A 71,744-nucleotide genomic window follows, 5' to 3' on the forward strand; every position below is an offset into this window, starting at 1 on the left:
ATCAGATACCTATATATGTTTGCACTTCAATGTGGACTTTTTTATTTATTGGTTTTTTCTTGGATACGGTGATGTAATTAGGAACAGTGACACAGTGCCCTGAAAAGGATTTATTAAGGGCACGCTTATCTGAATCTTGGGCAAGGGAGGAAGGAAAAAAGACAACAGAGAGAGTAAAGTGTAGGCATGAAATGATACTACAATAGACAAAAGCTAGACAAAAGCAGAAAGGAAACCTAAAAGAGACATGGCCTCTCCTCCACGCGGGAACAGTAACAGTACTTAATTTACAATATGCCATGCCCTCTATCGAATTGAACCAAAATTAAATATTTTCTCCTTCTGGATAAAAAGAAATGAAAAATTAACAACGAAGAGAGCCGGAGAGGCCAAGAAAGCACGAGCCTCGAAAATACAGTGCCTTTCGCTCTCACCTCTAATTTCAAACGCTGAAAAGGGAGAAAAATCCTGTCCTGCCCCTATGTATTTTAGCCTCACTCTACCTAGATCCCTGATAGGGCCTGTCTCGGGCTCTACCCTATCATTTATACCTATGTTCATGAAAGAATGTAAATATATATACATCATCCCATCAATATCATCCATAGTATGCATGCATGCATGCATGAATAGGATGGCCTCCACACACATACATACGTGCTTACATATGAGTACTGTGTACGTGGGTGTTATAAAGCGTGCAAGCTGAGCAGGTGGACCCTTTGTACACGAAATGAATCCAGATTTTCTTGGTTTGAGATGGAACATTTGCCAAGAAAAGGAGTGTACCGTCGTCTGGTTGGTCAGAAAGTGTTGGGGCTTTTAGGGTGAATTTTGATTCCGGCTATGCCCTATGTGCTTATTATGGAGTCGATTTACACTGTGATATCATGTACCCAAGAAAAAACATATGATTTCACAAAATTATGTGAGCGTTAGATTCACGGATGTTTGACAAAGTAATCCCATGTGATTAATAATTGAGCTCGTCAATTAGTTGAGTTAAAAGTCAAGATTTATATAAAAAATCTAATTCAGATAGTGGGAATTCATCATTAATCTTGAGAGAGAAGAAAAAAAAAATGAGAGGCAAGGAATTACGTATAAGAAGCTGATTTTGACATGAATCATGTACAATTTTTATTTTTTTCACTTGTTGAAAACACCAACTACGGTCACTTTGAGTACCCCTTTGTTTTGGCTTTAAAATTTCTTGAGTTTGGAATATAAAAACAAATAATATTTTTATTTTTATTTTATAAAAAATGTAAATGATATTCAACATCTTTTAGAAAAACTTATTTCTTTAATTTGAAATGAAAAATGATGGATTAAGTGTATTTTATATATGTTATTTTTTATTAACTTATATTTAAAAGGGTCAAAAGTAGAGCAATAATCCAACATGCATAAGCTCAACATAATATCAAGCCTCGAATAATATGAGTTTGGCTTGCTTCCAACCTCAACACCTTTGGCTTGCTGAATTTAAATACATGTGGGTCTGACGAGCTACTAAATTCATCACTCCTATACTTGGGATCACTTCTCATCCAAATATACAAAACTGACAATTATTATATATCTCATGTAAAGTAAGTCACGAGGCCTCATGTTGGGTCACAAAGTTGTTTGTTTATTCTTATAACTCTTAACATGCATAAAAGGTTAAAAGTTAAGAATAATTTTCTTATATCTCTAAGTGTATATAAAAGTCTTTTAAAATTCTACCATATTTTCACCAATATTATTGTCGTGTAAGGGATATATATCTCTCATTACTGTTATCAAAAGAAAATAGCACTCTAACCCTTTCATTCAAAAAACATTATAAGATTCAGAGGTTATATAAACCATTTAAACCACTTAGATAAAATATTTATATTTTTCTATTCTCTAAGTATTGATACTCATTCTCAAAGCATTTATCACATACAAATAATAAAAAAACACTTTTTTATTCTTAGAATTAAAAATTTATTCCCTCATTTATTGCAATTCCTTATTAAAATTTACTAATTTTATTATTGCAAGATCTTTAAATCTCTTTAAAAATAACGGTGTTGCGAGTATTAAGTCTTATATTACCAACCATTAACTTTATAAACTTTAAAAAAAGAAATAGTGACATAAATATGTGATTATATACTATTTAAACCCTAAAAAAATCTCATTTATTAGCGTATTAAATTTTGAAAAATCACGAGAAAATAAAGTAAAGAATCACAATTCGTTACGTGTTGGAGCAAATGACATGATGAAGTAAAAGGAAAGAGGTTAGGCATTTGTAGTTTTGACGCCATGCCTTGAATATTGAACGAGGAGGATGAATCATGGTGATACATCCATACTGTGGTTGTGGTTGTGACTTCTGAATTGTGATGGCGTTGGCATCACCCCTAGTTTCCTTCCCTGGACTAACATTGCATATATTGCCTTGGTACGTACGTACAATTAATCAGCAGTCCTTGGCAGGCTGCTGGCACGATTCTTTCTGAATATTGGTAACGTGGTAAGTTTTTTTTTTTCTGAAATATATTAAAATAATATTTTTTTATATTTTAAAATTTATTTTAAATAGAAAAATATTTAAATGTTTAGACAAACAATGTTTTGCACCATGAAAAACACGCAAGAACGCACAGCACTGATCTCTGTGACTCTGTCACAAGAAGAGAAATGACGATGTTGTGGTCCTTCTGCAATTGTGGTTCTCATTAATGGAGGGCTAATTAATTTTCTGTTTTGTTCTGCTTGCCTGCCTTGCCTTCTTCTTTTCTATGAAAATAACAACTCTGGTTGAAAGTGAGGTGATAATGATCAGCAAAAATAATGTTGACTTGCTAGCTAGGGCTCCTAGCTACTTGCACTTAAGTTGACCTGCATGCATGACAATACAGTGTAATTCTTCCTATATGTCATTATCTGACCTGTCTCCCTTAACCCCCTTTTAAATGTTTATGATTAATTAGTTTGGCACCCCCTCGCATCAAAATCTCTCCATCGTTATCAACTTGTAATGGATATTAAGGGTGTTAAAAATCTCAATTAGTATATAATATTTGTGTTATTTGATTTCATCTAACTTGTCAAAATAATATAATATAGCTATTAGAGATAATAGCAAGTTAAAAAAATCTATGAAATATATATCACAAATCAGGCGGTAATTCAGAACTTTTAAAACCTGATCAACTCAACTTAACACCAACATCTTATATTTCTTTTATCTTCGTATTTGATAGTTTATAGATTGAATATTTATTTTATTTTTATTTAAAAATATTTTGGCTCTAAAGTTTTTATTAATAAGCTTACTATTATATTTCTTTAACATAACAAGAAAAAAAAATACTTGTCTCATTGTTGGAGAATTTCCTTAATGAAGGAGAGGAACGAGGTAACTACAATTTAATTATGGTACCAGATATGAAAATTAAGCTGGACATTAGGGTACATGTACCAACTCAAGTCAAGCAAAATTAATTTAAGAATACTTTTAAAATGAAAAAATTACATTATAATTGTTCTCTTCGAGGTTTTATATTTTAAAATTGCTTTATAATGACTTTATTTTTAATCTCATTAAAAATATATTTCTCAATATACACAACAAATTTTCATTTATCTATTTCTAAATCTTCCAAGGACTAGGGAAGCTCTTGGCAGCAATTATATACTGACATATGGTACATAGCATCTAAAATCATAGCTTAAAAGGATTGTCACAAATTGATGTTGTTCTTACTGACTTGTTGTTTTGTACAAGTGGATTAAACATAAATATTAAATGTTTTCCTTTTAATTTATCTATTATGTCCCTAATTTTTTTAGTTGTTCTGTACTTCATTTTTAATCACTAGTAAATTCATCACCATCATTTCTCATACGAAATTCATAGCAAAATACTTATTAATTCATTAAAACTCATTTCAATTCATATCCATTAGCATATAATATTACCCATACACGTATTAATTCAACAAATCCATAAATTATTATAAACCCTAACATTTTCAATAACTAATTATAAAGAAATAAAACTAAAATTAGATAATGAAACAATAGAAAAGATGAAGGAAACTTTCCTAAAACATAAAGCATAATAGGTTACTTGCTTAACTAATTAATAGCTTAGGACTTGAAGAGAAATTTTATAGAAGAAAGAGAGGCAAGGACAATAGTGAAAAAAGAAGAAGAGCTTGGATCAATTAGTAGCTAACAAAGAAAATTAACCCTGTAAAGTTATTATATTAATATTTTAATATAAAAAAATATTTTAAAAAAAAAGATTAAGGGGGCAATTGCCCCCTTTTACTCCTATGTAGCTTCGCCTCTGCATGGCATCTACAATCCAAGTTGTAGGCATGCCTCTAAATGTAGACCCATAAAAAATTAGCAATATAAGTCTAACCCTTGAATATATGTAATATCCACACAAAAAATTAGCCCAATCAATATTTTCTACTGGGTTGGATCTCAAAATAAAACTTGAATGGGTCGGCTTTACAATTTATAAAATATCAGAAGTTGAGATAGATACAATTATGAGCTCAACCTAACTTTACTATATCCATGAACACTCCTACTAAATATTAACTTAAATTTTACCGTATCATAAATATATCATTTTAAAAGAGGGATAGAAATGGGATTTATCATTTCTTTCAAAGTTAAAAAATTAAATTAAAATAATTTATAAAATTAATTAATGTCTTGTTCGTGAAATACGCACTCAATATTAATCAAGAAACGTAAGCTCTATATATAAAAAAATAAAATAAAAGAGATTAGTGTTTTATTGTGCATACACTTATATTTTATTGTGGATTTACACAATAAAATTACATATTGTCATTACCAAGAAAAACCAATTAACTAGATCCGAGGGGTAACTCAGTTTTTCCATGAAAGATATTAGTCATTTTTGAATTGAATGGGGTTGATTCTGTCTTCTCAAGATTGATTTAGTTTATTGCACAGTAGAATTACTAAACAACTCTTGAAAGCAACAAAAAATTAACTTGGGTTAAGAGAATTTTTTAACTTTTTAATTTTTTTGCACAGTAAAATTACGTAAATATCCCTTGATATTAAACTTTCTTGGCTTAGCTTACAACGATGTTTTTGTCATTTCATTCTAGTTGTTTTTAATCCTCGTGTGAGGTCAAAAGTAATTGAGTTTTATAGTATATATAAAATATAATTTAAATAAAAATGGTTGGTGTTGCCACCTAGCCTTTCAATATCGTCATCCAGGAAGGTGTTGGATATTGTGTCTTGTCGCCCCTATCATGGTGGTGTAGCGCGTGCATCTTGAAGATCAACAATTGAGCTCTAATAACATGTTTTTATCCATCTTTTTTCTCTCTCTCCTCCTTCCAAAATGCATTGGGATTGCAAAAATCAAAGAAGTCTGCCAATTGTTCATTGAATTAAATTAAGTCATCATTTTTTTAATTGTAATATATTTGATTTTAAATCCTTTATTGAATTTATTTTGTTTTTCAATTTCATCCCTCGACATTTGATTTTTATATTAAGTCTAATCGTCATTATTTTTATTGTTATTTTTTTCTTATCATTTTTTTAATTGAAAATTGTTTTTCAATATCTTCCCTCACAATTTGATTTCATTTTTTTGTGTCAAATTCGGTCCTCGTTATCTTCAATTTTATTTTTTTTCTTCTTTATCCTTTTTTTTGTTGAATTTTTTTTTCAATTTTATCCATAATTATTTTGGTTGGTTGGGAATTTGACATTGCTGTTTTTTCCGGTTTGCCTTTTATGATATAATTCAGCCTCATGACCCATGTCAGGGTTTGAAAGATTAGACCAAGTTGGCTTCAGTCTTTTTTTAAATGAATTTTGTTTTAATTTCATCTCTCAATATTAGATTGGTTGGAGATTGAAATTTGTTATTTTTTTTAACTTTATTTTCTATAGGGTCATCATGATTTCATATCTCGAGTAATAAATTTAACATGTTCACTAAGGTTGACTTAGGTCTTTTCTTCATATTGCTTTTTTTAATTTTTTTTAATTTTGTTTTTCAGTATTAAGTTGGTTTAAGAATTAAGCTTTATAATTTTAGTCAATTGTTTTCCACGAGGTTATTCTGATCTTCAAACGTTTTGTTTTTATTTTTTTCTATGTGATTATCTCGTTCACATTTAATTTATACTTTGTTAACAAATAAGATCATTGAAACCTTTCTAAAATTTGTAAAGATATATTTTCATAGTACAGACAAGCGTTTATCTTTTGCATTTAATCATTATTTTTTTGCTTTACTTTTTTATTGATATATATTTTTTTAATTATATTATTAAATTAACTGAATTTATTAAATCAAATCAAATAATCTCATTTTTTTTAATTTTTTAAGAATGTTTACATCACGTTAAAAAAAAATTACAGTAAAAAAAATTAGATCGGTCACCTATATAATGATTCACTAAATTACATTTTGTCATCAAATAATTAATAGTTTTTTTTAATATAATATAATTCACGATCCAAAGATAAGGCAATGCCCTGGATAATAGCTGCTACTATGGATTACCTTAAAGGTGCGTCACCTGTGCTCTGCTCCCTATCCACAGTGACACGTGGTACAGTCTGCTACTGTTAGATTAATGTAACTAGGATGCCCCCTCTAGTTCCTGCCATTTACAGTAATGAAAGAAAGAAACAATCAGGTGACGTGTTATGTGACTATTCGAAAAGTCAAAACACAAAATAGTACGCTATTCAGGCAGAGGCAAGGAGTTATCTTTTCTCCTGTTTTCTCAAGAACCCTTATTTTTCCACAGAAAAGAAACATAAAGAGGTAAAAACTTAAAATTATTTTGAATTTTTTTTAAAACCCTATACTTAATCTCACAAAAAATTAATTTATAAATACTTAATCTCACATGTCTTTTTTTATAATTTATATTTATACAAATTATTTTTTAATTTTTCAATGAAAAATAACTATATACAATCTACATCAACATAAATTATTTCTTAACTTTTTATAACTATATTATATTAATATATTTCATATTTTTTCTATAAACTATATATACATGTATTGTTTTTAAATTTTTTAATATGAGTTAACTATATATATATATATATATATTATTTTTTTATTCTTCAATGTGTCAAAGAATCATCTCAGCTCAAAAGCTTGGATATGATTTATATTATTCTCTAACACACCCCCTCAAGTGAAAGCCTTTTGGTCTTGAAACTTACACATGTTCACTTTATCTTGTACTTAATTTTTATCAAATAAATAGGGATGGTGAGATTCGAACTCATGACCACTTGATAATCAAGGCTCTGATACCATGTCAAAGAATCATCTCAACCCAAAAGTTTAAGCTTTTATGTGAGATTTCAGGATATAATTTATATTATTCTCTAACAAAAATATGAAATAATTATACTACATTTTATATATTTTTTTATAATCCACTTACACATGAATTGTTTATTAATTTTGAATATATATATATATATATATATATATATATATATATATATCTTTTATTTTTAAAAAATTTTATGTGAGATAGTATACTTGTACTATTTTTTTTTCTTTTTAGTCTGATGTATGGCTTATGAATTGTTTCTTCTATGTAGAATATTAAATTTTATTTTTCCTGGTTGACCACGTTCAACCTGAATGATCTTAGACATGTTACGTAACAAACAGATTAAATAACTTTACATCAGTGTGATGCTCTGAGAGAATATAGATTTGCCCCAAGATATCATCATTTAATAAGGAAGATATATGGTGATAAATTGCAGGGAATGCTAGCTAGCTAGCTAGAAGCTGATTTTGATTTGCCATCTGCTCTTAGGCGATAGCTAGCTAGCTACCCAGCTGTTTGTCATAAGTTCCTTTGCAGATGCTCTTCTTAATAACGAGTTTTGCTAGCCCTATCTGCTGACAGATTTGGCTAGCTAACCTCACAGTCTATGCATAAAGAATAAGAGGCCACCTTCTTAGCCCCCACGAAAGTAACCCTAGCTAGCTCCTTTTGCATTCTTGAATGATCACCGATATTCTGTGCTCTCCCTGTCGATGAACATGTGGGATCTTGATTTGATCTCTCATCTTGATTAGATCTTTCATCCCTAACCCGTTTTATTTATGTTGATCAGTTCTGTAACATTGCCGCAATTTTGCTGACACAATTGCGAACAGCGTATGCTCCAACGCTAGCCAGTAGCCACCAGCAATTTCTACGTGCTAAGCCATCTGAAAGTTTATATTCCAACGACACTTTTTCCTGTGAGAGTTTACAGTGAAATGAAGAGATCGGAACAGGTAAATTATGTAAAAGAACAAACCAATATTAAACCTGGGAGAGTGCATAACCACAGTATATTCATTTACTTTTGCTGGGAGATCATTCAAATCACACACACACACCATTATTTCAAGATTGTGTTTTCATACAAGGTGAAAGAAATGAAAGAAATTATGTAAAAGAACAAACCAATATTGTACCATTTCAGTTTAACAATATCATTATTTCAAGATTGTGTTTTCATACAAGGTGAAAGAAATGAAAAGAATAAAGTGTTAAAGATGTTTGATAAAAATAATGGATAACTATGGATTTCAAGGAGGGAGGGAGTGTCACCAAATCCAAAAAATTCCCTCTTCAAATTTCTTTGACCCCTCACCCTTAAAGTTAAATTTTAACCTCCTTGAAAATTTTCCTTTCCCCCAAACTTGTATTAGTCGTAAGTAAAAAAATCAAACAAAATTCAAAAATAAATCTTCATTTCTTTTACCTTTCTATCAAACATGTCCTGATGGTAACTAAAGAAGCATACATGTTTTTTAATGCTACTGGTAGTTTAATATGCTTTATAATTAATGGATTAGTTATACGTGATGTTATTATATTAATTTAAATATATATTTATTATTAATAAATATTTAATTTTCTTTAATATTCATATAATATTATATTAATTAATCTAATATTTGATTTATAAATTTAGAGTAAAAATAAAGTTCATGGGACAAAAATGTTTTGCAAAGAAAATTATAAAGTTGTAATAATTATGAGATTTCTATTACATCAAAAAATTATCTTATTAAGTTATCTTATATAGTTGTAATAATTATGAGATTTCTATTCACCTATGTCTATGAAAATGCTCACGTGATAGTTGTGTAAGTGATTCTTAGACTTGAGATCACTAAGTTATCTTATATAGAGAATATTATGTTTTGATCTTATTACATGTTATCTTAATCGAGGTAATGAAGGGGCAGACATTGAGTATATCATGAACTATATGAATGTACTAAAGTGATCAAGAGAGGATTCATCACCCTATGTGAATTAGAAAAAATATTTTATTTGTTCTCAAATAGTATTAATTGAGCAATTCTTGGCTAAGGTGAAATGAGATTTGAAAAGAGTTTCAAATCTTATTAAAACGATCAATGACTATTATTTAAAAAATAAACATGATTTGACATGATAGACATACCCCATACTTTAATGTTAAATCATAGCATTATTGATAAAAGGATATTAATTGCACTGAGAAACCAGTTACTAAAAAGTTAAATCAAACTATTAATAACTTTTCTAATATTTTAGGGATCATGACACGTTACTAGATGATGCACTTGATCTTCAAATATAAATTAATCAATTGTTAAATTGATAATAAATTAAATTATTTAATTTATTTAATTCTATTTAATTATAATTATAATTTATATTTGGGTTAATATATTAGTAACTTAATGGGTCACACACATTAAGAACCATTAGTTAGAAATTAATGTGGGATGATTTAATTATGTATAACTTGATTAAAATATATTTTAGAAATTAAGGACTAGAATATAATTAATATAGAGATTATATTTCTAGACCTAGAAAAATCAAGTAAGGACTTAATTTAGTTAATTTATAAAATTATCCTGAATTAATATATGGATATTATTCAGGGAAAAATTGATATTTTGTTAATCTATAGGATTTTTCAGATTTCCTTATAAATAGTAAGTTATGCTTCTTAGGAGGTTGTCTATTAGACAGAAAAACTACGTAAGTCATATAATAGAGAGCTAGTACTCTAAGCATATCAATTTCTCTTTTCTAAATAGAGATTTAGAAGATTTCTCACTAGTGGTTTGTGTGGATTACCATTCAAAGCCGGATAATTGGATGGTTTGTGGTTTGCAACAATCCAACCTTTAAAAAATTATTCAAAGTCGAAGAAGATCATATCTTCAGGTAATAAATCCCTAAACAACTCTAGATCTGTCTTATGAGATCTTGAGGACTCTTGAATAATTTTGTTTTATTTTTTTGTTGCGTGTATGATATTCAAAACCTAACAGTTACAAATGAAAAGTCTAAACTTGGCAAAAACTAATTCCACGAGGCTGAGTCATAGCTCATCGTCACAAGCATGCATGTTGTAACTGCCAATAAACACAAATCAATAAATGTTCGATGTTATCTAGTTAATTTTTTTGCAAAAGCTTTTACCGAACCAAGGAGAGAACCATATCAATCTTAGTATACATGACATTTGTGGTGGGGACACTGAACCCGAAGGATTGTTTACGCCCTTATATATTTATAGACGATGAAGAGTAGCTCAAACCATTAAAAGATTAGGCTTTAACTAATGTTTTGATTTAATTTATTTGAACTTTTAGTTGAGGTTTGTTAATTAGATTTATTTGTTGGGCTTGATTTAATTATTATTGGGTATTTTATTTAATGGAATATAAGCCCAATTACTTCTTCCAGTTAAGGTTTTAATATTTATATCCTACTTTTTTAAATGTTAGATAGTTGAAGATTGCAAAGTTGCAGAATTTTCCATCCTCTATTTTTTCTCTTCTTCAACTCTTTCTTCTTTTTCTTTGGATTTTTCTTCTTAGTTGATTACTTCATCTTCAAATTTTGTTTGTCCTGCATCAACTTTGATATCAGAGCCTATGCTTTTAATTGTTCTTACAATTAATCGATCTATTAGGACTTATGTTGAATAATAATCAATTGTTAATCTAAACTTGAAAAATAATCCTCTAATCTTTCTATATACAGCACAAATCCGAGAAGTAAAAACCACTCGCGTGATAACACGCCATCGCATACTGCCACATCAATGCACACACTAACCAACAACAATATGCCAGCGCCACATCAGTCAGCAGCAACACATCATCTACACTCCATCACATTCTGCTATGTTAGCACCATATCTGAACATATTTCCATGGCAATGACACGTCAGCAACAATGACATGTCAACACTACTTCATTTAGTCTTTACCACATTAGCAACATCAACTTTTAGCATCTTCCCACCAAGCAATCTAGTCAGTAAATCACTTTATCTTTTGATACGTTGAATTTTACTATTTTGGTATTACACTTGCTATTCAACTTATCATTAATAGTATTCTTTTGTGCCTAAAACAATTCATATCTTGCATTCATATATTTTATTTTTTGCTTATCAACCTCTTTCTTCATTTATATTGAGCATCTAATCATCTTTGGTAATTGTAAACCTTGCCGAAAAAATAGTGGAAAATTATGACTATTATTTCATTAATTGTTTATACTTAGAAGGTCTAGCATTCCATACTTATAATTTTCTGGGCATTTTATGTTGATTATTCTCAACATTAAAAAAAAATTAGCTTTATTTTTGTATTGTGATTTCACTTGTAAGAATCGTAAGTGATCTCAATTCCATTTTTAAGTTAGTGCTACATGCATTTGTGTCATGATCATCTAGTATCCAAGCTTAAGTCTATACTTACCGTGGACTCGACCCTTAGTGATACTCTTAGATCCATTTGAAGGGAATTGCAAATCTAAATGACCAACATTTTAAAAGAATAGAAATTCTCAAATAAGGCACCTAAGGACTAATAAATATCATGAGAATAACCATTGTGGGCAAGTTCACCCCAAGAGCCACAAATATGGTTATCATTTAAGTTACTTTAAACACGATAACCTTAATAAGCGAGTCATGAGCCCTAACAAAATAGAAGCCCCCACTTTTGATGGTCATCATGACCCTTGGATCTTTGATATGTGAATTTATGACATGGATCAATTTTTTAAGTGGCATAACTTGTTTGATAATAAGAGAGTTATATTTGCTAAGATGATACCCATTGGTGAAGTCAAACTTTATTAGAGTGATGTTGATGACTGTTTAGAGATGAGAAGTAAATCTCTCATAACTGATTGGACCAAAATGAAACAAAAACTACTATATAAATACTTACCCTAGTCTTATAGGAATAAACTCTTAGACCAATGGAACAATCGAAGGCAAGGGAACAAGTTAGTCAATGAGTATATAATACAATTGAATAATCACATGATGAGATGTGCTATAAGTGAAAACAAAGTCATGATTTTGCGTAGATTTTATAAAAATTTGAATGATGATTTTAGAAAAGGGGTCAGGCTCATAGGTGGTTTTACTATTGACCAATTATATACTATAGTGCAAGATTATAAGTTGCTTATAAAGAGTCGATGGAAAAAACATCAAGACCCTCTTAGGACCCCTTTTAGGTCTCAATTTAGAAATAATAATTCTTAATTAAGTGCTCCACTTCATAGGTTTAATTCTAGTAGTGCCTAAATTTATAAAGATAAAGGAAAGCGAGTCATTAATGAAATGTCTAGGTTGAGTTCAAAGGTTCGGTATGCTAAATGTCAAGGTTTTAGTCATATCTTTGTTTAAATGTACCTCTAAACCCTTATTCATCCAAGAACATAAAAATATAAGTCAAAAGAAAGACTATTGTTTTTAAGTATACGAACCCAATCCTAAGGATTTTAGTGACCTAGATGAAGAAGATGTGCAAGAAGAGGGACTTAATACTATAAGTCCACATGACTCTGAAAAAGGAGGTTAATAAAGAATATAATAAGTCTACTTTAGTGGTAGAGGAAGAAGTTTTAAGAAAATCTTTAGTGAAATTTCTCAAAGATATAAATATAGTATTAGAAGAGTCTTATGATATTACTTCTCATAAACCATTACCAGAAATTAATCTGAAACCAACAGACTTACCGACAAAATTTTTTTGTCGGTAATTTGCGGTGATATTTACTGACGAATGCAAATCCCTTAGTAATTATGTCGGTATATACCGACAGAATTACCGAGGGACTATTTAGAATTTTGGAAAAAAAAAGCAGGTGGATGACGTGGAAGTTTTTGGGGGCGATTTTACCGACGGACTTACCGAGGGATTCAAATGGGAATCTCCGTACAGTGACATGACCCCTTCACCGTCAAAATTCTCGATGGAATCACCGATGGAATATTTCCGTCGGTGATTCCATTGGTAAAAGAATCAAGTGTTAAAGATGTTTGATAAAAATAATGGATAAAGAATAAAGTGTTTAACAATATCATTATTTCAAGATTTTGTTTTCATATAAGGTGAAAAAATTGAAAAGAATAAAGTGTTAAAGATGTTTGATAAAAATAATGGATAATTATGAATGATAATAAAGAAAAAATCATTTTTAAAATTGAATATGATGAAAAATAAAATTAAATAACATATATATATGGTCTAAACTCGAAGAATAAAATATTGTTAAATTAAAAAGGAGGGAGGGAGTGTCAACAAATCCAAAAAATTCCCTCTACAAATTTCTTTAACCCCTCACCCTTAAAGTTAAATTTTAACCTCTTTGAAAACTTTGTTTTCCTCTGCAGTCAAACTACTAATAATTTTTCTAATATTTAAATTATTATAACACGCTATTAAATGATGTACTTGATCTTAAAAGATTAATTAATTAATTAATAATAAATTAAATTATTTAATTTATTTAATTATAATTATAATTTATATTTGAGCCAATATATTAGAAACCAAATGGGTCACACACATTAAGAATCATTAGTCAGAAATTAATCTGGAATGATTTAATTATGTATAACTTGATTAAAATATATTTTAAAAATTAAGAACTAGAATATAATTAATACAAATATTATATTTATGGACCTAAAAAAATCAAGTAAGGACTTTATTAAGTTAATTTCTAAAATTATCTTGAATTAATATATGGATATTATTCAAGGGGAAAATTGATATTTTGCTAATCTATAGGGTTTTTCAGATTTCTCTATAAATAGTATGCTATACCTTTTATTTTTTTTGGGTTGTTTGTTAGACAGAAAAACTATGTAAGTGACATAATAGAGGGCTAGTACTCTAAGCATAGCAATTCCACTTTTCTAAATAGAGATTTAGGAGATTTTTCATTGGTGATTTGTGTGGATTACCATTGGAGGGCGGATAATTGGATGGTTTGTGGTTTGCGACAACCCAGCCTTTAAAGAATTATTCAAATCCGAAGAAGATCAGATCTTCATGTAATAAATCCCTAAACAACTCTAGCTAGATCTATCTAACAAGATCCTGGGGACTCCCGAATAATTTTGTTTTATTTTTCCGTTGCATGTATGATATTCAGGAACCCAACAGTTATAAATGAAAAGTCTAAACTTGGCGAAAACTAATTCCATAAGGCTGAGTTATAGCTCATCATCACACACATGCATCTTGTAACTGCTAACAAACACAAATCAATAAATGTTCGATGTTATCTAGTAAATTTTTCTGCCAAAGCTTTTACCGAACCAAGGAGAGAACCATATCAATTTTAGTTTACGTGACATTTGTTGTTACTCATTTTTGGACTCCACGTGCTAGAGACAATGTATACCTCTTTCGAACCAAGTGCAGGAGTGTAGCTCATATTCGCTGGAAAATTGACAAAAACAGAGAAATAATTTTTGTTATTATTATTTTATTTTTTCGAAACCCTGTTTGAGCTGTTTTCTACTCTCTTTATCCTTCTCCTTTGCTGCCAAAATCGTCAGGTTTTTCTTAGATTGATCAGAAGTCTTCATAATGCTAAATTCATTCCTTCTTTATCTGGTCTTTAAGGTTAGATAAATCCCTCAGAATTTGCACTAAAAAAACTGGTTCTACTACTGTCGTAATTTTTTGTTCCAACTTAGTCTCTGATTCTGACTCGGTTTCGTACGATATATGACCATCCTAGGTATATTCTGTCACTCATGACATTTTGAAAAATTAACGTACACCTTTATTAGGTCCTAGGGAGCATTGTTCTTAGGGAAGATTCTCAGTCAGATTTGGATGCTCAGCATTGTCAGATCAAGAACCTTTTTGATCAACTAGATTACTGCCAGATTCTGTTCTCTAAAATGATTTTATCTCACTTCGACTCCTCCATCAAAGTTGTAGTCCTAGATGCATAAATGATTTTAGGCTTTTGAATCGCTTGATTTCGATATCAGAAGCTCAAGATATTCCCATTTGAATATCTAACGAGAAGGTAGAGAATTATGTCGTGCGAAGGATCGTGACTCGAGTTTTGCACTAAAAACTCTATTTCCATCACAAAATTTTGTTGATTTGTTCTTAGATCATACTCTCAATCATATCATGATTCTCGGCATTTGTCAGTTTTTGAATTAGACCCGGAGATCCTTTTTTTACCAACTAGATTACTGCCAGATTCTATTCTCTAAAATGATTTTATCTCACTTCGACTCTTTCATCAAAGTTGTAGTCCTGGACGTGTAGATAATTTTGGGCTTTTGAATCGCTTGATTTCGATATCAGAAGCTCAAGATATTCCCATTTGAATATCTAGCGTGAAGGTAGAGAATTCTGCCGCGGGAAGGATCTAGCCCAAGTTCGCGGGACTGATTCGAATGATTTTTTTTGGACCAAGGACTGAATCGAAAAGTGCTAAAATGAGGGATTGAATTGAAGAAGGATATTGAAAGCTGGAAAGGGGGGCTGGATCATCATAAATGACAGGATTTTTACCACAACAAATAAGGAAAATAAGACTTTGCAGCTGCACCCTCCATCTGATTTCTTTCCTTTTTTCTCTGTAAATTCCTGTTGTTTTTTTCCTTTATCATCATGCCTGATTTTTGGAGCTGCAACCACGTTTTTATTCCTTCATTTCAAAGGGAGCAGCTGGCCCTATGGAAGGAAAGAAAATAGCCACACCATCCTCTAAAACTAGAAAGAAATCAGATGTGAGCACAAAATCAAAATCAGAATATTGCAGTTTCCTTTTTGCGTTTTTTATACTGCAAATCAGTAGGGATTTGCATCCTAGAATTAATGCATTAAATCTTTCCTAAATAGAGATATGTTAGACTATATATAAGCCCCTTTAATGACCTAGAAAGGGTGGTGAAAACGGAGAGAAAAAGAGCATAAAAAGAGGAGAAAAACGCAAGAGAGGGAGAGTAAAAAAAAATGCAGTAAATAGAGGGAGTTCCTTTCTTGCATTCTGGTGTTATTGTGAGGAAAGAGGAGAGAAAAAAGACAAGACGGAGAGGGAGATTTGCTGCTAAACCTTGAAAGCAATGTTCGCTTGGTTTTCCATTTCATCTTCTGCAGAAAAAACATTGAGACCTGCAAGTATAAGTCTTAACTTTCTCCTCCTTTGCTGCCTTTAAATCTGTTGTGTTGACGTTTTAAAAACCTGTTTTGTCTTTGCTTTGCACATTCATTTTCAATTTTAGACTACAATGAACGCTTGCCTTTTGTTATTCCTGACATTTTAAAAACCTGTTTCTTTTTTCTTCTTTTCTTTCTTTCATTGGTTCATAAGGAATCGTGGGAGGGGGGGCTATTGTTTCTTCATCATCAGCTCCCTTTTCTGTTCGTTTTTTTTTCTGCTTCTTGAGAGATTAGCCGGCCATGGTTTTGTTTTTCCTATATACATGAATAAAGCATGCTTTCCTATTTTCTGTTTTGTTTCTCTCTGTTGGCGTTGTGAAATGAATAAGGCAGTTCATTTTTAAGGTGAGGAAATAATGGGGTTGTGAGGCACGGACATAGGGGTTTGATTTCAAAATTTTAGTTTTAAAACCGTGGCTCCCTCGTGCATACGGGTTTATTCCTTTCCAGTTACAAAATTTTAAGTTGATTTGGCTTTGAAGGGTTTTTGTTACGAATTGTTTCAAGCTTCTTGTAATTCTTATAATATGTATGATGGCTTGCTACTTTCCATTTTGATGTTTATGTCTAATTGTGATGTTCGCGTTTCGACAAAAATATAAAAAAATGTTTTCTTGTGTGTTGCATACGGCCAATACCCTAACATGTTTTGAACGCTTTTTTTTTATACAAAAAATATTGGAAGTTTCGAAAATGTGTTTTCGCATGGGTTTCTTAAACACAACAAAAATTATTTTCTTGCATTTCTGAATTTTACAGCATGTTTGTAAAACTCCAAAGGGTATTGGCCAATATTCCAAAAAATATAAAAATCTTATTTTGGGGGGAATTCATTTATTATTCACCGCTAATGTTTGGATAAAGAAATCCTTAAAGGATGAATATCCAAAATATTATTGGGAATAATTTGTTATTATTCACTATTAATATTTGGATAAAGAAACCCGGAGTGGTAAATATCCAAAATAATTTTCTAGGAATAATAAATCCGCACACATCCTTGAAAGAAGCCTTGATTATAATCGAGGACATTTTAATTTTTTTTACTCCACGATTTACGAGCCGTGAGAGTATAAAACACTAAGAAAAAAAATAGGTTTTTAAAGCACCCTAGATTTCTAAATTTTTGTCCCTCCTCCTTGCGATTTACAAGTCGCAAACTCTTGAAAAACTAAGGAGAAAATGAGCTTTTAAAGCACATGGAACTTCCTTAGATTTCTATCTTAATAAATTTAGTTTGAATCAAACCTAAAAAACTGATGGGATTAGAAAACACCAACACTATAGCAATTATAAAGCAAACCAAACACCAAGCAGCTTACCTTAGGTAGGGCGTACTAGGGATGCTAATACCTTCCCTTTACGCAACCAGTCCCTTACCTTAGAATCTCTGAAAGACCAGTTAGGATTCCTAGTGACCAAATACTAGGTGGCGACTCCTTTACACAAACAACAACAAAAGACCCCGAAATCAATCGAGGATCGCCGCTCCGCCGCGAGGGTGCGACAACATTCATGATGGGGACACTGAACCCGAAGTATTGTTTACGCACTTATATGTTCATAGACAATGGAGGGTAACCCAAACCATTGAGAGGTTGAGCTTTAACTTATGTTTTGGTTTAATTTATTTGAACTTTTAGTTGAGGTTTATTAATTAGATTTTATTTGTTGGGCTTGATTTAATTATTTTGAGTATTTTATTTAGTACAATATAAGCCCAATTGCTTTTTCTAGTTAGGTTTTAGTATTTATATCCTACTTTTCGAAATGTTAGATAGTTGTTGATGAATTGAATAAAAATTTCAAAGTTGCAAAATTTTCCAACCCCTATTTTTTCTCTTCTTCAACTCTTTCTTCTTTTTCTTTGGCTTCTTCTTCTTTCTTTGGCTTTTTCTTCTTAGTTTATTACTTCATCTTCAAAAAAATTTGCCCTGCATCAACTTTGGTATCAGAGCCTATGCTTTTAATTGTTCTTACAATTAAGGAATCTATTAGGACTTGTGATGAATCATAATCAACTGTTTATCTAAACTTGAAAAAAATTCTTTAATCTTTCTATTTACAACCTATATCTTAGAAGAAAACAACCACCTTCGTGATGACACGCCATCGCGTATTGCCACATATCAGTGCACACACCAGCCAATAGTGACATATCAACGCCACATCAATCACCAGCAACACATTAGCTACACTCCATCATATTTTGCTATGCCAGCGCCACATCATAACATATTTCCATGGCAATGACAAGTCAGCAACAATGACATGTCAACACCACTTCATCTAGTCTTTGCCACGTCAGCAACATCAACTTTTAGCATCTTCCTACCAAGCAATCTAGTTAGTAAATCACTTTACCTTTTGATACGTTAGATTTTACTGTTTTGGTATTACAGTTGATATTCAACTTATCATTAATAGTATTATTTTGTGCCTAAAAAAAATCCTATCTTGCATTTATATATGTTCTTTTTTTCTTATCAAGCTCTTTCTTCGTTTATATTGAGCATCTAATCATCTTCATAATTGCAAAGCTTGCTGAAAATAGTGGAAAATTATGACTATTATTTGATTAATTATTTACACTTAGAAGGTTTAGCATTATATACTTATAATTTTCTGGGCGTTTTTTATTCTTGATTAATCTCCACATTAAAAAAATAAAATTAGCTTTATTTTTATATTGTGATTTCACTTGTAAGAATTGAAAGTGATCTCATTTTCATTTTCAAGTTAGTGTTACATGCATTTGTGTCATAATCATCTAGTATCCAAGCTTAAGTCTACATTTATCGTGGACCTGACCCTCAGTGATACTCTTAGAGCCATTTGAGAGGAACTACAAACCTAGATGACCAACATTTTAAAAGAATTGAAATTCTCAAATAAGGCACCCAAAGACCAATAAACATCACAGAAATAGCCATTGTAGGCAAGTTCACCCTAAGAGCCACCAATATGATTATCATTTAGGTTACTATAAACATGATGACCTTGATGAGTCAAGTAAGTCATGAGCCCTGAAAAAATAGAAGCCCCCATTTTTTATGGTCATCATGACCCTTGGATCTTTGATATGTGAATTCGTGACATGGATCAATTCTTTAAGTGACACAACTTGTCTGATAATAAAAGAGTTGGATTTGCTAAAATGATGCATATTGGTGAAGCCAAACTTTATTGGAGTGATGTTAAGGATTGTTTAGAGATGAAAAGTAAATCTCTCATAACTGATTGGACCAAAATGAAACAAAAACTACAGTATAAGTACTTACCCTGCTCTTATAAGAATAAACTCTTAGACCAATAGAACAATCTAAGGCAAGAGAACAATTTAATAATTACATGATGAGATGTGCTATAAGTGAAAATAAAGACATGATTTTGCATAGACTTCATAAATGTTTGAATGATGATTTTAGAAAAGAGGTCAGATTATAAGTTACTTATAAAGAGTCAATTGACAACATCAAGACCCTTTTAGGACTCCTTTTAGGTCTTAATTTAGAAATAATAATTCTTTATTAAGTGTTCCACCTCTTAGGTTTAATCCTAGAGCCCCCAAATTTATAAAGATAATAGAAAACGAGTCATAATGAAATGTCTAGTATGAGTTCAAAGTTTCAGTGTGCTAAATATCAAGGTTTCAGCCATATCTTTGTTAAATGTACTTCTAAACCCTTAGTCATCGAAGAACAGAAAAATATAAGTCAAAAGGAAGACTATTGTATTTAAGTGTATAAACCCAATCCTAAGGATTCTAGTGACCTAGATGAAGGAGATGTGCAAGAAGAGGGACTTAATACTATAAGTCTAAATGAGTCTGAAAATGAGGTTAATAAAGAATATAATAAGTCTACTTTAGTGGTAGAGGAAGAAGTTTTAATAAAATATTTAGTGGAATTTCTTGAAAAGATAAATATAGTTTTTAGACAAATCTCATGATATTATTCCTCTTAAACTACTTGATTCTATATCCACCATGCATGACGTTCAGCACGTCAAAGGTTTAGAGCAACATGCTCCTAACCACATCATGCTTGACGTCCAACACGTCATAAGTCTAAAGCAACATGTTGTGAGCTCTTTGATCCCCCACGTCTGATACGTGATGAGAAAGATGAACTCCACACCCTTAGTCGTATAATTTTCATAGTTACGAACTTAAAAAGCATGTAGATCTTCTTTCTATGTCTCTTTACTCTGAAATGGCTAATTCAGCTAAGTCTTTTGCATGCAGAGTTCATAATTTGCATGTTGAAATCATAAAACATATTCAAACAAGTAAAGAACAATACAAAATTCAAGCTGATTTATATAAATATTATGATGCACTTAATGTTGAAGATTATTTTATTATACAAATTAGACGTGAATGATGTCCTTTGAAAACCAATCATAAATTGTAAGTGAGGAGTGTTAGACCATTCAAAATGTAGCAAATTATTGAATCAAATAATTATATCATTAAACTACCACTAAACTTTAAAATTAGCTTTACTTTTGACATGAAGGAATCAAATAATTATATCATTAAACTACCACTAAACTTTAAAATTAGCTTTAATTTTGACATGAAGGACCTCGTTATATATAAAACACAATAATATGTCCAAGATGACTCTTTTGAAACCTTCGCCCCATCACCCTTATCTTTGACACAAAATGAACATATTAATGTTATTTTAGATGCACAAGTTGTTTTTACTAGGGATTGTGAACTTCAACAAATCTCAATATATAATTTAAACAACTAGATTCAAACTATACTTGAATTATTAGATAGACATCACAACAACTTCATGATCTTTAGGAACATTATTAGAGCCACCTTGAACTACACTTAACGGAGTCGAGTTTTTCCAACCCCTAAAGAGTTGGTGGGGACATTGGACTTGAGTGATTGCTTATGCACTCATATAATCATAGATGATAGAAGGTAGCCAAAACCATTAAGAGATTAAGCTTTAACTTATGTTTTGGTTTAATTGACTTCAAACTTTTAGTTGAGATTTATTAACTAAACCTTATTTGTTAAGCTTGATTTAATTATTATTGAATTTTTTTTAATGAACTATAAACTCAATTGCTTGTTTTAATTAGAGTTTTTGTATTTATATCCCACTGATAAATTGAATAATAATTATTTGTTTTAGATAGGGCTCATTTTTCATTTTCTTTGGTTTCTTTCTTCTTTTTTTAACATCATCTTCTTAGCTTATTATTACTTTATCTTCGAATCTTTTTTGCCCCGTATCGATTTGTCAACCACGTATAGTGAAAAAAAATCAATTTGTCAACCTTGTATAGTGATAAAAAATCAGCATTAACCACGGGTTTACGAGATTTTCCTCTCTTGTATTTGCACAACGCAGAGAAAAGGAATACGGCCAGCAACATTTCCACACCTGATTAAACATGTCGTGCTTTCAAAAATTGACCAAACGGCTCATTTACAAAGAAACAAAAACAGTATCAAGCCCTACTTAGAATATTACCATCATTATTTCTTACGTGGATCGACCCAAGGATATTCAATAAACTACCAACAACGAATTAGTCAAGGTATTTGAACAAAACCAAGCCAACAACCCTACCAGCAGGAGGTCCCTTTACTGCCACCCTACACCCCAACATATCATCCCTCTTTGTTGAAATTTCACCAGATTTACAATGACAACTTGACATATAGAATTGGATAAACAGCAGAAACATGAACATCCATAAAACATGTCAGCATACACTTTGGACAAAAGTATTGATGATATTCTGCCATGACTTGCATCCATACATCAGTCATACGGGTACTAGCAAGAGGAAAATTACAAACTTAGATAGATAGTAACTAATTAATAGATAGCGAAGTTCTCTCTAAAAATCTTTCCCGGCCACTACACAAAGGACCAGTTAATGAACATGAAAGCCAGACAGTGGTTGGAATTATCATCATTAAGAACTTTCCATGCAATGGCCTGCTCGTAGGAGACCGGCCTCCCCATGCTGGATACACATATTCCGGCGGGCAGATAAGCATATCCCTGAAATTTATAATAGCACATAGGACACTTTAGAACAGTCTCCAGGTGATACCTCAGCGCATCCCTTAAGGGCTAATATGCTTTAAGAGATGCCAGTGCAATAGGTAGAGATGGAACAAGAAATTTATCATAGTTTCAGGAATAGAGAAATTTCACCTGTTGCATTATTTTAGAGAACTCAGAGCAGAGAATCTTCCGACCTGCTTCATCAAGAATCTTGTCAAGCATGATATCTTGAAGGGCCACAAGAGTAGTTTCAAGCATATCAAGTCCAGCCTGGTTCGCAAAAGTGAAAACTGGAGATGCCTGCAATTATTTTTTATCCAATCAAGTTAATTTTCCTTTGCCAAAACCTAAAGAGCTCCCTCTAGTTGAACAATGGACAGAATAAGAGTGGTTACGTTTGTTTTCAAGGAGCAGCACATAATTGCATCTGAATGGTGCCACAGTCGCTTCAGCAAAGCATCCCCAGCTTGGGAGTCAACCCGAAATAGTTCTCCTCCAGTATGAATCCTTCAATATTGTACAGGATTACAACAAATATACAACTTGCCGCATTTTGAAAGAGCAAAAACAAAGAAGTTACAATAACCAGGAAATTTGGGGAAAACATATGAAAGAAACTAACTTCAGACTATGCAACAGCTACAATCACCCTGTGCTATATCTTGCACAGAGTTCTACCACATTCCAGGCACTAGTTGCTTTAACCATTTTTAATCAAATTGCATGGTTAAATTATTTTGTTTTCTGCAACTCAATCATCCATTGAAGGACAAATCAAGTTCAGAAGCAATACATCATATTTCATCAATCATTCATAATTTGAAAATTCCAGGGACTAAAAGTTATTCTCTTCTAGCGTACATTCAATGACAAGGATGAACAAAAACTGAGCAAATTTAGTTCTTGATCTTCAATTTTGCTATTTTGAACCCGAAGAAAATGACCGTTTAAATGAATAAAGATAGGATACCTGTAGCTTCGGTATATCCATCGAGCTAAAGTTAAAGCCTCAGGAGAGACAGGAAGGGACTTCGGCCCCATATTGGAGCTGAGCCGGGAAGGGGAAATTGCCATTGCAACCCTCTGAACAGACGCCACAACACCACGCACATATTGGCGAGCCATAGCAGCCACATTGTCTCGGAAGTGGTTCTCAAACGTAAATTGGAAAGCGATTGTCAGTACTGACCTAAGGTTATAACTGTTGGTGTCAGCTTCACTAGCTGGACGGGCACCACCAGGTCCTACTTCAAGTGTAGAGGCTAAATCTAAAGTTCGAGTAGCAGCAGGTGCATCCTGAGATACAAGAAAACCAAAACAAATAAGAGAAATGGTGCAAAAGTGTTAGAGAGGCATGGTTATGATAGTTAAAAGGTAGAGGTCACCCAACTGTTTTAGGATCTAATGGTATGACACGAAATCCAGATGGCAACAATGGTGCATCATCAGCAAAGGATTCATCAATAGGCGCAAAGACGAGCTGAGCACAAGCACCAAGAGCATTTTCATCAACTCCGCTGCATAGCTGCCAAGTAAGATTTTAAAAATGTTATCCATTATTCATGAGAAACATTCCCAGTAAAAATATAAAATAAAAAAACTCAGATTCAGTTTCCACTGAAAAACAACAGGTAAACCAACCTGCAACAAGTACATATCCTGTGCCAGGGCTACATCTTCTGGGGAGAATGCATGGCCCTCCAGCCGAACTACCTCCAAGAACTACCAGTGAAGGAAATGCAAAATTATCACATGGTACATCAAAAATCGAGACATTCCAATAGAGAAACTGAAGAGAAGTATATACACTCAAAATGCTTACCTCCTCATGCTCCACGGTATGTGCAAGAGGTAAAATGACCTGGCTACTAGGGAAGCCACCAGGTCTTGTACATGGAACTGCATAAGGACTTGCTTTAAGACATGCAGCAGAGTACACATCAACCCCATAGTCAGCCCACTCCGAACGATGTTCTCTCAGAAAACGAACAAGCAAAGCAGGAGGAACATTCTACAAAGAAGTACACAGTTATTATTATTACAGTAAAGTAACATGTGACATTTTATTATTGATAAGCAAAACAGATAAGTGCAAGGGGCAGTAGAGTTTCTGGTTCAGTATTGGCACAGATCAGAAACAAAAACACCCCAGAATTATATGATTAGAGATTACCTGCAGCAACATTGATGCCTTCGCACACAGGACTCCTCCAAATGTAGGTGATATAGATGCGTTGTATTGAGATCCTAGAAATTTAGTTGGCGATGAATTTATGACGATGGTCACATCATCCCCACCATCACCATCCAGAAGTGACCACCCACTATCTGTGAATCCATTTACAGCATCATTGAAACCCCTGAAACCCAAACAAGTTAAGTAGCAACGCTCATGCAAGCACAAAGATTACAAATTATTGCAGGTTCTTATGCTCTAAACAAATCAAGACCAAGCAAAGCATCAGCTATGACAGAAATTTTAATCCTTGGCTTAAATCTGCTGACTTAGTGGGATCATTCTCCAATTATCTTATAGATGGTTGGAAATTCAACAGAATGGTGCTTCCCCAGTAATCAAATGTTACACTGGGATATCTTTACCTGCAGAGCCTCTGACTAAATGTCCTTAAAACAGCAGGCTGACGACCACCTCCATACTGAATTTCCCCACTAGTCTCTTGTGCAATTTGTCTTATGTACCGCAAGGCCTGAACAATCAAATTACAAAACAATCATGAAACATATTTTGATTGAATCAGAAAAAAGGTAACAGTCACGATGATGTTATTACCGCCATGGTCATTTTCTGAGCAAGAATTTTGGATGACTCATAAAGTGGCCTCAGAACTTCAGGAACACTCCAAACCTAAGATAACAGATTTTAATTGATGCACAAAGTCATTAAATCAAACATCAATTAGGGGAAAACTGGAAAAGTTGAATTAGATCTTATTCTTACATCTAAGTCAACATGATCAACAATGTGAATGATGGAGCCACCACCCTCACATGGTCGAATTAGATAGCCACTAGGAAGCATATCAGCTCTTACAAAGCTTGAAGAAGGAGGTCCTGTTGGGCCACCAGTAGAAGAAGTCAATGACCTCTCACATATCTGCACAAAATTTTGAGACAAGTGAATGCTGCTGATCTTAAACACCTTTTATTAGGAGGAAATAAAGAGAAACAAAAACACTAATGACTCACCACAAGACTCCCGTCTTCCAAGGTTGTAGTGTATCTTAGTGTCCAAAAGTCACGTGCTGCGGCCAGTGTTGTAGGTGCATAAGTCTGATGAAAATAATAGATAGATTAATACAGCAACATAGCAAAAACAGTTATTTCAAAGGCCAGCCAGAAAAATGAATATTTCATAATGTACATGTACAAACCTGCATGTATATCAGCTCAATTGTCCCTCCACTTCCTGTAGGAATCACACTCATTATGTCTAGGCATCGGCAGTCACGAAACCAAGAAGGACGATCTTTGAGGATTTCAGCAACCTGAACAGACACAAATTCATCACATGCTATAAAAGAGAAAGGACATAAAAAACCTGAATAATTTAAACTGTTTAAATAGATATGCACCTTAATGGGCTCCAGGCTCACAAGGCCACAGGCTCGCGCTGCTACCCCACTGCAGTTGCGGGAAACAGCAACGATTCCAATAGAATCTGGACCAGGCTACATTGTCATAGGAAGTCAGATTTTACCACAGAACAAGTAAAGAATAAAAACAATAACAAACAGAAGATAAGAAAAACAAAAACTTCAATGGGTGTTACCTTCATCCCAATCATCTGGACCCAGTCGACAGCAGTTCCAGTAGCTTTGGAAAGGAACTCTGCCAGGGTCTCCTCAGCTATTGTGAGAAGACTAACAAAAGTAAAAGTTCAAAACACAGTTAAGCCTGTGAGATACATTGTGTCTCTAGATCACATTGATTCAAAGCAAATGTAATTACTTACCCAGCTGGGTTGTTAGCATCCCTTTGGGGTTGCTGAGGTGTTGGGTTTTGCTGTTGTTGGTGCTGACCGCTCATGACCACAGACTCACAGCTATTGTCTGTGGCCGTTGCTGAAGCCTGTGTAGAATCCACCAAAATAAAGCCTTATTGAGCATGTACATGGAAAAAATCACATTTTTTTCACAAAAGCAATGCCAGTGAATACATACAAAATGGACAAAACCTAACCCATGATCAATGAAAAGAAGAAAACTACTAAAGTAGGCAACTTAATTGCCAATATTAACAGTTTCAAATGTTTGATTAAATTATGAAGCACTTATTGGCAAAAACTATCATCAAGTTAGAGAGATGTCAGTGATTTGCTGATGAATAAAATAAGATTTAAGACACAGTGACATGGTGATTTCCTAAGGAAGAGAGATTTACCAGTGTAAACCTAAAAGACCTAAGTCCTGAAGTAAAGAACTAACAGAAAAATTGCAGAGTATCTTACGGTCTGAATTTGTTGGCGCATGTATCCATTTTCATAAACCAAATGGGAGACTTGCTTCTGCAAACGGTCATTCTCTTCCATTAACAGCTTGTTCATGGCAGTCAGCTTTCTATTCACTGTCTGGAGACGAGAAGATTCCTTTCTCTGTTTTTCACGACATCTACAAAATAGAACAATGAAAAACCCAAAACATTAACTTACACAGCAAACTTCTTCAAAGAGGTCACCAAAAGAATGCGGAAACTTGCAGAAAAAATCTATTTCACAAACACATTAACATAACAAAAATGAGACCAATCTCACAATAATGGTCATGCCAAAAAAGAACGGACATAGGATGGTTTATAAGGCCAAGTCGCGGGAGCTCTTTCAAACTTCATGTCAAACATTCAAAACACAAAAGTGAGCATCCAAGCTTTTCAAAATAATAATCTTCAGAAAGTCCCTGAGCTTTCACGATTACATTGTCATGACAATCCTAGAAAAAGGACACTATATCTTTATCACGAAGCTGCTGCTTTAAAACACACATTTTACTTGCATAATAGCAAAACTAGAACGGACTTCAAGTTTGTCCCATTGTCCCTTGTTTTTAGCCAAACCCCCTGGCTTATTATGCAGCTGAAAAAAAGATATCTGAACCACTATTCCGCAGAAGAAGAAGAAAAAGGAAAAAAGCGCTCCCCTTTAATCAAATATCTGTTTCTTAATCTCTCCAAGGCAAAGGAAAAAGGAGACAAACGATAAAGCGCAATGAAAACCCGGAGAAGAAACAGAAGGGGTAGCCACATTGAAAGCCTGGTAAATAGCTGACAATCCATTCAATTTGAGGGATATTGAAATTACAGAGAGCAAAAATGAAAAACCTTTCCAAAGATGGATCAATAAACAAATAACAGCTACATTATTCAAGGAATGTTACTTGTAATCATGAATCTCCTCGAAAGCCAAGATAAAAAACAAGAAGCTATTAACTAAAAAGGAAAAACAAACAAAAGTAACAATTTTTTTAATCAATTTAGAAGAAAGGCATGACCTTTAAAACTTGATCACTCCAAACAGATAAAAAGAAGATATATAAACCAACAATTATGCTCAACCAAAGAAGAAGAAAGAGGATGATATTAACTGAAGAAAAACTGATCTTTTCTTCTCAAGACCTTACTTTCCTGCTTCATAGGTTAGAAGACAAGGGAAGAACAAATCCAAACCAAGCCCACAGTTTCTAGAAAACGCCCCCACAACCATCTTAGTTATTTTTAAACAATGAACGTCAAGCTAGCACACGAAACCAAGAGCAATTGAATCAAAAACCCATTTCCCCTTCCAATTCTCTCCTAAAAATCCATGGAAACCACCTTAAATTTCATCACAAAAGACAACCTTATATGACTAGTAAACAACAATCGAACAAAACAAAAAATATCCAATTTAAAAAGCCAAGAAAAGGAGTACGAAACCAATAATCCCATTCATCATTTTGTGACTAAAATCTAAAACACATAACACACAGTACCATGAAAGTAAATAAATAAAAATAGCAGAAAAAAATACACACTCAATTTGGATCCAAACGAAACAGACCACAGATCTCCATTTGATCCAAACAAACATGTACACTCTGATTTTAGGTTACGTAGCTTTGTTTCGTAATTTATTAATGTACCTGCGATTTTGAAACCAGACTTTGATCTGTTTAGGCTCAATGTTGCAGAGAATAGGACACTCTCTAATGAGTTGTTGTCTTCTCAAGGAACTAGGCTTTGGACATTCTGTATACACCCTCTCCAAAGCCTCAACTTGCTCAGGTGTATACCGCACATACTTACTTGAATCCATCTGCTTGTCCTTACTGTGCATAGAAAGCGCCATGTAAAGCAATGAAAACACCTAAAGAAAGAACTAAAACTTAAAGAAAACAACAAAGACCACCCAGATACTGTTTTCAAGTGCTTAACCAAAAGTTCAAAGATGACCCAGATTGTGTTTTTTGAGGTTTTAAGATTAGCACAGTAAGTTGATGGGATATGCTTCTTTCTTAGATGAAAAAAGGAGTCGATTGTTTTGGTTCTCGAGTATCTTCTTCTATGCTAGTTATGGGAGTAGCAGTAGTAGTGCTAGTGTTGGTTTCCACAGGCAGGCTCTCTCCTCCAAGAGAGCCTCCTCTCTCCTTCATCAGATACTCAAGAAAGTATCGTGGGTGTTCTGTTTGATTTCTCACTCTTAAGTCGCGGTATATTCCTCTTTCTCACTCAAGAAACCATAGTAGAGGCAAGCAGCAGTAGTTGTTTCACTCCAGATAAGGGGAAGGGACGGGGTGCTGTTGTGGTCTTTTAACTTGGACGCCAATCTCGAGATTCTTCACTCTGGCTCTTGCCCTTAATAATAAACAAAAATCAAAACAAGAAAACCCACAGAAATGGAAGAGCTTTGGACTGAATTGAATTGGAGAGAGACTAAACTTTTGTGCGTTTATATGATAGAGAAAGCACATACAGAGACAAGCACAAGGAACAGGCAAATGGTAAGAGAGACAGTGGCAGGACAAGCTGGATATATTACTGATTACACTACTACTACCCTACGGATACGGAGTACTATCATAGTATATTATATTATAGTTTAGTTTAGTTAGCAAGGAAAGGGAAGGAAAATGTAGGTGGTAGAGAATAAATGAGAGGCAGGCAGATCGGATTAGGGGAGGGCGTGATATCTTTTATCTGACACCCACATACTGTTTGCAGAGGTCGTTTTTTCTTTTTTGATTCTATTTCTAAAAGTAAAATGGGCTTAGGCTATTTTTCTATTGATTTTCTCTTCTCTCCTTAAAGTTAAACCATGGCATTTTTCCTTTTTTAAAAAAAAGTTACCCACCACTCCATACTCAATACCGTGCAGGCTGTTAGCTGGCTGCTTCCCTCAGCAGCAGTGCATTTTATGGATTATGATGCATGCGTGTATGGGTTTCTGTGTCTTCTCTGTCCATGTATGTATGTGTTTCATGATGATGGCATGGAATATGGATGGATGACAAAACTGCGTGGATGGAGGCATGAATAGAGAGAGAGAGAGAGAGAGAGAGAGAGAGACCATGGAGCTGGACTTTAGAATTGTAGGCTTGCAAGCTGGGTGGGTTTTTTACCAAGATTCACTACTTGAGCTTCAAGATTTGGACTCTCCAGCTCTTGGATTGAGGGGAATAGGTCCATTAGCTAACCCCTTCAACCCTTGCTTATTTGGGATGGTAATGGGCCTCTAAGAAAGTCGGCTTTGATGAGGTGTGAATTTAATGAGATGATTTTGGGTCCTACGAGGATTGTTCATGCTTAGGAGTGGGATGCACTTTGTTGAGCCTGCACAATCTTACAAAGCTAAGTATATGCTAATGGTACCTTCCAATGCCTAAGCTATAAGGTGTATTTTTTATTATTAAGTATCAGAGAATGTTATTGTTGTTATATTCCTTGATGTTTGGTTTTTGGAGGACCATTTTCCAAATGTTAGGCAAGAGTTCTCTTGGATCTATTCTATCTATCTTGGATGAGAGATCAACTTTGTTGTTTTCTTGCTAGGGGATATTTATGATCGAGATCATCTTTCTTTCTTATTTCTTAGCAACAAGGTGAGAGAAAATTTTTTGTGGATACTTAATCATGACGGGCTCCTCCGCTTTGAATTGCCCATCACATTGCTCTTCAATAAGTTGAGAGTTGTTATACACCTAAAAAGTATGTGTTAAGGGCCTCAATTAGTTTCAACCCGACCATAAGAGTTTTATATTCCATCATATTGTTTAAAGAGGTTTCATGTTTAGGATGACGTGATTTTTTTCAAGGTTAGGATCTTTCACTTTGTTACCTACCAAAAATCCTACAAACTTTCTTTTTCTATGACAAAAAAAAACTTTACAGGGTAGAGTTTCATCCTATATTAGTGAAGAACATAGAAGACCTCCTAAAAATCTTTAATGTGCTTTTTAAATATCTTACTTTTGACCAATATATTATTTATATAAGTCTACATGTTTTTCCCCAACTAATCTTTAAAAAAGTTTATTGACCATTCTCTAGTAAGCAACCTTTGTGTTCTTTCATCCAAAAGGCATTACTTTATAATAATAGGTCTCTTGATCAGTGATGATGAATGTCTTCTCTTTATCATTGAGATGTACGAGGATTTAATGGTAGCTCGATTTCATGTCTAATGAGTTTAGAAAAGTATATCTGGCTATAAAGTTTAATAACTGGTCAATTTTATAAAGAAGAAAGTTGTCCTTAAGAAGGCTTTATTAAGACTAATAAAAAATATGTATATCCATCATTTCTCATTTGCCTTTTTTTAATATGACAAAGTTAGCCACCCGTTTAGGGTACTTTACTTTATTGATGGCCTTCTTTCAATAATTTTATCCACCACTTTAACTATAGTCTTCTATCTTTATCTTTTAAAATTTCTTTACTTTTATCTTATTAGTGGAAGGGTTGGATCAACATTCAATTTATAAGATACTACTTCTAGACTTATATTGGGCATATATAAGAGCTCAAAAATAAACATGTCATTTTGGATCTTAAGAAGCTTAGTCAAGGCCTCCTTTTGCTTCAAGTTTAAGGATGACCTTATCATGTGACTAATTTGTCATTAGACTCATAAAGATGTCCTTGATGGGCTTAGTCCACATTTTTAGCTTTTTTTTAGGAAACCTGTTTTTTCTATGAATATGATCTCTTTACTTTTTTTAGGAGATGGACTAGTTCCCCCTTGTCACGGTTACCCCTTAAAGTTAATTTTTACTTTCTTAAAATCTTTTTACATTTATATTTCATAGAAAATCTTAAAGTTAAGAATCGAGTGTTAATGGTAGATTTAAACTCATGGAAAAGAGGTCAATTGATAATAATGTTATATAGAAGATCAAGTATAATCATAATGAATGTTTGTTAAAAGGCATAACATCTTAGATGGTTTTGAATAGTGATTAGAATGTCTAAGATGTCTTTAGATGGCATTCCTTACCTTTTGATACTAATTAAAAAGTCTTTATATGACCAATCTAGAGGGATCAATGCCCATCTATTCCATCACTCTTTTAAAAATGATATTTACCACACTTTTATCATCTACTAGAACCTTTTATACTTTATGATTGGAAAGAATTATGGTGATCACCAAGATATCTCATGTGGAAATGATAGTCCTTCCTCATCTTCAAATATAAAATAAATGGGTTCATGCCAAGGATTTGAAATATGAGATGTACTAAGCTTTTACTTCTTGTATGCCCTTATATTTTTGTTTAAATCCTCTTCTACTATGATGCTACCAAGAATTATATTGACTTCTAGTTAAGGTTATTGAAAGGCATTAATTTTCATACATTTTGTTCGAGTTGTTCCTCTTTTCTAATAAATTATTTGAGATAGTCCCTGGCAATTAACCTTTTTATTATATTCTTTAATGTAAATTACTCCTCTATATCATTCTCATTGTCCTAATGGAATAAACAGTACTGCTTGGGGTTTTGTATACAAGCATCACCTTATATACGAGGGGAATATTACACAAATTCCTTCCCTCTAATTTCCCTCTAATTTTAGTGAACCCTTTGGTCCTGATGGTGTTCAAAGATGTGATCCAGAACCTTAAGAGAGTGGAGTGGTCATGAATAAATACTTTAGAACATTTCTTTATTCTTGAGGTATTGATGAGAGAATGTTTTTTCTTTGAAATCTTCTCATTATATTTCTATTTCTAAAAGAAAAAATGACTTTATCTCGCTACATTCATTATTTTTACATAAATATAGTTTTCCAAAACTTACTTTACTATTGTAGAGTATGGTAAAGAGGGCATAAAGTTACCTATATAAATATAAGATCATGTACTTCATTTATGAAGGCCTCTGTTATGTTTGGTTTAATAAGGTTCTTTATATAAAGCATTTTTTCATTAAACCTCTTCAAGCATATCCTTGTGCTCTCATCCTCTCGTTGTATAACAATAAACAGCTTAATGAAGCTTTTTTTTTTTTTAGAATGTTATTAAATCGAGTGTGAATAACTTCATGTAAAGATTATTGAAAGCCAAAATTAACTGGACTCTAAGTTGTAATACCAGGCCTAAACATGCTTGTAAATGTTGAAATGATTGACTTTGATTGGTGAAGGATTATTTGTGTTGATGAAGATGAATTTGTTTAGATTGTTAGTTTATCCAAATTATATAATGAATTAGTCAAGTTTATCTTATAGAATATAGGGTGATTATTTATATAATTACCTAGTTTGTTTGGATAAATTATATAGAAAGTTCATATAAGCTTTATACAAAAATAAATAAATACAAGTTTTTCAAAGATAACTGCTATGGAAATGTTTTTGTGAAACACGTTAGTAGTCTGTTAAGAACGTAATGGACTAAAAAGCTTGAAAAACTTTTTATCAAAGGTTCTTATCCTTATCACATGGATGTGTATATAAGAAAGGGCAATCAGAATCATTTTGTACAACAACACTAGTAGCGGACCAAGAGTGCCCAACTACCTAAGGAGTTAAACAAAGTTTGACAACATATATTCTTGACACACAAGTGGAGTGTGAAGAAAATTCTCAAGGAAAATAGTTTGCTGAAGAGTTGGAGAGTCTGCAAACTCTTAGGGAAAATTCCTATTTAACTGTTAACAATTAGATGTTCTAGTTAGGATGAAAATAATTTAAAGATCGTCACATGTTCTAATAAGCTGCTATGGTAGAAAACAAAACATAATGTTTTTCTTTATAAGTAAGTTAGTATAGATACAAAGGATTTGTAGTAAAAAATACTCCTCTTGTAATCTTCTAAACTAGTGAAAGTTATCTACTTGAGTTTGGCTGCCCTAAAGGGTTTTTTAATCTTTTGAAAAGTTATTCAAAAGGTTTTCTCTTCATAACAAAATAACTTGTTCATTTAAGTTTTTCCACACTTATATTTATTTGGTTATTGATCAATGTTTGCAAGGTGTTAGAAGATTGATTCTTAATATACAAGGAACAAAAACAATAATGTTAAATGGTATCAGAGCACGTTCACTCATTCTAGAGTGAAATGTATTTTCCCTATTGAACATGTCAACATTGATTTCACCACCATAATTCAACTGTGAGAACTATGCTATTAGAAGGTGATGATGAAAGCTTTCCTCAAATCATTAGACGAGAAAGTTTGGCACCAAGATGAGCATGGATGGATGAAGCCTAAAACTCCTTTCACCAACTGGACCAGAGACGAATCCACTAATTGTAATTGGAATAATAAAAGCCTGAATGTTATATTCATAGTCGTGTATCCTGATGAATTTCAAAGAATCTCCATGTGTGAGATAGCCAAGGAAGCTTGGGATATTCTTGAAGTTACTCACAAAAGAACTAAGATGGTGAAAAATTTCAAATTACAAATTCCAACCTCAAGATTTGAAGAGATAAGATTGTTGGAATATGAATCTTTTAATGGGTTTTATCTAAAACTTAACGATGTTGTAAATTCCAAGTTCAATCTAAGAGGAAAAAAAAAAGGACTCTTGAATTGTAAGGAAGATTCTAAGATCCCTTGTCTTAAAGATTTTAACCAAAGGTAAAAGCCATGGAAAAAAGCAAGGATCTGGATACTATATGTTATAAAGAGTTGGCAGGTTCCTTAAAAACTTATGAATCTACATTGCCTCGTTAAAAGAACGGTAAGACCATTGCACTTAAATCTGTTAAGAAAGAAGATGATTATTCTTCTGATGATGATCTTAATAGTAAAGATATTGCTCTTGTAGCTAGGAAATTCAGAAAATTCATGTTTAAAAAAAAAACAATGGTATAGATAAAAATAAAAAGGCAAAGATTTTTCCAAAAGAAATTAGTAAGAAAATGGAAGTAAAGGTAAAATTGAATCTAGAAAAGAGTTAAGTGTTTTGAAAGCGTATGATATAGTCACTTAAGAAATGAATGTCTTAAATTCAAAAGAAATAAAGGAAAAGCCCTTAATTTTACATTAAGTGATGAATCCGATTCTAAAAATTCTAATTCATAATCTGATAAATGAATTTGTTTTCTTACTTTTTCTAGTTTTATTGATGGATGTATTGACATGTAACAAACTATCAATACATTAAGTGATTATGATAAATACCAAATCATTAACAAATTCAATAGTTCTGACATAAATCAAACCATTAGTTATTCTAATGATTCATACATTACTTCTATTATTGTCAATCATGAATTAAGCTTGCATGAAGCTTATGATGACTTATGTAAAAAACTTGTGAAAGTCAAGAAATTAAACAAAAAGTTGTTCAACAAGTTAATAATTGTGGAGAACAAGAAGAACAACCCGGGGGAGACTTTAAAGTTGTTAGAAGTACAAATATCTAGATCTCTTACTAAGATTAAAGCATTTGAGAAAGAGTTAATAGTGTGCAAACAAACATAGAAACAATTAGTAAGATAAAAACTTGATGGAATGTTGAAAGCGTAAAGGGTCAACATTGATTGTACAAGTTTAGGATACACGACACATAAAAATTCGATCAACAATATGTTGTTAGCCTTATTTTCCAGAGGAATTACTTTTGTATAAGGTAAACTAGAAAAGACTATCATGCCTAGAGACGAGTTAAACAAAGTCCAAACATGTAAGTTAAAAGGTAAGTTTACTCCTACTTGTCAGCAATTTGGAATTATAGGATAAGCAAAAATGAACTATTTCAATCTAGAAAATAGATTTGTTAATAAGAGTCAAGATCTAAAGTATAAAATTGATTTAGTATTAAATTAATTATGTATTATAGAAAGAAAACATGGTAAGTTAGCAGTTTATGAGAAATCTCAGGAGTTTGGATATTCGAATAAAACAAAAATAAAAAATCAGTGGATAGTTAAGAAAAAAATAATATGTCAATGAGCACATACAATATCGAAAAAAATGAATAAAAATTTATGGTACTTAGATAGTGATTGTTCTAAACATATAGAAGGAGATAAATGTCAATTTAAAAAATTTAAATCCTTGAGTGGAGGATCGATGACCTTTGGAGATGAAAGCACCAACTACTATAAAAGGTAACAGAAATATAAATATTTCTAGTTTACCTACTTTTCATACTATTTTATTTGTAAATGGTCATAAAGCTAATTTACTAAGCATAAGTCAGTTTTTTGATGAGAATCATAGTTTGCAGTTTTCTAAAGATGAATGTAATATCTACAATCATGCTGGCAAATGGATCATGAACGGTACTAGAATCTTAGACAACTACTATGAAGTTGTCATAAGGTAACACTAGATGATACTGATCTTTGGCATCAATGCCTTGGTCATATCGACTTTAAAGACTTGTCAAAGATCTCTAAAAGGAAAGTAGTACATGGTCTACTAAATTTACAAACAGTTAAGAAGATGGTATATGAAACATGTTAGGAAGAAAAATAAACTAAGGCTCAACATAAAAAGATTACTGATGTTCTGACCTCAAGACGTCTTGAATTGTTGTATATGGACCTAAAGGGTCCAACTCGAACTGAGAGTCTGGGTGGAAAGAAGTATATCATGGTCATTGTGGATGACTATTCAAGATATACTTAGGCTGTTTTATTAAGAAAAAGTTTGAATCCTTTGATTTTGCAAGGAAATTATTCAGAAGAATGCAAGCAAAAAAGAATCTTTCCATCTCTAGAATTCACAATGATCATGGTAAAGAATTTAAAAACATTAACTTTTCATCTTTTTTTGACAAACATGGTATACATAAAAAATTCTCTACTCTTATCACTCGTCAACAGAATGGTATAATTGAGAGGAAGAATAGAGCTATACAAAAAATGGCTCAAACTATGCTGAATAGTATGAAAGTTGTATTGTACTTTTTAAGGGAAGTTGTCAACATTGTGTATATATTTTGAATCGTGTTGTGTTTAGATCTGGAACAAAACTCAATCCTTATAAGTTATGGAACAACAAGAAGTTTAATGTCAAATACTTTAGAGTGTTTGGAAGTTCTTGCTATAACTTGAGAGATCGAGAAAACTTATATAATTTTGATAGTGAAGGTGATAAAGAAATATTTATTGGATACTTATCGCACAACAAAGTCCATAGAGTCTACAACCTACAAACTCAAACTATCTTGGAATCAATCAATATGGTTGTTGATGACAATCTAAAGGAATCTATTAAAAAAGATCATGATAATATCATTGAGATAACTAAAGAAACCTTATCATAACAAGATGAAAAAACCTAGGAGGAGAGTTCTTCATATGTTTCTGAACATTCACGAGAGAAAAACCTTTCTCAAGGATTAAAACACAATCATCATGAAGAGAACATTATAAGAAAATTAAATGAAGGTATAAAGTTAAGAAAAAGAGTTATCAATCAAGTTTTATATATGTGCTGTTTATCACAAATTGAACCTTAAAAGGTTAAAGATGCCCTACAAGATAAAAGCTAGATCAATGTCATGCATGAGGAACTAGGTCAGTTCATAAAAAAATGACATATGAAAACTAGTTCCACATCCTAATAGTCACAATATAATTAGAACCAAATGGTTCTTCAAGAACAAATTAGACGAGCATGGAATAATTATAAAAAACAAAGCAAAACTGGTGGTACAAAGATACACTCAAGTTGAAGGGATTGACTTTGATGAAATATTTACATCAGTAACTTATTTGGAATCTGTTCGCATACTAATTGTAATTGATTGCCACTTGAATTTCAAGCTATATCAGACGGATGTAAAGAATGCATTCCTAAATGGAATTCTACAAGAAGAGGTTTATTAGGACAACCTAAAGGTTTTACTAATAATTTATTTCCTAATCATATGTACAGGTTAAAAAAACCCTTTATGATCTAAAATAAGCACCGCGAGCATGGTATGGACAACTATCAAAATATATGTTAGATAATAGTTTTTTAAAAAGACAATCTGACAAGAATTTTTTTTTTAATTTCAGAAACCCCTCTAAATATTACCGATAACTTTTTATTTTGTCGGTGATTTTGATAGTAAAAGAGTAAATAGTCAATAATAATAAAAAAAAGAGCATTAATTACCAGTGCCTTGGAATTCCCATAAATATTATATTATAGTTTATGACATTATAAACTCGTGTTGTGCAAATTAATCAGAATCTTCTTCTTCTTCATCAATTGTCTCCTCCTCAACTCAAATCATCATTCAATTCCTCAGTATCAATATCAACAAAAATATTATCGGTGATGCAAAAATTTGAATTTTCTTCTAAGTCATTAGATGAAGCAACTCGATATGGATCAACTAACTCATCAAGTTGAAAGACATCATCTCCCACAGTTAATTCATCGTTCCTATCCTGAACAACCTCGACACGACCCCTGGATTTGGTTATCACTACGAATAATCAATCACCTCTTGAACGATCCTTTATAAAGAAAAAAGTGTATGTGTAATAAACTTGTCAACATTGCTTGGTGAAAACAAAGACATTGTCGACATTGTTGAGTCTAACCTTTAAATTAATTTTGACCAAACTATGATAGAGATCTACTCTAATTCCTCTGTCAGTGGTGTCATACCAATAACATTTGAATAAAAACTATATTTTGTTCACTATGATATTACAATTCAATTACCTCTTCTAACTTTCTATAGTAGTCAACTTCAAACTCATTAGAAGTCAATCTTTTAACACAAACCTCACTATTATATGTCTTTCTATCATGCTCATATTCTTTAGTATGAAATACATGCCCATTGATGAAATACTTATTGTAGCACTTCACCTTTCTTTCAGGACCTAGACTTAGTAAAGACAAAGTAACACTAGCATTCCTTCCTAATTGATAAACTTGGTACAAGAAGTACAACCATGAACAATTAACGAGAAACATGTAATGGAATTAAGTATCCTGAAAGATAAGAATAATTAAACAGTACGTACTTGTGTTCTGAACCACGTGGAAAATTATTCATCTTATTATTAAAAGATTTGGGATTCAGTCAAGTGTGAGCTTTGAAATAGTAAATATTGACGATGTTACCTACAAGGAATTCAACAATGTATCAGTTATGATATTATAAGAGATAATTTGTTAAAAAATAATGACATGTTAGTAGTATTTATTAAATAAAATGTCTTAGTTCATCATAGTTAATAACACATAATTATATGCTTGTCTAAATTCTATTTTAGATAAATATCTTCATCTCACAATATTTTTTTGTATGGGTTATCTAGGATAGGAGAATATTGACAAGTTCTCACTTGAAGACACTTTCCCACCATCATTATGCCTTAGAATGTGGTTGATTTTTGTTCTCAATTGAGACTCAAAACAGTACGAGATAAATATTGAGATCTTTTCAACAATATAGACCTCACATATTAAAGCCTCAACACACGCCTTATTTTTTACTTTTCTCTTAAAGCTAAACAAGTACCTGTATGGAATTAAATGAATGTTTTGAATTATGTAAAGAAAGATAATTTTTTTTAATTATGATGCATGTGTAATCCCTAACCTCTTAAATAGATACATCCATCTATATTGGACTAGGCCTTCAAATTTTACCTTAAATGATAAATGTATGGGTAGATGCCCCATCAAGTCTAAAAACAATGGAGGGAATATCATCTCATGTTTGCATATTCTCTAGATGATATACATTTCAAGCCTTTTCATGTGTTATGTATGCAACTTATTGGAGCATATATCTCTAAAAAAATGACTGATCATAAAAAAAAGATGTTTTATCATTGTTTGTTAATGTAAATGCCTTGTTATTTTCCATACAGTATGGAGATATTAGTTTTCCATACATGCTCCAACTAGAAACCATAGGAAAATCATTGATATTCCAAATCAAAGATGCCTTCATCAGAAATTCATATTTCCTCGATACATTATAAGTCCCTGGATGCCCACAACTGCTTCAACTCATCAATTAACGGTAAAAGATAAACATTTATATTCTGACTCGGACTATTAGGACCGACTATGGCAATAGATAAAAACATGAACTACAACCTTATAGACATCCCTGGTGGCAAGTTATAAACTATGAGTACCATCAGCAGGCAAGAATAAGGAGCAGCAAATGACCCGAATGAATTGAATTTGTCTATATATAACCCAAAATGCACGTTCCTTGATTCCACTAAAAACCGAGGATGCACACTGTTAAAGTGTTTCCAAGCTTCAGCATCACTCCGTTCACTGCATCATGTGATTGGTGTCATGTTATGTGCTCAACAGTCTTTAGTGACATGAAAACCTATGCAGTCTAGGTGTGATTGAAAAGTTTCTAAGTTTTCTGTGTGCAATAAGAGTCTTTCCCCTGCCAAATCTAGGTTTATAATGAGAATGCCCACATGTTCTACACTCGGTCAACTCTGTATTTTCATGGTAGTACAACATGTAGAAGTTTGGACACATGTTAATTTTTTGGTATCTTAAACCGAGGGGTTTTATCATGGACTTAGCTACATAAAGTTCTCTTTCAGCCTGTTCTCTTCAGGTAAAATATTTCTCGCTCATTCGACAATTCTGTCATAACTGGCATCACTCAACCCATGATCTAACTTGATGATGAACACATATGCAATAACCGATAATTTATTGTGATTTATGCAACCATTCCATAATGGTTCATCAAAATCTTTTAAAAGATAAAAAAATATAGCTACGTTTGCATTAGGTTCTTTATCTATGATTGGAAATTGACCGGCATGACCTTGATTCATTCTCATCGCATCTATAACCATATTCCTATAAAGATTACTATTGTCACCTACAACTTCATGCACGTTACTAGCACTAAAAGTTAACTCAACCATCCTCTCTACCATGGTAATATGAGGAACATATGGTTCTCTATGTGCATACCAACATAGATTTCTCCATAAACTATTTTTATAGAAGATGCATCGTTACAACAATTGGATCGATAAAGTTTTTATTATTACACCTCTTGCATGGACATTTAATACCGCCTTCACTAATATTTCTCATATTAGATAGTGCATAATTAATAAAACCTTAAACCCTATTACAATAATCTATTATTTGCAACCTCTAGGGTGAATCTCAATATATTCATGAACAATCATCCATTACTTATATCAAACCTATTTAAATAATGATGACAACATGTATTAATTAACTACGTTAACTAAATAAATTTGCAAAAATATTAGTTTAGCTCAATCTTATTCAATCTATTTTAATAGTTCTCTTAATTTATCATCAATTATATATCTACATAAATTCAAATTTCTACACATTTACTCAAAGTTACAACTTGATAATAAAATTGAAAAAATATAAAAACAAACTCGTTAAATAAGTCATTATTTATTTATACACAAAAAAATCATAAATCTATACAACAAAATAATATGAGAAAAAATTGTAAAACAAGTAAACACCCAAACAAAATACATTAACTACAATAATATGAAAAAAAAATTAAAAAAAATTATGTTCAAATAAAAAAAGTGTAGAATTGCTTACTTAAGGTGGAGAACCTCAATAAAATTTGAATTAGAACACGGATGCTGACAAATCAAGTATTGTAGTGGTCATATTTGTTGTTGGAGGTTGAATTGTGTTGAGATTGAAAGGGGGTGGTTGTTTGTTGCAAAAAAAAAAAGCATAAAGAAGAAGGATAAATGAAGAAGGGGAAGAGGAGGGTCGATCGCCAAGTCATAAATTAAATATTATCGATGGATTCACCTACGAAATTATTTCATCGGGCATTCCATCGGTCATTATGTCCGTAAAAAGTGTGACATCACCGTACGATTTGTATTTTTGAATCTCACTGTAATATTGTTCGTAATTCTATGGGTATATACCGATGGATTATTTCCGTCGATATATTTATGGACAAACTTTACCGTTGGATTAATTTTGTTGGTAATATCATTAGTAAAAGTTACATGTCATCGTACTATTTTGACTTTTCTTTTCTTTTCTTTTTTCCACTATAATTCCCTTGGTATATACCAACAGATATAGCGATGAAAAATTTTGTCGGTAAAATTCACCGCAATCTACCGATAGAAAAATTCTGTCGATATTTCTGTTTGTATTTATCAAATTTCTAGTAATGATTATTAGGATATATTTGATATATAGGTTATATTTTCTTGTAATAAGATTTATAAATAATATAGAGAAAATATAGAAAAGCCACCTAGTCTTGGAGATAATGGACACTTTGATTCGAAACAAATTGTAAATGATAATTGCACCAGGCACGATAATTAATTAGTACATGTAACTATAATACTATATGTTAATTAGTAAGTACTTGTAAGTATTATAGTATTTTTAACGTTATTCAATAATTATAATTTTTTAATAAGTAAGATTTCAGTTTGTCTCATCCTAGCCGTGGACTCATAAAGTAATAATTTAAATCTCTCGTTCTCAATTGTAGAGAAAAACAGAAGGATTTCTTTTCAGAAAAACTCATAATTTTTTTCTTTTAATATATATATATATATTCCTCTTGGAAAAGTGGTTGATGAGTTTATTCATTGATTTTAGCAATGATACCAAGAAGCACCTACATTTGGTAGAGATAAATTTAAAGAAGCTCGTGCCAATAAGAACCGCTGATTAAAATTCAAGAAATAGGCAAGCAAAAGAGAGCAGCAAGTTAGTGCAGTTCTGCCTGTCTAGCTAGCTAGCTTCATGTTTACAGTTAGAAGAAAGAATAATGGCCAATATTGATAGCTCATCCACACATATCCCTTTCTAGTAGCATGTGTATGGCTAGGTGGTCAAAGTTAGAATTTTCAGGTAATCTCTAGATTGATGCTTTTGGATAAATATCATGTGCAGGGCTATCATGAACTCAACTTTGTGCATGTTTGATGCCTTTTGTCCTCTTAGTGCCAGTTTACATGTAAGCTAAGGTCATCGATGTTTGATGTTCATGGCTGAAGCACAAATAATTCTCGTTACCGTAGAACATAAACCCCCAAAATCAACTAGGTTAACACAATTTCGAACCTAATAAACGTAGGGTTTAAACCCTAAAACTCACTTTTGTGCAGGTTAAGGTCGACCAGCACCAACCAACCATCGATCTCTTTTGGTGACAATCTGAGAGTGTTTCCCACCTAGCTCTCTCCCTTCACTAACACGAATCCAAGAGATCGAGGGAGAGAAAAAGATAGGGAGAGAGAGCCAACTTTGGAACAGTTTCTTAAGCTTTGGATGCTTTATAAAGATACAAAACACTTTATGGCAAATGTCAACCTCTTAAATCTAAAAGTCAAGTACTTTTCTCACCATCATCGTTCTCTCTATGCCGCCTCTCTCTCTATCTCTCTCTCTCTCTCTCTCTCTCTCTCTCTCTCACACACACACACACACACACACACACACTCACACACACTATACATGTATAATTAATGGCTTATGATGGGGGGCTCTCAAGGAAAGAGTCAATGGCTACACAGACTCATTTGGTGTCTTCCTGTCTCCCTGGCTATATGTATGATAATGGGGCTCTTTGTTTCTCGTTTTATTTTTCACTTTCATCTCTCCTCTTGGAAGAAAAGGGCATACAAAATTAGGGTTTGGGACAGTAAAACCCCACCAATGGGGCATGTCCACTGAGGCATGTTTCCCATTTCACATTGCGTGATTTTGCAAAATTTACAAAGGTGGTAGTCTCCATCCAGCCCCGTATTAGGGACCCAATTGCTACTGGGTGGAAGAGAGCCGGCCCCATACTTTGTCATGCACCAAAAGAGTGCTTAGACTCCACAAGATTTGGCCCCACCATGCACCTTTCTCACTCTAGAATTGTTTTCCTTTGCTTTGCTTCCATTTTACACCTCTCTCTCTCTCTCGTTGGTTTGAGGTGGTGTCGGGGGTCCATGCATGATAGGAGGTGTAAAGGTAGACATGGATAGAGCGCAAGAATCCCCGCTTGATAGGCTGCTCATGTGAGGGAAAATCTTGATGCCTTTGCTACTAATTATAGCACAATATATAATACATGCCATGATTAGGAGTGGTATTAAAGTATAGTATGAATTTTATTTGTCATAACCTTTGGAAAGGAAAGGAAAAGGGTTTCATTAGGATAAGTGAGTCTGAACAGTTAAGGGTTAGCTTTAATGGCATTAATCATCTCTCGACATAATATATAGCAACATCACCATGCATCAATATTTCTCCTTTTCTCATGTCACTATATGGAGATAATAGAAGCATCTTTATGTTTGTTAAAAAGGTATTGTGTACCCTTGAGTGGTTTTTCTTCCTCCTTTAGCTACTTCGATTCCTTAATTTAAGTTATATAAGGTTAGACATCATGATATCATGGTTAGGTTTGCTTGTTTAGCCAAAAATGAAAGGACAACTTACTGAAGAATACTCGATTTCGATTTTTTTTTCTTGCGCCAAATTAAGGAATATAATTTCCCTGTGAATATATAGAGAAAGACCTACATTCTTGTGCTTATAATCAACATTTTTGGCGTTACTTCTCGTTGGGTTTTCTTTCTTTTCATATCACATTTCCCATACCAATAGGGGTTGCATTTATAGACATTTTATTCTCATGCACCTTTCAACTTTTCATTGTAAATGACTATATTTTATGTTTCTAGAAAAGAAAAGAGAATAATGCAGTATTTTATCTTTCACATGATTTAGAGATAATATAAATTAAAGCTTAGCCACCGGAGGAAAGAAAAGGCGATCACAAGATGGGAAAAAACAACAATAGATGTGATATATTATAGGTTTGCGCATTGTGATATGGAATGGGAAGTGATGCGGAGGAGATAGTCTAGCTGTTGTGGAGGACTCACGCGCGAACAAGATTGCTTTTAGAATAGAAAATAGTGTTTTATCAGTATAAAAAAAGTCACAAATACATTAATATTTTCGTGTTATAATTATAAAAGATGACAGAAATGAAAATTTAATCTAACTGTTTGAGAAAATCGAAAACAATATAAATCTGGACACTAATCTAGCTAGATTTATCAATAAACATACAAAATATGTAATACATAAAATGGATATTTATCAAAAGAAAAGAAAATAAACAAAAAGAAGAATACAGGGGGTGGAGACAGAAAAGAAAAATAAAAGACGCGGTTGCCTTGGATGATATTCAACCAGCAGTAAGGAAATTTGTCAGGTGAAGGCTTTTGTTCGAGAGAAAAGGGAGCGAAAAAGCAAGGGTTTTTTCTGTTGACCGATCGAGATTCTTCTGGTTTCTTTTCTTGAGCATGCATCGGTTGTATATTCTTGTTTTTTCTTTTTTAGGACCAGATAGAGTTGCAGTGGGCCAATGCGTTTGCATTTTTTGGATTGGGTGTCGTTTGTTAATGGATGCCAAATTACATTTTTCATGGAAAATAAAACAATAAGGCACCTTACCTATACTGGGCATGCATGCACATCCCTGTCTCTCTTGGCAGGAATATATGTGACTTGTGTTTTGTTGGGATTTATTTTTTATATATGTGGCCATGCATGCTGCTTGTGGGTCTAAAGTTTAGCATCATTGGCTATACGAATGTGAACGAAAGCAAGCTCGCAGAAGCTCCCAGCAAACAAGGTTCTCCTGCTCTAGCCCATCTCCAGATGAGGTGAAAAGGATCACGCAAGGCCCTAAAAGAGACAAATACATTGAGCATTGTGTTGGGAAAACTTTGTGGCAGAAAATCGAAATAATTCAGTGGTGGAAAACTTGAGGATCAGATAATGTAAAACAAGAGAAGGCAACAGTGATACGTTGAATTTTGAGATTCCATTTCCACATCAGTCTTGACAATTGACAGATTTCATGAGACAGACATCATGAAGGTAATAGTGATATCATTGATACTGTCGATATATGGGAAGTAAAAACCCGCTTTATTGACCTCATTTCAAATTTCCCATATCTCACCATTGGAACCTGCTGGCTTTTAGAGCTAGAAATTTATACCATACGCCGATATTTATGAATATTATAATTAATTAAGGTGCCATTGGAACCTGCTGGCTTTTAGTGCTAAACATTTGGCCAAAAGCTTATGATGATCTAATTAATACATCATTAGTGCTGGATTAGCGCAAGAGTTAGAACTTTTATGGAACTAATCCATTTCTTTTATAGGTGAACATAATCAACATGCAACATATTTTGCACATGGTTTTCATCTTGTTACTTTACAGTAACACCATTGCTAATTAATCAACTATTAAGTGGACAAAGCCTTTCCTAGATTATGCTTCATACTTGTGAATTACTTGGTCCAATTCACGAAACTAAAGCAAAAAACAATGGCAATATTCATTAAATTCGAACTCTTTAAAATTGCTGTGTCATTTTTTTGTCTTTTCAACTGTCACGTTTGTTATACTTTAATTAATTTATATGTTAATGGAAATTGAATCTTTTTATCGTGTGATTTTAAATATGCAACCTTAATGTCTGGAGAGGAGATAGGATTTTTGGTTTGGGGGGCAAATTAGAAAAAAACAAATTAGAGGGGGCAAAATTTAATTTTTTTTTATTTTTAGGGCTAAAAATATAAATTGTTAAAGGGAGGGGGTGAAAAAAAATTTCCTCGCGGGGGCAGCCCCCTAGTTCCACCACTACTTAATGTTACAGGCAGGGGCGGAGCTAGAATTATTTGTTGGGGAGGCTAAAATTAATATAACAATATATAATATTTGTTTTAATTTATTGTACATGAGTTGTAAAACAAAACATGCATAATTTAATTTTATTCAAATAACTTACTACAAACATTTAATGTCTTTGTATAAGGTAAAAGGTTTAGAGCAATACCAAATTAAGTCAAAGCAATGAAGTTAATTTCATCTTCATAATGTATCCATCACTTTAATGTTGTTAGTTTTTATACCTATCAAATATAAACATACAAAGTATATAAGAAACATTAGATAAAGCGAAGCATTATTTATGTTTGATAAACTTTGAAATAAAGCAAAAAAAATAATAAAGAATCAATTCTTCTTAGTTTGTTCATCGTTTAACCTAAAATCAAAACATATATCGTAAGAAAAAATTGATAATTTTGGTGGCTCTGCTAAAAATAAAACATAAAAAAAAAGATCCAAGCATAATCAAAACAAACCAATAAGATATATCTAATTAATTAGAAAAGAAATCACTATAACAAGAATACAAAAAACAATTGGTAGAATTAGCAGATCTGAGAAAAAAAAAAGCAAAAATTGTAGAATTATAAAAGAACCTCATCAAATTATTAACAAACATCTCAAAACAAAACAAAAATAGATTTTAAATTTAAATTACCTTGTTTTGTTTAATGAAAGATAAATTAATTGGCGACTCTGCTTCAATCTTTTTATATAAAAAATTCGCTCGTTATTTGTGTTTTTATTTTTTTTGTTTGATCGGCTGCAGCCTACTGGATTTATATTAGGGTAAATTGATGGCTCTGTTTTTTATTTCGCAAAGTAATGCCTTTATTTTTTTTTTCCATGTAGGTCAAGAGTAAATTAGAAAATCAAAAGTCATAATTAATTACTGTAATAAGACCCACCTTTTTAAAATAACAAACATGACACCTCCTTTTTAAAAATTAAAATGTCTCGAGGAGGGGCTTGGACCCCTGCCTGCCCCCCTCACTTCCGCTCCTGGTTACAAGTAACATCTTGGCAAACTAAGCGTACAAATAAAAAATAGAAGTCACCGCCAAACTTTATGATAACTATAAATTCCAACTAGTCTTTAAAGATTATAAGTAAGGGGCTGACTATATAATAGAAAAGATGACCATCACCCTACATATCTTATCTAAAATAAGTTGTATTGTTACTTATTTTTAATGATGAAGGTGTACCTATTGTGTTTTTGTTAAATTTTCTTACACTAGTATTACTTATAAGACAGTAATTTGGGATATGGGCCTGATAAAAACACTCAATCCTCATTTTTAGAACATAAACATTGAACTCGAAAGGATAGTCATGAATGATAAATAAAGCTTCAAGCTTGTTTTTCTTGATTATATCCAAAATAAACCAGAAGGCCACCACTCACACTTAATAAGCCTTGGTAGGATCAAATTAACCAAGTCCAAGTCTACTCAACAATGGTAGGGTAGAACATATAACAAGACCTAAATATATATAAAAAGAATGACCAAGTAATATTTCCAAGAAAGTGTTCATATTTTTTTAAAACAAAATAGCGTACCTTTAACTTCACAAGGAAAAAAATCCTAATTTTACCATCATTAGGTTGATTCTTTGATAGAAAAAAAAAACTTTATATTTTCTGAAAACCATAAAGTTTCAACTTCTCATGAACATAACCATTTTATAATGTATATCCACAGGTTGACTCTTTCATAAAAAGAACAAAACTTTTTATTTATATTTTATAAAAACCACTAAAGTTTCAACTTCTTGTGAACAAAAATCTTTTAAGGATTATATCATCTACGAGTTGATTCTTTAATAAAAAGAAAAACAAAACAAATATGAAAACCCACATGGACAAAAGCATTTAAGAATTAAATCATCCTCAAGTCAATTATTTGATCAACAAACATCACACACGAAGAAATTGAAAACAATCACAACAATATAACATAAAATCCTGCAATAATTAATGAACACATACACACATAAAAATTAATAACACATTACAAATTCAAAATAGATAAATCAATATATTAGGGTTTAAAATTAACCTTCAGGAGCTGCTCGAGTTAGCTAAAAATTATTGGAGTTAGGAGTGACATTGTTAACACATGGGGTCTTGCTTCATGGTTGTTGCTACGCTTTTAGTTTTGGATCATAAACATCTCTTTTCCCTCTTCTCCTTTACATTGATGGTGAAGTCTACTGTAGCATCCCATACATTTACATGCAATTTAGAACATGCAACCAAGCCACTTTTATGAGAATTAAGGCAATATTTTTACTTTTCCTTTATGTTACCTTGTTCAACACTTCTTATATTTTTCAATTGTCTCCATATTCGTCATGCATATTCTAATTTAAGTAATTCATATTTAAGAAATACTTAGTATATTTTCCTCTCTATTTAAGCAATTCAACGCTCAGTATATGTTTTAGGATGATAATATCTTCTTTTTAGCATAACTAGTTCCTTACCATGGGTCTTTGAAGACTAGTTAAGGTTTCTAATGACCATAATAGTATATAGCGACTTCTCTTTCTATTTTTACTCTATTTTCAAAACATAAAACAAGCTTTTATTTTTATGAGTTCACCATGATGTCGAGTGTGATAAGTTCTATCAAGACTCGTGCACCAACTAAGAGCAAGTCCATTCAATCTTTTATGAAAGTAATGTATCAATAACTTTTTATCAGAACTACCTTGACCATTTTGGTATAGTAGAGCCTTGGATGAGTCTTAGAACATTGAGATCCAATAAACTTGTTGAATTAGAGCACCTTAAAGCCTTTAGGGATAACAACATTGGGAACCATACAAATTTGTCTTCTTAATAGTTTTCAATCGCTCTTCAATTGAATGATATCAATTAGCTCTAGTTTTTTCAATCATCTTATCAACAAAAGAGTTAGTTTAAGTTTGGAATGCTCAAAGCGACATTGAGGTTGCTAGAAATTCCTTTTTAACAATAATGGCTAGTCCGACATGGCTAATTTGATAGAAGTTAGAAGTTCCTTTTTGACAAACACATATGTTTTAAATGAAAGAGTAAGGTACTTTTAAATTGATCTCAATTGATGAAGAACCAAGAGAAGGCATCCTCGTAGTAAGTTAGACCATAGAAACTAAAAGTCTTATATAGGATTATAGAATTGGTTTAAACAAGCTAGTTAATCGATTTATTTTATCTTTTGAGGAGTTGATCTCATATGAGTGCTTTTTCATGATTTAAGATTTCTTTTCATCTCTCGTTACTTTGTTGATGTAGGCCCTTGAGGAAAATTGAGCTTTCAAAATGTAACTTGTATATGTGTTCCTATCCCTAAAAACTAAAAAATAACCTGCATAAATATAAATATTAAAATAAATAAAAATAATCGATTGGATATAAAGTAGCTTTTTGTGATGAGTGACAAGAGTTGTTGAATGTTTTGATGTTATAAAGGAGTTTAAGAACCAATTTGATGTCTCGGATTTTAGATAAAATTGTTTTTCCAAAGAACAGGATATGTTATCTCGACTTTTCCTTAAAGTAGGATTTTGTTTGATTTTATCACAACCCGAGTGTAAGGGATGGGTCATTTAAAGATTTAAGGTCCAAATATTTTCTTATCGATATGAAGTATCCTTATTCTCTTTACATTCTTTGTTTTCATATTGGATAGAAATGTTTATCATATGATAAATTATTAAATATATTAATCCATCCATTTTAGGTGTAAAATCCAAAAATTTCATTCATCCAAAAATATGAGAAATGATTTAACATATTGTCCATATATTTTAGGAAGGTAGTTTAAAACTTCTTTTTATTAAAAAATGTGGCAACAAATTAACACATTAACACATATATTTTGAGGAGAAATGGTTAGAATTTTTATTCATCCAAAAATAATAAAAACATAATAAACTTGCAATCATACAAAGGTTATATATCTCTCTCTATATATATATAACCTTTGTAGCTTGCATAAAAAGTTAAAATACAATTCTAATATGCATACTAAACAAGTATAAAGTTTATATTTAAACAAAATTGATTTAAAGTACTTATTTGTTGAAATCCTTAAAAAATATCCATTTTGAAATTATTTTTATTATCAAGAATTAATATTTTGTCCTTGAGGTTTTATTACTTCACTTTGTATAAAAGGATTAACTTTAATAAACACCTAAAATTCCAACAACTTATTATATTATTTAAGCGTACTTCAAAACAAGATTCAATAATCTTAAAGAAATTAAATTCAATATCTCTACATAAAAACCAAACCTAAGCTATAGAGTTAAAAAAATAAGTAGAAGAACAAGTTTAGAAAAATCAACTACAGAGGGAGGAAAAGAACTCAAGACATTTCTTAATTCAATTCCACTCATCCAAAACATCTATTTATAGAACTTGGAAACCAAAACATTAATTACACATAATTCATGAATCTTCATAATTGATTCATGAATGTTTATTAAATTATGATGAATATTCATAGTTCATGAATTACTTATAATTCATAGGAAAAAATTTTATGAATGTTCATTGTTCAAGAAAATTTATAAATATATTAATTTTTATCGTATAAATAATGTAATGTGTAATACAATATTTTAGGTACTAATTTATGAATACAAAGTAAGGTAAAGGTTGATTTATTTTTTTTTATCATATGGTCATTTATCAAATTGATACAAATACTTTTTTTTTTTTTATTTGGAGGGGAGGGAAGAGGGTTTGGTTTTCTGTAAAGATTCTTAAAATGTATAGTTGTTGACTGGAAATGTCAAATGGATGGAACATGCATGTTTGAACAAATTTTAGCTGAGCAATCAACTCGAATCTTGGCAGAATTCAAACTTCTTTTGATAGTTTTGGACCCGCTTGCTTCCTTCCTGCTGACAAGGGGGAAGGGATCATCTGATTCATGCAAAGAATGAACTGGACAAACCAACGAGCCATTTTGACCATAATCATGTCTTTGTTTGGTTTCAAGCTAGTGGAGATAAAAACTCCCCACCATCACGACTAGAGCCCGCTAAAATCTGGGTTGTTCAAGCCACGTGTCATTTATTATTTTACTTTAAAAATATAACTACTTAAGAAAGTTGAAAAAAAAAAAAAACTCAGGCTTGCGGGCTATTCTAGGCCCACGTACCCGAATCTTTTTCTTGAGGTCAATGTGCTCTAGTCCAACTAGACCTGCGTGCCTGAATTATTTTTTTTTAGGCTCATGCGTTTTGGACCAACTACGCTAAGGAGCCCGAGTCTTTTTCCCTCTTTTTTTTTTTTTTTTAATTCCAAATTACTGATCACAATTGGAATTCTTTTATTGTTTATTTTTTTTTTAATTTCATCATCTAATATTTTATTTATTATTAATTAAGTAACATAATTTGTTTTGATTAGGTATTTTTATCTTATTACCTCGATATTTGAATGGTTCTTAGTTTTATAAGTGTCTATTTTAGATTTTAAAAAAATTATTTAGACCATTTAAATTTATAACCCGAATAATAAATTTAACTGATTAAATTAAATTAATTAAAAATTAAATTTTATAATTTTTTCAGTTACATAAATAGTTATCATCTATTTAAGTACATGGGTATATAAAAAAAATTTATTTATGATTTAGATTTTTTATGTTAAAAAACATATAAAAAATATTGTCTACACGATTAAATGCAAGTAATAAAATAAAAATTAATAACCTAACCAGAAAATAAAAGGGTTACATCGATCCCGTCAACACAGCACTTAAAAAAACAAATTAACGGGTTGTACTGATTCCATCAGTGCAGTGCAGTCCATTAAATGTTGAGGTATGAGTACACAAAATTCAAAGGCCTCTTAATTACTATTTTTTTTTTTTAATAGATTGTGCTTCTAAAAGTAGCGAAACCACCAAAAATGTACTCTTTGTCACAAATTTCCCAAATTTCTTTTCTGACTTTGCTATTTAAAAACAAAATCCGGTTTTGAAGATTTTGGCCAGATTGCTTCTTCAGGGAGGCTATTTGGCTTGGTCCCACCTATGTCTATTGTCATATATATATAGATAAAAGGAAAAGGAAATTTGAAGATGAGACCTTGGAGAGCTTCGTTAGCATACCTTATTTAAATCCTAATATCATCAGTTTTAAATAAAAAAAAAATTAAAAATAATCTCTATCACATTATAAAACAAATTCTACTAATCCATGGACAAAGATTTGTACGAAGACCCATATGGCATACTATGTGTGTGATTAAGAGGGTATTTGTTTTTGCATTTTAAAAAAAATAATTTTTTTTATTTTTTTTACTTTAAATTATTATTTTTTATATATATCAATATTAAAAATAAATGAAAAAAAACATAATTTTTATATGTTTAAAAAATAATTAAAAAAATAATCATTAAGACAATACCACCACTACAAAATCCATCAGGCAAAGATTTGTGTGGGTTTCTTTCTGAAGACCCATTTGATATAGGTGTCGGGTTTTTTTATTTTTTTCAAAGTTTTAAATTGGTATGCGTTTTTGTAGATTGTTTTTATTCTGTTTCTCAAAACCTGGTTATAAAAATTTTCATATCAAGATTCTCATAAATAATATTCTTAAATTTCCAACGTTTTTCAATTGTTAATATTCTTTTTTTAAAGAACTGTGTTCAGAATTTTCACAAGCCTGTCTTTTTCAAAATCTTCGATTAATGCTCTTAATTTTCTATTTTTTAAAAGTTGTTTTAAAACTTAAAAACAAAGGCCAAATACAACAAACATCGTCGATACAAGCAAGTCACCTCACTGCTGCGCTGTGATAAACAAACTCTGTTGCACCTTGCAAGCTCATCAAAGCATACACAAACCCAGACTCAGCGCAGCACACTTTCAGTCTCGAGTTCGCACTCGAAAAGGTTGCAAATTTTCGAACTATCAAAGCTCAAGTCACCCATAATTTTAGACTCAAGTTCGATCATGATATACTGTAAAGAAGATATTGAAATATACTGTAAAGAAGTTATTGAAGTTTACGGAAAGCATGGTGCAAGGCATGAATGCAGCATCGCTTTCATCCTCGCCAGGCAGCGAGGCTCGAGCAGCTCCCACCCCACACCCCTACTTCAATCCATTCTTTCCTGGTTAAAACATGCACTTCTACCATCATCATCTCACCACAGAAAAGTAAAAGAAAGAAGATAATTCACACCAATATCTGTCAAACCATCTATCTTATTCGATAAGTCGAAAAATAACAAGTAATGAAAGGACTCTGATTGTGCATAGAAATAGCAAATCTAGATTTTCACTAAGCTAATGAAACATAACCCACCCAGCTAATTAACATCATTCCAATTTTGTGCAGAGAAGTCTTAAGCCTCACCGCCTCATAAAAGCAAGCAAACTTAACCATCATTCTCCTCATGAAGAAAGCGCAGCAACTGGAAAAAATCCACTGGAGCAAAGATAATGATGAGCACCTCTTAATTACACTGCCTACTTCATCTTTGCAACATCCTACAAACCAACTACTGGAAAAGGCTATACATACTGATGACGCGTCGGTAGAGCCACAATAAAGAAATACTGGCACTATAGGGCTATGGGTTTCCTGAATCCCCATTCTACGAATAACTGTTTTCTGAGCTAATCGCATGCAACACCATCACTTCCAGTGTATCAAGACTTGTCATCCAAGGAAGCAATATCATTTTTATTGGCATTAAGATTGACATTAGATTGTGATTTGTCACCTGGGGCCATGCCATTCTGTTGTTGATTCTCTTTTTTCTTTGAATTGAGAAACCGACCCCCACATCCTCTAGCTCTTTTAAGTGCATGCTGATGTCGAGATTCATGCAAGTATGGCTGCAAGATTACTTTTGACTTGTCATGAAAAATCTAATGTCACAAAGGACATGATGCCAGAAAGACTCGGGTGTAACATGGTAGTAAACAAAGAGGATAATAGCCTAAAACTTAGCATGTATAGCCACATGGCTGTAAGACATCCAATCAAGTAATCATATAGTGGCATTCACATGGCATCGGAGCATTCAAGATACTCCGGAATATTTCCAATGAAATCAGAAAACCTAGGTTCTTCAAGTTTCATGACTCTGAGCTTAAATTCAGACAGTCTTTGAAAATTATACCAGTGGCCTAGACATGCTTGACCTAAAGTAAGAGAGGAATAAAATGTCTGAAAAAATATATAGGAGGAGCAGTTGTGAAACAATAACAGCAAGAGATTCATGTATGCCTTCTTTATTTAGATTCTAATATATTAGGTGAACAAAACACAATATCAAATGCAAGTAGAATGAAATTGGCTTCAGACAACCAACAATGTACCTTCCGAGACTTGATTGCTTTGTTCTCTGATTCAGCTTTTGCACGAGATTGCCGTCGTCTCAAGATACCATGATACTGTTTTGCATTAACAAACACAGGTTCCTCCACAGCATCAGATGGCAAAGGAACTCCAGCTTGCTGAATTCCCATCAATTGAAGATGGACCTGATCAGATAATATGTTCAAGAGTTACTTGTAGCCACCAAAAAAAAAAACAGAAAATGTTTCCTCATAAACGAGTCTTTAAAGATATACAGGCTAAAGAGTTACTTAAAAAAAAAATGTTTGCTCATAGATGACATAGTAAACACTTTCAGTGAATCTTTAAAGACCTCAATAAACATAAAACCCCCGATGTTCAACCCTGAAATAGTACTCCATTACAATGTATCCTATCTATCCATTGATTTTGGCCATTTGACCATTAAAGGGTTCCACATAAAACACCAATTACCCTATTTAAACCCCAAGTGAACCAACTCCTTTCGTTCTCTTCACTCTCTATTGGCCATCTCTCTTCCATTCTTTATAGATTAGCTCCAAAATAATTCTCTACCCAAAACTCACCATCATTGCACTCGCCAACACCTATAACCACAATTGCCCACAACACATGGTGGGTCTGCCTGCATTTCTTTGGCTCTAAGTTCATCTCTTCAATCTCATTTCTCCACTTTAAATTTTTCTCAAACCCCTTCGCCGCTGCTGAAAAATGGCTGAAAAGAAAGTGACCCATCAAACCCTAGACCCCGAACAACAAAATCCACAGGACCAAAATCAAAACTTGACCCAATAAAAACTACAGCAACTATCCTTGGAAAACCCAAATGAAAAGCTTCAAACTTTGATATCTCTCAGATTTTTTTATGGGAATGAGAATGAAGTTGATTTTGGAAAATTGAAGAAAGAGCATGCATTGTTGGTTAAATAAGGTCAAAATCAACAAAACATTACAATTTGTCAATGGATTGACCACAATGAAATAGAGTCATAGTTTGGTGGTAAAAATTTGGGATTTTTTAGTTCAGGGGAGACTTAAAAATTTGCTGAAGGTCAAGTTTCTTAAAATTTGGCCTAAACTAAATGCGGTCTCAAATCGAAAAATCACAAGAACAGCCATGTTTCCTAAACAACCCGGCATCCAGCATTAAAAAAGAAATTACCATCGGTTGTGCACCATAGGGCTGTGGAGCATATGGCTGGGCATCACATGGAGCAAAGATGCTTCTATAATAAGGATCTGGATATGGGTAAGCTGCCGGTGCCTTCAAGTCAAAAAGAACAAAAATGATAAAAGACAAAATTTAGTATGTCAAACTGCCTAGTTCTTATTTGGTGGAAACAAGTATTGGGTAAAGTTTGTTGCACAGTTGTGGGAGAGTTCTGATTTTTCAATGTAAGTTTGAAGAAAGATCAAAAGTCAAGGCATGGAAAATGAAAATTGTTCTTAAAAATGGAATGCAAGGCAAAGTAGAAATGACCTGCTTCATTCAATAGGTTATTCTATTCATTTTATCTGTAAAACAGGGAGGAAGCTGAAATTCAACAAACTTCCACAGCCATGATTACCTTCACTGAAAAATCATGATCGATTGATTTTCCTAAAAATCTTAGTGATAGAGCAGAAAAAATCTCAATTCAGAGAGAAATAGAGGCATATGTTGAAAGAAATTCTAGCTGTCAAACCATTTTCAAAAGTAAACTATAAATACCATAACAGAGACATAGCTATAAGCACGCAGACATCAAAAAGGCAGTGGCAAAAGTTTTTCTAAACTTCAAAGTAGGAAACAAAAAAAACTCTTGGTATATACCAAAAGGCCACTCTTGGTAAAATTATGTATCCCTTAACAAAAACACAACAGTTATTAACAATATTTTGTTCTGTAGAAAATACCATAGCATGTCCTGCTCCAAGCTGTGGAGTTGCATACTGAAAATTTGGAGGTGAGATGCCTGGGTGTGCCAGTGCATTTGCAGGAGAAGAAGTCTGCACCTGGGGTTCTGAGTGTTTTTGCTGCTCACCAGCTTCACTATTATCTGGAAAGCAGCTTTTGAAAATAATATTATTATCATAGTTAAACATCAAATGCATGGAATTTTCAAATAAAAGAGGATTGCTCAACCACAACAAGCTTCAGAAAAGGATGGCTAACATAAAAAAGAGCCATAGTTTGAGCGAGCGCTATCAAATTGATCATACAAGTCAAACATTATAAGCGAAGACACTCTAAGTTTACCGTCTACATGTATGACACCTAAAATTAATGCACCCTATCAAATTATCCCAAGAAAATCCTAGGGTGCGGTGCTGTTTGGTTACCAAGAATAAAAGGTCTAGAACTGGGATGGAGGAATCGGAATGCAAATAAGGAGTCCTAATAACATTTTAATTTCAATGTTGCATTTCAAATCGTAACAGGGAATCATAATGAAAGTTTTAATATCTAGTTTGTAAGATGAAAGGGAATAATGATTAAAAAATTGATTTCATCAACAGTGGTTGTAGTAAAAATTAGTAAAAATAATAGAAGTAATTGTGGTGGTGGTGGAGGAGGAGAAGAGGTGGTGATAGTAACAATAGTATAGTAACAACAATAATATCGTAATGAAAGTTTTAATATCTGGTTTGTAAGATGAAAAGGGATGGTGATTAAAAAATATTTCATCAACAATGGTTGTGGTAAAAATAATGGAAGTGATTGTGGTGGTGGTGGTGTTGGTGGATGAGAAAGAAGAAGTGGAGATAGTAACAGTGGTATAGTAATAACAATAATATCTTCAAAAACAAAAATCAATGCCACCACCATGGGAGGTGGCGGTGGAAGAAAAGAGCTGTTTATGGTGGAACAACAACAATAATAATGTAATTTAAAAAATGTCACCACCACAACTAAAAGTGGCAGTGGTGGTGGAGGTGGAGGTGGAGGTGGAGGTGGTGATTGAAATATATGATATGCATTGAATACAAATAACAAGTATTCTTTACAAAAAAATATTCTCATTTCTTGTTTTTATTCTCACCTCTCTCCAAGGGAATGAAACCATATTTAATTTTCATTCTCATTCCCACTTCATTCCTTTCAACAAAGCATATGCAAAGTATGAATAAAACTTTCATTCTCATTCTCATCATTCAATTCCTTGTTACCAATCAACACCCAAGAGTAACCAAATATCTCAGATGTTTTTTTTCACGATTACAATATTCCCTCCATACAGGAATGTAGGTTTCTCACCAAATTTGATATGCATAGTATTCCCATGATATATGGAAATGTTTATCATCTTTCCTGCTCTTTTATTATTACTATTATTTAAGTAGGATCAAGAGGATTCAAGCAATGCAGCCGGAAATCTCAATTAGGATTCTGCCCACTGGAGCAAAATATTGTCGAGGCAAGTTCAACAAAATAAAAGAAACATGAACCCTAATAACCTATGTCCAAGGTCAAAACATAATAATATAAAATATCCAAATTGGCAAATGATAGAAACATGAATAAATTTTGCATTCCATCCATTTATAGAGAAAGCATTGTATAGCTAAGTAGTGACTCCAAGGTAACAAATCTGCAAAAACATTTTGAAAAAATTACCAGAAAGATCATGCACCGAAGAAGTCATGAGGCTGTTATGTCCACAGTCCCTAAGCTCAAATCTGGAAGCACGGATAACACCCAAAAATAGATCCAAGGTCAATAGGATACAAGAGCATTATGAAGCTAGTTGTGTATAAGGCATTCCAGTTAGTCAATTAGGGCTGAAAGATTTTTTTTTTTTTGCGTGTGTGTGTGTGTGATTGACAACTTTAAAACAACAATACAGCTTGGATGAACAATACAGCGTAGATGATATGAAGCATTGTAAGAAAGAAAAAGATAAGGACAAATATTTGAGAGTTTCTTCCTTAAAGTTATTGTTGCTTAAGAAAAGAATGATTTGAATGTACAAGACAAGATCACACTATAATAGGTCTAATAGCTATTAGCAAAGCTATTGTGTGTGTGTGTGTGTGATTGACAACTTCAAATCAACCATGCAACTTGGATGGATGAACAATACAGCACTGATGGTATGAAGCATTAGAAGACAGAAAAAGATAAGGACAAATATTTGAGAGTTTATTCCTTAAAATTATTGTTGCTTAAGAAAACAATGATTTGAATATACAAGACAAGATCACACTATAATAGGTCCGATAGCTATTAGCTAAGCTATTCAAGTATAATTATCAAAGCAATCCTCCCCGCTGAAAATAATTATATAGTAGCTTTGTCTTTTCATTTGCATGAGCAAAATGTGGCTAAACCAGCATTTTTTTGAAGTTCTTAACTTCAAGCTTAGTAATGACCTAATTGCATAGGAAACCACTGGACCTTCAGTACAACTGGTACTTCTCTCCCAACCAAAGGGGAAGATTCAGCGCTCGAATTGCAGGAAAGCAATTCTAACTCGACCATTGAAAGAAAAGATGAAAGAAAATAAACCATACCAGAGAAATTTTGCCAAATATTTTCCACACATTCACATTATGAAAAGAAGATTACCACGCATAATATCCATTCAAGCAATACATACATTGAAGAATTAATGCTATCGTAAAACAGGATTCTCATATAACACATGCTTATATTGAGATAATACATAAATTATGGTGATGAGAAAGTAGCTGATCAAAGATTTTCTCAAGCCATTAAAGTACTGGATGATATGCAGATGAGAGAAGCTCATAAAAGATTGTCGTCAAAATGTTCATGGTGAATAACTTAGAAACATAACATAGTGCTTTTCAATCTAAACAGATACTAAAGTCTAACCATTAATTTACATGATTTCCCTTCATATTAGCTTAAATGACTATAAGCAAACCATAAAACACCACCCCTGCTGCATCCACCTTGCTGACAAGTTTACACACCATATAAAGAGCTACTGGAATAAAACTCTGTAATATAGAACTAATAATGAATAGCTTCTGTCTCACTTTGCTTGTCGGTATTTCTTCACATTGAACTCATGTACCTCATCAATCCAATTAACCATTTCACTCAAACTCCCCCAAACTGAACTCTCAATTAACTCATATTCTCAAAATATGAACTCACTAAACTCGCCTAAACACCAAGAAAAAATCAGAGTCTTTGAGATGAAAAGAAACCAAACAAAAACCAAATGCTTCACAATCATTACCAATCCCCTCATTCAAACCAAGAAAATAGCATAATTCTCCGTTTGGTTCCAGACAAAACGCACGCAATTAAAAAAAAAAAACTCAAATTCCATCAGTTATTGAACATGACAAATGAAGAAGCACAGAGAAGGAAGTTTCGATCAAGCAAAGATTTAATTAAAACAGAAAAAGGAAATGAATTAGGGATTCGAAATTTACCTTAAAGAGAAACTTCCCTTTGTTTTTGTTTTTGTTTTGCAGAGAGAGAGGGGGGGGGGGCAGTTTTATGGTTATTGTTGTTTTGTTGATTTTCACAATTCTCTGTTGCTTCTGCAGGTTAATAAAAATAAAAGAAAAAAGGAGAAATTTTTCCTCTGTTATTATTTCTGTTTGGGGAAATCATAAAAACATCGAATTCCGTTTTCACCATACCTGGCCCTGGGTAAACACACTGTTGTCTATCCAAACACACCCCAGAGTCTCTCTTTCTTCTTCTTTTTATGCATATTTGGCTAAGGTAGTTTTCATTTGTCTTTCATAATTTTTTAATCTTTGCACATAAATATAAAAATATTAAACTTGTTTTTCAAATCAATTTAAATCCTGAATAAGAAATATATTTTCTTAACTAAAATTATATTTTCTTATAATATTATTTTTAACAAAACATTTATTTTTATATTAGTAGCATGATTTTTTAGATAAAATATAAAAGTAATTAAAATAAATATTCATAAGAAATTTTCATAATTCTAATTAAAGAGGAAAAAATTTCTGTGTAATTAAAACTTCATTTCTTTATTCATATATTTTTTGAAAAAAATATTTTCTATCGTTATTTGAAAAACAAATTTTAAATAAAAAATAAAAAAATTATAACTCGATAAATTTTAAACAACTCTATGAAAAAAATAAAAAATAATTAATTACACCTAAAAATATTACCATCAAGATATCTAATCTTAATTAAAAACAAAGGTGTAATTAGATTTTTTTTTAATACTTTTAATTAAAAAACAGTTTCATTTTAAAAAACCTAAAAAAAAAAAACTGGTAGGTAGCCTAAAAGAATAAGGTCTAGATGTACCTGAACCTAGAAGGCTAGGCCTTTTTCTTTTTTTTGTAACAAGTTGTCTCCTTAGTATTTTTTTAAAAATTGAATAGATAATATATTATTTACTGGAATAAAATTAGGGTCCATGTTTTGGAACTCTAAAATCTAAATATCAACCTATTTTCTTATATAAATACTTAATAACTATTGTAGAAACCTTAATAGTTTTATTTTCAATCCCAAAACATCTTATAATAATTTAAAAATAAAAATTAAATCAAATAAAAAACATTTAGATTTTAATTTACTTTTCTCAAAATAATTAAAGGTGAAAATCACTTACATTAAACTCTCATTCCCAAAACAAATTCATTAAAGGTAAAATCAAATTTTTTATCTTCATGACATGACCAACCCAAAGCTATCACTTTTCTATCATTATTTTGTCAACTTTGTTACTGCTTTGTCAACTCACAAGGATTCAACTTTGTATCTCTTATGTCAAATCAAAAAAATTCACCTTAAAATTTTCTAAAAACACATATCTAACCTCAAAAAAAATTTAAATTTTGAATTAATTTTTTTTATTTTGAATTACTACAGAGATAAAAAAAAAAAAACTTATTTACATCTCTAGAGTGTTGTTTAGATTTATTTTGTAAAAAATGTTTGAAATGGATTTTGGTGTAAGCTTGACTTTTTAGCAACTAGAAGTCATTGGAATCTAGATAAAGCAAAGCTCGTTATCTACCTTTTTTTAAAAAAAAATAGAGGTGTTTATTCTATAAAAAGAAAACAATAAACAGGATCAGGTGTGTGGGCTGCCACAAGCTCGCGCACCCACACTTGTTGTTCTTCTTTTTATTTTTTTATTTTTTTTTCATTATTTTTTTTAATTTGATCATTCATCATTGGATCTTATTGATTTTACTTGCTTGATTTTATATTTTTAATTTTATCATTTAATATTTTTATATTTTTATTTTGGCAACATAATTTGTTTTGGTTTAATATTTGTAGATTTATTGCAATCTCAGACAAATACTTAGATATTTTATTGGTTCTCAATTTTAGGAGCATCTATTTCTTTGTCATATAGTTAAATAAAAACTATTAAAAAAATATTGAACCCTACTAAGTCCATGACTCGAGTTATGAGTTTTGCTAATTAACTTCGGTTGGTTAGAAATTGGGCTTCCTATATTTTTTTCGTTGTATAGATAATTTTTAATTTATTTAATTAAATGCATGCATAAACTTTTAAATTGATAATTAAGCTTTTTATGTCAACAAACACGCATGAAATACCGTCATATTTATTTTTGAGATGATAGAGAAATTTATTTAACTCACAGCAAAGCACGAATTAAATAATTAGTATATATTATAATTTATCCTTTGTTTTCAAAGTCTATGATATCCGTTAGGGTCAAATAAAAAAAAAATATAATTCTCTAACCTGCCTTCCATGGTTTTACTTGATATTTTTTCTCCTATGAATTTCATGAATTATTTAAAAAAAAATATTTAAAACATGAAACTCGCATTTCCAGTAAGTGCTAAACAGTTAGATTTATTTATGTAGAGCGTGTTTGGCAGTATGATTGCGGGTGCTTTTCAAATAACTTTTCGTGCCGAAATGCATGCCAATGATGTTTTTTTATTTTTTAAAAAAGTATTTTTGATATCAGCACACGATCCAAAACATACAAACCATATTAAATTTTAGTAAAAAAAATAATAATAATTTTTTTGAAAACACAGCCGCAGCCGTGTTCCCAAACAAGCCCGTAGTCACATCAAGTGCAACCTAGATGTGAAGTAACAGCTTAACGTGAGCGATCAAAGTGACTTTATTTTCACTCATTGTATCGGTTTATATATATATATATATATATATATATATATATATATATACATATTTGGCTAAGGTATTTTTCATTTGTCTTTCATAATTTTTTAATCTTTGCACATAAATATAAAAATTTTAAACTTGTTTTTCAAATCAATTTAAATCCTGAATAAGAAATATATTTTCTTAACTAAAATTATCTTTTCTTATTCAAATATTATTTTTAACAAAACATTAATTTTTTATATTAGTAGCATGATTTTTAGATAAAATATAAAAATAATTAAAATAAATATTCATAAGAAATTTTCATAATTCTAATTAAATAGGAAAAAATTTCTGTGTAATTAAAACTTCATTTATTTATTCATATATTTTTTTGAAAAAATATTTTCTATCATTATTTGAAAAACAAATTTAGAAAAAATAAAAAAAATCATAACTTGATAATTTTTAAACAACTCTATAAAAATAATTTTTACAAAAAGATCAAGAAAAAAATTAAAAATCAAAACAATAAAGACCATATTAGAAAACACAATATCATCAGTTTGAATTGAATGATGAAATTGAAAACCAATAAAACTTTTACAAAAAGACCAAGAAAAAAATTAAAAATCAAAAGAATAAAAACTAAATTGGAAGATATAATAGTTGATGAATTGAGATTGAAGAATGAAGAATGAACTTAAAAACAAAAAAAACTTCTATAGAAAAAATCAAGATCAATTATTAGAAGTCAAAAGAATAAAGACTAAAGTTGAAATACTAATAATAAAGTGGGAAAAACTATAATTTTCGAGGTAGAAGAGAGAAAAGAAAGGGAAAAACCCACCAACAACAAACCAGACTACCACCAAAGACACACACTGCACTAAAAGAAAGATGACATGGTGACACTTTCAATGACATGATAGAAGGGTATTTTTGGACTCCGAGAGGTGCTGCACACACCGCTCAAAGTGCATGAACATCTCCCACGCACTCACCTTTTTGTTTTTTTATTTAGTCAAATATGAAATTACCTCTAAAATGACTTTATAAGTTAAAAAAACCATTTTGAAAAGACCTAAAAGCCTTTTAATTCCAAGTTTATTTTTTTATTTTAAGGGTTTTTTATTTGTTTTACTGTGCATTTTAATTGTGTATTATTTTTTTATATATGGTCAAATACCAAATTACCCCTTAACTAACATTAAAATAACCAAAAACATTATGAAAAATACAAAAATACCCCTTGACTCCATATTTATTTATTTATTCTTTCAAGTATATTTTAGTCATCTCATTATACGATTAAAATAGAAAAAAAAAACATATTTGTTCTTGATCAATTTGGAAATGACAAATAAGTCATATGAAAGATTTCAATGTTCTTGAAAACCAGTGTTAAGTTTTATGAATGAAAAAAAAAACATCATTACACAGTTCTTATGATCAATGTTTTTCAACGTGCATCTACAATGATTTCTCAAGTTGTTTAAGCTTTTTTTAGTGACCTTTTGAAAACGCAGTTGAAATTGCGTTTTCTAAAAACTTGAATTTTGTTTTTGCTTATAATTAATTCTTTATATTTTTGGATCGTTTTGATGTAACAAATAACTTTTGAAAAATAAAAAAATATATTTTTTGATATATTTCTGAGCAAAATATACTTTAAAAAGCAATCACCACTACACTCCCAAACACTTTTTTAATATATATATATATATATAATTGTTTCACTCGTTATATCATTAATTTCACAATTTATATGAATTTACATTGTTGTCTTTGACTCAAATGCAAGTTAATCTTGATAGAAAATAATATAAATTATATCTTGGAGTCTCATCTAAGAGTTTAGCTTTTGAATAAAATAGTTCTTTAATAAGGTATCAAAGTTTTGTTAACCAAGCGATCATAAGTTTAAATCTCACAATTTCTATTTTATTTTAAAATTTAATAAAAAATAATATAAATTCATACAAGTTTCAAGTTAAAAATATTTTTATTTAAAAAATAATATAAATTATATTTGACAAATCGTCATCTCTATCGACGTCACAGGCTTGAGACTAAAATTGTGTCAAAAAGGTCACGAAGGCTTAAGTTGTTAAAAGTCGAGCAGTTTTTGGTGGCAAGATTAACATGCATGAGAATCGGTTGAGTAAAACGGATTCAGAGGAGAATGAGATTCGGTTGTTAATAAAACCGCATTTTTCAAGTAAAATCTGTGCTATTTCCGAAGATTTTTTTTTTTCCCACGTGATATTCTCTAAAAACTTTTATCAAAAAGACCCGGGATTCGGGCAGGAGCAAGAAGCTGACCGACAATCAGTCTAGTCCAGCAGCCACGTGGGTCCCTACGAGTGAGTGGATGGTTGAAGGTGACCTCTTCACCGCTAATATTTAAGTTTTGTTGTTTTGAGGTGTACGGATGTAGGGTAGGGGATTAGATGATTTGGACTTCGAGAACTTTATTCCGTGAGTGACACCTTTCACCCTTCGGAGAAATTATGGTATGAAAGTGTTCTTTTTACCTTGGACCTCATTATTATTAATTTTATTAACGTATCCTAAAATCACTTGATATTTTATTGTAATAATCACGGGCAAAATTCCTTGGTCTTTTATGATTTAATATTAATTTTAATGGATATTATATTTTTATAATTGATTTTAATTTATTTTTTTATAGAATTATCTCGGTTTTATAACTCGAATTTTGCAAATTAACTCGAGTTATTTTTTTTATATATTTTTTTTTATTTTTTTTCTCAACATCATACTTAATTATTGAGTTAATTTAGAATTTAATTTTATATTTTTTTTATTTTATTTATGAGGTTATCACGATCTCGTAACTCGGATCGTGAGTTTTGTAGATTTATCAGGTTAACTTGAGTTTTTTTAATTGAATATATTTTTTTAATTTTATCTTTTAATATTAAATTGATTGAAAATTTGACTTCATATAAGTAGATATAATATATTATCATCTTAATATTTTAAAAAAAGATATCGTCTTGAATTGTTTTTAGTTAAACTATATTTTGACCGATTCTTCAAATTGTTTTTTGACTTGTAAAATTAACAATGTCATATCGGATTAACCTTAACATAATTTAATTTTTTTTTCTAGAAAACATGTTAAAAACATTTGAATATTTTTTGATGTTTAACAAAAATTTAATATAACACGTAAAGTAGGGTAAAAAATTATATATGTTATAATGCGCCTATTATATTATTATATTATGATATCAAAACATATAAAGTTATTTGATAATAAATTTTTATGTTGTTGTGTTTTGAGTGAAAAATTAAAATTATAGTTAAAAATACAACTTAAATTAAATATTTTTTATTTAACCAATTAAATATTTTTTAAGAAATTAATTGAATTGCTTAATAAATAAATTATTTCTTTGAAAACACACAAATAACATAAAAAAATAATTTAAAAGAAACAATGATGAAATATCAATAGTTTTTTTAAGTAAACAAAACAACTAAATAATTTAATTAAGACCCCTACACGTTGAAAACTAATATAATAATCTTATAATATTTACTATTATTGACTATGTAATTAAATATTATATATAAAATAAAATGATTGAGGTTAGTTAGTTTTAACATGTTTTTATAGAAATTAGTTTTCACTCTCAAACTTTAAAAACTTGACTTTAAAATCATTATGGAATACTTTTTTGGTGTTTTGTTTTTTTTTAAATAGTATAAATTAGAAACATTGGGTCAAACAAGTTATTAATCAATACGAATACAAATAAAATTGTAATTATATTTTAAATTTAATTTGCAATCTTAATTTACGAATATAAGGAATAAAAAATGTTGTGTCACATGCTGTACTAGCTGAATATTTTTCAATTAGGGTAGTAGCATAGACCCCTCTGTGCTATGTATTTCCTTGCCTTTTTATGGAGAGAAAAGGCTGAAGAATGATCTGGAGGATTGATTTCTAGAGATTACAAATAATTTGGGCCGCGATTGAGGGATTGTGATTCTAGGTTTAGTTGCTGGGATAATTTTGGCTATAATTGGAAGATTGAAACTGGGTTTTAATGAACAAAAGATTTTGAAATTGATTGCTGGAAATCTTGTTTAATTAATTGATTAATTTGGATTAAATTGAATCAATTAAAGACAATTGGATTGAAAATGAGTTAATTTAGGAATGAACTGAATTGGATTAAAACTAATAGGATCGAAATGAAGTTATGTAAATAGATTAATTGGTACTCGACATGTTACTTTCTTTCCATTACAGTCCTTGGCTTTTGAGTTTTTCAATTTATTCCATTAAGATGTTTAATTTTAAAATTTCTTTCAATTTAAACCCTAAATTGAATTAATTAATCTTTCCAATTAGTCCTTGGTTTCCTAAAATCCCTTAATTTCATTTTTCTTTTCGATTGTATCCCTAATTGAATCAACTTAGATCTTCAGATTTAATCATTTATTGCAAACTCATCTTAGATTCCTAAAATTATGCAATTTTAACTAATCTAATTCCCAAATTCAAATTACTATTTCAATTAAGTTCTTAATTGACTTTTAACTTGGCCATTTGCTTCTGAAACATCCTTGAATTTTAAGTTTTTTTTTAATCTTAGATAAGTTAGATCAAATTAAACGCTTTTCTAAATTTTCTCTTCAATTAAAACCTCGAGTGCGACCCAAAAAATTTCCAAACTCAATTTTTGACTTATGATGCTCAATTATTAGCCCAATTCCAAAACCCAACTATTTTTTTTCTATTTTTTTGTTGTTTATGATTTTTAAGATTTTTTTTGACACAAAAAATTAAACAAAACAGAAAAAAATAACGAAATGATTAAAATTACTGAAAATACATATTTTTTGAATTTTTTTAATTTTTTTAAAATATATAAAAATAAAGGTTAAAAATCAGGTTACAACAACAATATGCATACATATTTTTGATCAACTGTATGATTTTGTAATGGATCAATGTTATCATGATGAGCCATTGAATATGTTACTTGAGAGAGCTACTAGATCCTCCAAAGGAAGACCTATCTAGGGGAAGCTTTGCTTGCTGTAATTGGGGAATGAAGGTGGGAGCTTTTGGCGCATCTCAAGTGGGGCCTCCAGGCTAGGACATACACACATAAGATACAAGCATTTGCATTATATGAGATTTCAATACTCTTTTGGAAGATTTGCACCAACTTAACTAAAATTATCTAAATTAAGGTTGAAGATCATAAGTTATAAGTACAATTGCAGTATCAGAACTGACATTATCATTATTGTTATGAGTTTTTGTATTGTTAGTGCAACTACTTATATAAAAAAAATAATTTAATAGAAAAATAATTAAAATAATTAATTTAATTCATTTTCATGCATATTTTAAATAGTATAATTAAATTCAATTATATAATTTAATATTTTATTTTAAATTGTGATTTTGTGAAATTCGCATGCCGCTTCCATCTCTTCCACTGCTCTGCTTTTAGGAGCATTATGCCTTGTCCGGTTTGTAGGAGTGGCAAAGTTAAGAGAGGATAAATGTCATGCAACCATCATTACCTGCAGCAAATTTTTTTTTTTTTTAAGTTTAACGAGGGTGTCCGGGCCAGCTTGCGTACACCTCGACTAATCCCACGAGCCCTGAAGTTAACGACCATGTAAGTCTCCAGTGGCCATCATATGAGCAACCACAAGGCTCAAACCTGAGACCACAGAGGGAGCAAATCTCTTGATCCCAAGCTCTTACCACTGGACCACCGCCTAGATAGTTAGCAAAAAATTATTTTAATCAATCATTAAGTAGGTGTACAGTGGTAAAAATTTAAAATTAAATTTTTTTTTTTTATGATCTCAGGTTTGAGCCCTGTAGCTGCTAATATGATGATCACTGAAGGCTTACATAGTTGTTAATTTCAGAACCTATTAAATTAATCCAGGTGCACATAAATTAATCCGGCTATTTATATTAATAATAATAAAAAAAAATTCTGCTGAATGATTCTAAATGGCTAGTGGAGACGTCAGAATCTCAAGTGGAACGCTGTTTATTTACACGTCAAAATCCTTAAAATGGGTCATCCACTGTCTCTTGTTTCTATAAATGGCGGCACTATTTTCATCTTTCTCAGGTTTGATTGATATGCATGCTGCAGAACAGATATGATTGCGCAAGTTGATGAAGTAAAATATCATGGAGCGTAACGAGCTTCCCCCCTCCCCTCTTTGCGTAATGACATTAAATAAATGCTTTCATATTCGATTTTATCAGATATTTTGAAATATTTAGATAAATTTATTTAAATACATCATGTAGATACCACCTCTTTTATAATACACATCATATAGATATCAGATATTTTGAAATAACTTAAGTTATAGTTTTGATCAATTAAATATAGTTTTGATCAATTAAATAAACTGGTTTTATTTAAATTATATTAATAACATGAAAAAAAAACTTTATCTAAAACAAAAAAAAAACACATATAAAATTTATTGAATAAAATAAAAAGAAGAAATATTATGCAAAACTGCACTTATTCAACATATTATAAAAATAAATATTTAATCTATATAAAATATAAAGTTTTTTTATAGATTAAGCAAACTAACCTCTTAAAAATATTAAACACACCCAATATAATTTAAAAAATAATTTTTGTTTAAAAAAGGCTAAAAAAACCAAAAAAGACAATAGAGAAGATGTATTAATTACCGCATCAATTTAAAAATTATTTTTCAAAAGACATAAAAAAAGGCATTAATAAAAAAATAAAAAAAACCAAAATGACAAAAAATACACCATCAACTTGGATCGAATGATGAAATAAAAAATAAAAAATCATAAGAATAAGGATCAAATTGAAAGCACCAATAGATGATAAAAAACTAAACATGGAGAATTTTCAACGTTTTTTTTTACATCAAGAAATCATAAAAAATTAAATAAATTACAAACCATTGTGTAAGTAAATGAAAAAAAATTCATTAATGATATATAAAAATATAATTGAAAAAATTGAGAGATAAATGTAGATCAAGATATTTAATATTGCAACATGGATTATTTACTTGGTTGTGTTCAATGAATTTGTTACGAAAATCAATTTATAATAAAAATCAACACACACATATGACTTATTGAATAAAATAAAAGGAAAAATAATAATATGCAAGGTTGCACATACTAAAAATATTATAAAAAATAAATATTTAATCTATATAAAATATAAAAAAATTACAAATGAATCATACTAATCTTCTAAAAAAATTAAACACACCCAATATAATTAAAAAATAATCGCTATTTAGAAAAGACAAAAACAAAATCACAAAGAAGAGGTATTAACTAAAACATAAATCAAAAAATTATTTTTTAAAAAATATAAAAAATGTATTAATTGAAAAAAAAACAAAATTTAAAAAACAAAAAAAAAAAAGAAATGAGGTCAGGTGCTGACAGGCCTAGTAAACCAGGTCAAACGCCTAGCCTATCAAGAAAAGACCTATGCGTGAGCCGTTATTGTTTTCTTAATTCAATAGGGCGGACGACAATTATCAAAAAAATAGACGACTCATCATCTTGAACTCTCATAATCCGACCATTAGTGTGACCAGAAAAACATATTTCATGGTTTTTTCATCTAAACACTCATTTTGAAGCCATTTTTTGACCCAAAACACATAGGAAACATCATAAGAGCCTTTTTACACCAAAATCACAAAAACACCGCCCCAAAACTCATAATAAAATCAAAATAAAAAATCTTCTCGAGCTCATATGTGATTTTTTAGTCATTTTCAAGGAAACAAAACACCTAGTCTTGACCCCCCTTATCATATTAAACAATTTCACATAAAAATCGATCGTTTTGGTGATTGAATTCGTCGTCAACAATAATTTTCTCTTTCTAAGCCGAAATTCGACGACCTTCTCTCTCTCCTCCACCAAAAAAAAGACTAAAAAAAATGATGGAAATGAAGTTTCGTACTTAAATTCATTTTTCAAAAACTATAGGGACTGGTCACCTAATTGCTAAAAAAGATAGGGGACTAAAATGAACTTTTCAAACAAATTTTAAAGCTACCATCTATGTTACCCGTGTTTTTCACTTTAGTCATTTTTCTTTCAATTCAATCTTTCTTTCTACAAAAACATGCAATTGGGTTCAAATCTGGGCTTAAAATAGCCCATTGATGAAAATAAAAGTTTAAGGACCAAAATAAAATTTTTGAAATAAATGCGATATTATGATCCACAGTGAATTGTGAGAGGATGAATAGTAAAAATGCTATAGTATTTTCCCTACATGCTTTAGTTTTTGTTAATTTAGAGTAACAAAATAATCAAGTGAGAAATTTAACAAAAAATCATGCAAAGTGATTTTTTCATATATTCAAGTTTTTTTTCTTAATTCTCGAACTTGAATGTTTCTTGAAAAAAAACATAAAACAAATAAAATTAGATGAGCCAACTTCTTATTGATTCTTTAAAGAATTAAGAATATTAAAAAACACTAAAGGAGCTTGGCAACTCATTATTTCAATTGTTGTAGCTCTTCATCTG

At 31.3% G+C, this 71,744-nt stretch overlaps 2 protein-coding genes across 3 annotated transcripts; both read right to left on the bottom strand.

Annotated features, from left to right (window-relative positions):
- Nucleotides 1-22,237: 22,237 nt before the first annotated feature.
- LOC18103292 (homeobox-leucine zipper protein ATHB-14) lies at nucleotides 22,238-29,721 on the bottom strand. Its single transcript, XM_006377605.3, has 18 exons — nucleotides 28,749-29,721; nucleotides 27,083-27,242; nucleotides 26,588-26,703; nucleotides 26,405-26,495; nucleotides 26,208-26,303; nucleotides 26,007-26,120; nucleotides 25,822-25,905; nucleotides 25,574-25,729; nucleotides 25,406-25,480; nucleotides 25,216-25,322; nucleotides 24,788-24,974; nucleotides 24,437-24,625; nucleotides 24,256-24,336; nucleotides 24,005-24,139; nucleotides 23,585-23,910; nucleotides 23,010-23,121; nucleotides 22,765-22,914; nucleotides 22,238-22,608 (listed from the first exon to the last, which is right to left on the bottom strand). Exons 1-18 carry the CDS (start codon nucleotides 28,952-28,954, stop codon nucleotides 22,462-22,464), a joined length of 2,532 nt encoding a protein of 843 aa, XP_006377667.3. The 5' UTR covers nucleotides 28,955-29,721; the 3' UTR covers nucleotides 22,238-22,461.
- A 24,234-nt stretch (nucleotides 29,722-53,955) lies between these two features.
- On the bottom strand, nucleotides 53,956-60,718 carry LOC18103293 (nuclear transcription factor Y subunit A-7). Of its 2 annotated transcripts, XM_006377606.3 has the most exons (6): nucleotides 60,486-60,712; nucleotides 58,693-58,754; nucleotides 56,991-57,133; nucleotides 56,257-56,358; nucleotides 55,094-55,258; nucleotides 53,956-54,607 (listed from the first exon to the last, which is right to left on the bottom strand). In XM_006377606.3, the coding sequence occupies exons 2-6, from the start codon at nucleotides 58,718-58,720 to the stop codon at nucleotides 54,419-54,421; spliced, it is 627 nt and encodes a 208-aa protein (XP_006377668.1). In that variant the 5' UTR covers nucleotides 58,721-58,754; nucleotides 60,486-60,712; the 3' UTR covers nucleotides 53,956-54,418. The 2 variants fall into 2 exon arrangements, with proteins under 2 accessions (XP_006377668.1, XP_024467585.1); XM_024611817.2 differs by lacking the exon at nucleotides 56,257-56,358 and having other exon boundaries at nucleotides 60,486-60,718.
- Nucleotides 60,719-71,744: the final 11,026 nt, after the last annotated feature.

This window comes from Populus trichocarpa, chromosome 11 (assembly GCF_000002775.5).
Source record: "Populus trichocarpa isolate Nisqually-1 chromosome 11, P.trichocarpa_v4.1, whole genome shotgun sequence".
In the NCBI taxonomy this organism is placed as follows: domain Eukaryota; kingdom Viridiplantae; phylum Streptophyta; class Magnoliopsida; order Malpighiales; family Salicaceae; genus Populus; species Populus trichocarpa.

Excerpts from the sequence above, each read along its gene's own strand:
- LOC18103292 (XM_006377605.3), bottom strand. The coding sequence starts at position 28,954 with ATGGCGCTTTCTATGCACAGTAAGGACAAGCAGATGGATTCAAGTAAG. Across the intron at positions 26,704-27,082 it reads TGCGCCAACAAATTCAGACC|GCTTCAGCAACGGCCACAGA; the intron begins GTAAGATACTCT and ends GATTCTACACAG. Across the intron at positions 23,911-24,004 it reads TACCATTAGATCCTAAAACA|GATGCACCTGCTGCTACTCG; the intron begins GTTGGGTGACCT and ends CTTGTATCTCAG.
- LOC18103293 (XM_006377606.3), bottom strand. The coding sequence starts at position 58,720 with ATGACTTCTTCGGTGCATGATCTTTCTG. Across the intron at positions 55,259-56,256 it reads CCTATGGTGCACAACCGATG|GTCCATCTTCAATTGATGGG; the intron begins GTAATTTCTTTT and ends TTATCTGATCAG. Across the intron at positions 54,608-55,093 it reads AAGCAATCAAGTCTCGGAAG|CCATACTTGCATGAATCTCG; the intron begins GTACATTGTTGG and ends GTAATCTTGCAG.